This window comes from Colossoma macropomum, unplaced genomic scaffold, assembly GCF_904425465.1.
Source record: "Colossoma macropomum unplaced genomic scaffold, Colossoma_macropomum, whole genome shotgun sequence".
Classification (NCBI taxonomy): Eukaryota; Metazoa; Chordata; class Actinopteri; order Characiformes; family Serrasalmidae; genus Colossoma; species Colossoma macropomum.
In genome coordinates this window covers 33,821,949-33,894,037 of record NW_023494785.1, presented here as the reverse complement: position 1 = coordinate 33,894,037, position 72,089 = coordinate 33,821,949, and the positions used below count along the sequence as shown (strand labels likewise).

The 72,089-nt window shown below is 37.5% G+C and overlaps 1 protein-coding gene across 1 annotated transcript; it reads left to right on the top strand.

The window, feature by feature from the left end:
* The first annotated feature begins 40,116 nt into the window (after nucleotides 1–40,116).
* On the top strand, nucleotides 40,117–60,678 carry asic1c (acid-sensing (proton-gated) ion channel 1c). Its single transcript, XM_036591869.1, has 12 exons — nucleotides 40,117–40,752; nucleotides 42,669–42,819; nucleotides 45,322–45,449; nucleotides 49,615–49,765; nucleotides 49,957–50,013; nucleotides 50,427–50,580; nucleotides 50,915–51,006; nucleotides 51,184–51,263; nucleotides 52,106–52,177; nucleotides 54,899–54,951; nucleotides 55,162–55,197; nucleotides 59,061–60,678. Exons 1-12 carry the CDS (start codon nucleotides 40,117–40,119, stop codon nucleotides 59,137–59,139), a joined length of 1,689 nt encoding a protein of 562 aa, XP_036447762.1. The 3' UTR covers nucleotides 59,140–60,678.
* The last annotated feature ends 11,411 nt before the right edge of the window (nucleotides 60,679–72,089 follow it).

The following is a 72,089-nucleotide window of genomic DNA, read 5'->3' as shown; positions in this document are numbered from 1 at the left end:
CTTTTCGTATGTTTTCTCCAGTAAGCCAGAATTTGATGAGCTTAAGAGCCCAATTTGGAATATAGTCTTTCAAACTCTATAATATATGAACACATTCAAAAACTCAGTTCTAAAGGAAACAGGCCACCAGTACATCGCTCTTTTTTCTTGTATGAGTTAGTACTCTGGCAGCAGATTTTAAAAATCCTGGGATTTTAATTGAATAATAATAATAATAATAATTTTGATGCTGATGTATCTTTTAGTTATATCTAACATGGAACAGATGGACACTGCTCGGGATAATCTCACAGTCTCTCCTAAGATACTTGTGTTCAATAAAGGGTAACACACCATCCTTACTGTGACACACACAGAGCTACAGTGATTGAACTTAACAGTTATCAAGTGTCCGAGACCTACAGCTACAACAGAGCATATAGAGAGCGTGTTAGAACGTATAGAGAAGGCTCTCAGACATCTATTAAAAGGTATACATCATAAGAAACTCAGGATAACATTAGCACAATATATCAGAATGAACTTTTAATGCATTGAGTACTTAATTCCTTATTTAAATAAGCTATCACTAGGTTGACATTGTTTTGCCTACATACAAGGGTTCTTAAGAGCTGTTCTGTAGAAAAATCACTTTTGCTTGCTCAAAGATCCACTTAAGGAATGAGATGTCTAAGTGTGAATCTTTTTCAAGAACCTCCACATAATACCACAGTTCAATACCAATTAGGTTTTTTTTCTGGAAACGTGCATCCAAGCAAAGAACCATTTAGTAATCTTTATTTATAAGACTCCTTTTAGGCAAATCAAATTGTACATGCTGATTTGGTTAAGATGGGGAGAGACACACGCATTAGCATATCTAACACGAAGGTGAAGTTTTATTCAGTATATATACTGTCCTAGAAGTCGTCAACCTTAACATAGTCAACATATAATCCATTTTGTCTTTGTTTTTAAACAAATATTAGGCCCTATTGTGTTTCATCATCTATTAATCTCTTATTCAGAATATGCTGAATGAGGTCATTATTTTGTTTTACATCTTCTTTATGTAGACTCGGGAGTACATTGAGGTAAACCCTCATTTTCAGTGTAGCTGAGACAAAGCCACTACATAAAACAATACACTAAGTAAAAGAAGCATTAAAAATGAACATAAACAAAGAGTAAAAATTGCAGTATACAAGAAATGAACAATGAAGAATATTAACACCATATAAATATTGGTAATTGTTGGAGATAATTGTTAGAGAATGCCATCCTGCTTTTGCCTATAAAATGTTGAGTACTGTAATTATTCTCAGTAATAAAGTGAAGAGTGATAAACTGAGTCTGTTTGCTTAAGAACACTGACTGCAGCATGCCTATAGATAACATATAACACCTTCATAAAAGTACCTCCCACAATCCTATTTCTAATATATGTAGCCATTATTTGATTTAATTAACATTTGAAGAGTTTTGTATTGATAAAAAAGAGATGAAAAACAGTGAAAAATGTTCAGCCAATAATGAGTTTTATTTTTTTGCCATAGTATCGTTTGGTATCAATACATACATATCATTGTATCAGTATCAAAATCAAAATTCTGGTTCTGTGACAACTGTGAGCAGAATATTCTTTTATGGGAAACAAACGTTTGTTTATCAAGTCACATACAAGGCTTTTCACCAATAGCATGCAATTGCTAGCTTTGCACATCAGGCTAATTCGAGATTTGTTTTGATACAATTTGTGAGATTCCCGTAGTTCAAGGAGACACTTGGTTTTAACTCCAGGTGTAGTCCAAATTCACTTCATGCTGCTCCGGATTGCTGGCTAGCTAGTGTTGTCAGATGTATGTATTACTAAGAAGAAATGAGTGCATGCTGGCTAGCTGTCCAGAGCTGTATTCAAACTACAAAGCCACTGTGGCTGAGTTTAGCATAAACTTTGGTGTAAAGCAGTTTTGAGTGGTTTAAAAACCTTGATCACTCCCCAGGACCCTTCCAAGAACAGACCAAAAATTTGTTTCTATTTCTTTAAATGAGATGGTTAAAATCACACTTTCTTCTTCCCTTCTGTAACAGAAAAATAATCTCACATAATAAAAAGTCAAGGCCGCTTACGTGGCTGGGATCCATCACCTTCTGATCTAAGATCTGTTTTTAAGGTGTGTTTTTGGAATACATCAGAGAGAAAGCTGATATTTTAGGTAAAAGTTTCATTACCGTATCTGAATTGTATGCGCCTTCAGTATCAAGCCATATGACTTATCACACATAAGGCATTGTTATTAGTATTAGTATTGAGCATTTTCATAGCAATGATGGTAAGAGAGATAAGATAAGCCAGCAAGCGGAAGGTCATGGGTTCAAACCTCGGGACTGACTGGGTAATCATGGCCGTGCCCTTTGCAAGGCACTTAACCGCCCCTCCACTGCTCTAGGTGGTACCACTCTGCTGGTGACACTGTACTGCTCCAAGAAATGGTCAGGCAACAAAATGACCAATTTCTCTTGTAAACTGATCAACAAAACTCAACTTCATTCATATAGTAATAACAATAGCAGAATGGTGATTATAATTATAATATGTTGCACACATACAGAGAATCATATCCACAAGCCATTGGATTTACAGATGTTTACTGTTGCATAGAGATGATACTGTACTATAAATATACAGCTTTATATATTAGGCTCCAAATGTAACCATGACAGCAAAAGAATCATCATAATGCAGATATCTTTCAGTGAAGTAACTTTAAAAGCTGTCCTAAAGCGACTCTAATACTATTTTGAATGGGAAAGGTATTGTACTATTATTCTTACTCTAAAGTAGAACAGTTTTACCAAAAACAGAACACAAAGCATCAAATAGTGAATGTGGAGTTACTGTAATTGTTATAATTTGTGCTTTTCAGTCTAGTTCATGCAAAATTAGGGTAGGCATGAACATGTTTTGGCTTTGTTTATTAAAACAGAATTGAAAGAATTAGCCAATTAATTAGCCAATCAGGCAAGACATCTTTTACGTGATTCTACCCGTCTGCTAGAGATTAGAAACCTGCCCCAGCAGTTAAACAGCATGGCGTATTAGGCATGTTACAATACAGTGTGCTATTAATTCATTTTATTGTGAACCACACAGTTTTAATTTCTTTTAAAGAGTAAAGTGAACACATGCAAGCTAGCTCTACCAGTATTCTGTTTTGAAGTCCGCTACTTCAGTCGCCTGATAAGAGTCCAGGAAGGACACTGCAACGTAGTTTCCCTGGCAACCCTGCATGGCTTTACTATACCTTTGGTACAATAAAGACATGGTCACAGAGTTTATACACTTCAAGTGAAACAGCTTTAATACTTTGTATTGTTCCATCTTTTCATGAAGAAACCTTGAAAAAAACCAAGCAGCACACATCCTGAGGAACCTTTTGAGTTCTCCATTAGTTTAGATATGCGAGTACAATGAATACTGTACAGTCCTAGTCCTAACTGCCTAATTGCAACAAATAGTAAGAGGCAGCATCTGTTCATGTGGGAGAGCGTAGTTGATCACTGAGAGTGTTTTGAAAACCCTTTATATTTAAACATTCTTGGTTTATCTGTCTTGCGGAATCGTGACATTTACAGCTGTTTATTGCCTGCCATGCTGAGGTTAAGGCCACACATTAAACAGCTTATAATGTTGCCATGAGAACAGCAAAACAGAGGTAGCAGTAGCAGCCGCGAGCCTTGCAGCAATCCACAACTCGAGCCCACGTTTGTTCCAGGTACCGGTATCTGCAATTATAATTACACAAATGAGAATATGTTACTGAGGCGTATAGAGAGAAGAGATACAGATTAGTCATCCTCTTGATCCAGTCAGCGTAAGCTGATTTATTTCAGCACATTCATTTGGCATTCCTGTGTTTCCACCTCTTCCGCCCTCTGTCTTCCTATTGTGGGGAAGAAAAATGCAGCCATGACATAAAGCTTTTTTATATGGAGAGCTACACTCTTTGTTGAGGTGTAGGAGAAAAGGTTTTTTGATTAGTGCATAAGGCATTCGTCTGTGGACATGATGAGCAGTCATGTGACTGCTGGGGGACCAAAAGCTTCTAATAATTTTAATGTCATTATCAACTGAAATTAAATCTAATCCTGGTTTGGCTAAAATGTAGAGCTGTTTTATTATCCAGTACAAACAACAGAATAATTATATGGTGGACAATCGCTACCCTTCAGTATGAGGTAATTTGAGTCTTTAAATGTCCTTGAAATCAAAGATAGTATTTGGCTTTGTCAGACGATGTAGGGATTAAGGAATTTATCTCAGAATGGATGAAGTCCTTTTGGGATTTAAAACCAATTATTTGATTAGCAGATGTGAAATATCGGTTTGAGGGGAAACAATTTCTTGTTGCAGATTCTCTCAGCTCTTCTTCGTCTTCCTCAGAACTCCAGAAAGACCTAAGAAGGGACTGTTCACACATTTGCTATTTATGGCTGTTCTTAATTTCAGTTTTAAAGGCCTTGTCTTCCATCGTTTTTCTTGTGTTTTGTTTTTGTAACACAATATTTGTGTTGTTTTATGTACCAAAAATGGTCAGAATTCATTGTTATGTTAATATTTTCTAACATCTCTTTATCCCTTGCAGTTAAACAGGCTGTTTTGGTTAGTGTAACTGTAAGACTGATATAAGCTCTCCTTGCAACTTTAATATGAATGGGCAGAGCTTAACCACAAAGGCTGAATAGGTGGATGTTTGTAAGTAAGTTTGTGTCCTTGACATCACAGAAACAGTTAATTCAAAATGGACTATTTTTGCAGACACATCCTATTGTCAGTATGTTAAGATTTGAAAACTGAATTTGCTGCTTCTATTTTGTCTTTGATAACATTAGAACTACGTTAATGAGTTTGGCAAAGCAAATTGGAATATTGTGGGTTTTTTCTTTTTGATGAAGGGGAAAAAATTTTAATTCAAAACAGTCACATTGCCTCACCTGAAGGTTGAAATTATTTGATTCAAAATCAAAGAGTCTGATGTGTGTCTACGCAGTGTATACCACAATGAAGTTCACAAATATGTACTTATTTAATTGAAAAGCATCAGTTTGTTACATTAGCCCATAGCTTACATTGCGCCATTAATTTCTTATCGGTCCTCATTTGGAGATGGAAGATTGTTTCAGTACAGGTTGAGTTGCTTTAATTGGGTGTCAGAATAAATGACATGCTGAGAAATAACATTCTTGCATCCATGTTATTGCATCCATATTTCTAGAAGATGCTGAGTCAGACAATTGTGCATATTTAAATGGACTAATATGCCAAGTTTTAGTGCTCACAGTCAAGTGTCTTGAACATTAATATACGTAATACCAACTGGACCACTCAGCGTCACATCACATCACCTATATCAGGTCTATAACTTTACTGAGCTTGAGATGACTGGAACTTAGACTAATGTAGGTGTTGGGTAATGTATAAGTTATGAAAACGAGAGCCTGTGTCTACATTAAGGTTGTTCACAAGACAAATGTGAAAGATAATTAACCTAAAAGAGCCAAAATCTATGAACAGGCAAAGCAAGAACTCTTTGTATGATGAGCCAACTGTCCATGTGAGATGACAGTACGTGAACTGAATGGATCATTGCAAACTGTGCAGCAGTCCAGATCGATACACACAATGATCTCACATACTGCATGATAGTAGAGCTGTGCTTCCACCAGTGGCTAGTGAAGAGATACTCTGTGCAAGTCAGTGCCTTTCATATTGCTGACTCAGACAAGTTAGGCCCAAAGGGAGATATAGGGACAGAATATAAATTAAGTACAGACTTAATGCCTCATTTTCTGTGGCGGTGAGAAGCATTAACCAGAGTCACATGTAGTGTGCCCAGTACTTCTGTCAGGATCTAATGCCCGCAGCTCCAAAGTTAGTCTGATGCCCCATGAAATAAGTAACAGCACAGACTTTGATTGCAGAGCGAAATCATGGTAGTATGACTGTGTGATTTAAATGGAGAATTCCATCATTTTGTTTTTTTCCTCCTTCTAAATTTCTGCATAATTAAAGAGTTGAGATGTAAACAAAGTCATTCAGAGTGTTTGGTGTGAAATGATGAATTACAGAGAAAATTACCCTGTCACATTTCTTTACAGTGGTGTTGATAGGAACCAGGGGTCACAATGTCTACGACACAAATATAGCTATTTTCTTTACTATCCAAAATGACCGAAGATGATCTTCTGATTGTTGTCATGGTACAATTGTACTAAATTTGAAAAAATGTTTTCTTCGGATACTATTTTGCATTACAACAAATACCTTTCTGGTATGAATGTATTAAAAACTTTCTTTTTGTACAAATATATATTTAGAAAAAAATCTTCAGATGTCTGGTTCCTATCACCACCAATGTGAACAGTTCTGACTCGATAGGTTTCTCTACAATGGAGCATTTTATATCAAATGTATGTCAAATTTTAGCATCATGTTTAGCACCTTCAGACTATACATTTTTCTGTAATTATTAACATAAACATCTTACGAAGAGCTGTGATGTGCTGGAGTACCTAAGTAACAGCCAGGTTTGTGTAAAATTTATGAGTTTTTGTGACTATAGTTTTAGTTTTATTTTTTTATTAAAACTGTTGAGTTCTAAAGTTAAGAATATAAGTATTTTGAATAGGACTGAGGTCTAAATTCTGTTACCAGGGGCATAGTTCTTCAGAAAAATGAAATAAAATAATCCTGTGCTGCAGTTTTCTTACATTGTTCATTCAACTGTAAAGCCTCACCTCAGATAACCTTTAGAACAAGAGACTCACATTTGTTTGATCTGGGTATTGATTTAAAAACAACAGGCAGATTGGCATTCACCAGAAATGGGGAGGAAGTTATGTTATTGCTTTGCTGAGCCTTGTGTCATAATATCTACTGAAGCATGAAAGAATGGCATGAAATTGCTCTTTACGAGCATCGCAAGATTGCTGATTAATTTCATTAGTGAACTGATGAGTGCAAGTTTGTTTACACTCATCGGACATGTAGAATTTATTTGTTGTAACAGATGTCAAAACTGATGGCCATGCGACTACAGTCTTTGCATGGGTTGAGACGGAAGGTAATGTTTTGAACTCTGTGACTGGTGGCAGAGCTAAATTACCCACTGGTAATTTGCATGTACTTATCTCTGCACTGAGACCGGTGCAAGGGAGAACTGTTTGGGCTCTGCAAATGTTATGCCCGTTTAAATATCACACGTCATTTGTATTCTGTGTCCATAAGCTCCCTGAGAGAGGCGGGTAAAAGGGAAAGGCAGGGAGTGATGCTGCTGTGAATCAGACCCGGCACTGTGGCCCCTGACGCTCACCAAATCAATAAGACAAACATGCAGCTCTGAATGTCATGCTTTACATTTACACGACTGAGGCCTTTGGTTTGGGAAAAGTAATGTCAGAACGGTACTAAGAAACATGCAGGTTTGGCAGCAAAGCACAACCGTGCCCAGTCAGTCAGGATTATTACAGTTACAGTGGTCAGTGTGGAATCAAAAGTTTTATAACTACCATGGTTTCAGATATTGGTTTCATACTCAGGTCTGTCTGATATATCATTTGGCCCTTAATGTCTTCTGAGATTAAGATCCCACAAATTTATCTGTATTTCCAAAAATTAAATTGCAAAGTCCTTACATTTTTAATTAAAAAGTGACTTTTTGAAATTGTAACAAACAGACTGTGTTTCTTTTACTCCAACACAGGCTAAACTGGTAAACATCAGCACAAAACACTGTCATGATTATAATGTCAAAAAATGTATCCAAACCTAGATTTTATCAGTAGGATAACACACAGAAAGGAAAGCTCCTGTCCTTCTAGGTCTTCAGGAAAGGATTGATGACTTCTGGGAACTAAATAAATAAATAAATAAATACGTCTGTGATTTCTAAATCATCTTATTTAATAGGATCATCATAAGTTTTAAGTTTTGATTAGAAAAAAAAAGTAAAAATCCTGAAATGGCCAGTGAAAAATTATCCACTCAGGAAGTGACATCAATTGTTAGAAATGGAAAACGGCAGTGACAGCTCATTGCGGGCTCTGTACTGAAAGTCATTATAAAACTGCAACATAGGTTAAATATACGCTAATGTCTGTTACAAACTTCAAATAGAAATATAGATTGTCCTCAAATGTCTTGAACTACCAAAAAATGTTATGTGCACCAGCTTTAGCTTAGCGTCAGGGTTTTTTTTTAATCATTAATGGCCCAAACTGAAGGCCTCGCTCTGATGGTCTAATAGGTCTAATATACAGCGATATATGTATATACATATGTAAATATATATTGGTTATATGCTCCTTAAAATCAATATTGGTCACAAACCTTTCTGATCAGCCGGGCCCTATTTCAAGCAAAGGTGCCTAAATTCTTACTTGCCTGTGCCAGGAACAAGCATTCATAGTGAAACAGATTTCGTTAGAGAATCAGCTCACTCCTCAATACTGCTGTGTTCAAAATGGCAGTCTGTCAGCAGTCTGTATCTTTAATTCAGCAAAGAAAAAGAGAAAAGAATTGAAAGGAAAGGGCAAAAGACCCTGTGGCTGCCTCATCGGCTCTTGCTTTTTGTTTTTTTGTTTTTTTTTGACAGTGTCTACTGGTTTGTGGAAATAAGACTGTCATACATCTACCTTCAATCCATCGTGGTGCACAAATTGCCCTGTCAGTGTGCCATACTGAAAGGACTGTTTAAGCATGCAACCAGAAGATCGCTTTTCTTTTCTTTTCTTTTCTGGAGCATGTAGATACATCATTTTGTGCTGAATCAAAGAATGGGGTTTTTTAGTTCCACATGAACAAATAATTTTAACAATGTTTAATAAGAAGCAAATTTATAATGCACAAAAACTAATAGACTTTCATCAACCAGTGAATGCTGTGCATCTAATCTGCTTCATTCTAAGCAAATCAAACCTAATCTCTTAGGTGAAAGTTTTTATTGACCACATGATATCACAGCTTCTGTGAAAACATTGGAAGAAACACATACATAGACAGCATGAAATTGGAATTCTACTCATTATCATCTTCAGGTTTGTCGTGTCCTCTTGTATAGGCAATAAAGCTGCAAATCATTTTAATTACATGAGTCATTCAGTGTTTAGTGTGGTGCCTTTCAGTACGTTTCAGTAAATGCAGGTAGACCTTGTTTCATTCATGACAGCTGGGGATGTTGAGTGTTTCCCTGCACAGTAAAGTGATTTTTTTCCCATTTTCCATGCCTCATTCCACTCTGAGCTGATGATTCACTGTCATAAGCTCAGGCCCCATCATGCTGGCAGCCTGAGAGAAGCATGGAGCTGTGTGCTATCATCACTGCATGGACTTACGGCTTTGAAATGGCAGCAATTACCTTCGCTTCTGTCAGTAACGTGGCAACAGGCTAAAAATAGCATCTTCGGACAGTACAGAAAACATACCATCAGAATCTATTACTTCAGCTACCCACATGTGCTTAAAAAAGACCCGTTTGAGTCCGTTTGTTGACGGAAAAATCATTGCTCTGTCGTTGTAGGCCACGCTTGAAAATCTGCTCGCTCTAACTCCTGGCTCCACTGAGGAGGTCTTGATGAATGACTCTCAGCACGCAGTACAGAACTGATAGTCAGTGGTCTGTGAAGCCAATTTATCTTTAGTGCCTTAACTGTGTACAAAACGCAGTGAAGGCAACAGTATTTCAATCAGCTCAACTTCCTGTGCTTACGCACCCTTCCTCCGCTTTTGAAGGCATCAGATACAGCCTCGGATAGGTGCTGGTTATAGGGATGGCATGTTTTGATTTTTGCTATACACTTGAATAAAAATGATCATTTTTAACATTCACTAGAAAGCTGTGTGAAATATGGCTAGTGTAACATAGCCCAGTCATATAGGTATACTTTGTAGGTTTACAGTTACTAAATTGGACATCTGTTGCTGCCCCACTTGTCAGCCACTACCCTATCCATCAATGAAAACAGATTGTCCATCAATGAAAATTGTTTTAGTCATGCTCTAGCTTATCAGTGGTCAGTATCTGACCACAGGACCACTGTTGGCTAGATTGTTTTGGCCTGTAGGAATGTCCTTAACCCATTGACAATGAATTTTGGAACTGTAACTCCTCAGAATGCAGTGAAGGCATTGAGAAAAGTATGCATGGTAATTGTGGGCACTTGTTGATATACTATATTTTTCATGTATACATCTGTCAGTGCCAATGTGGAAACCAGTGTTCAGTATTAACAATTGTCTGAATACCCAGGACAAGTAAAACAGTAATTCGGGACAGGAGTGGTGAAAATTACTTGCCCAGATGGGCAAGCTGATGTCCAGCCACAGGGTACTTTTGGCAGTGAACAGCTATACTTGATATAGGCTTTGTTCGCTTTTATATGTAAACACACCTTTACCGAAGGGAAAAATGGTGTAATCCAGATCTGCTTAGGCTTAAATGCAGCCAATCCTAAATGTCTGTGAGGCAGGATGTTTGAAAAGATTTTATTATAATATAATGATAGCTTTTATTATAACAGTGAATTAATAGTCTTGAAAAGATTAGTGTATATGCTCTAATTCATATCTGTTTTGTTTAAAAAAGTGTTTTGGGAGGTTGGGACAGTATAAACTCTATTTGGGACAGTAGACTTTCAGTCCCCTTGCCGAACTGGGCAAGTTTTGGAAAAAGTTATTGTCTGAACCCTGTACACATTTATAAAATGAAAGAAATTGGACCACATCTACCTGCATTAGTATTACAATGAAATATAACATTTATTTCCTTAGATTTACGAATGTAGTAAAAGGAGTAAAATGCTGACATGCCTAAACATTCTGCTACACTAGAGTACCAAAATACATAATCTAATATTGGTCAAATCTAAATGTTTGTACAAACATTAAAAGAAAAAAACTATCCCATGATACTGATATGATTCCAATATTATTGTGGATAATTATTACACCACAATTTTTAGGTAGTAGAGAAATTAAACACTTCATTTACCTTAACAAATGAATATGTACAGCACCAAACTTCTAACCATAACCAACATAATTACACACTGAATATTCAGTGTAACTGAAGAATTTGTACACTGTGGTCTGGCAAGCTGGCATTTACACTTCTGTCTATGTATAGATGGTTATTAGGGAGAATGGAAGAATAAACTCTGGTTTGATAAGCGAGCATTTACTTTTCTATGCACATATCCATATTTCTTTTCTGTAGTAAAATTTATTGAAGTGTCACATCCACATTGCCTGGTTGGAACTGTTCAATACATCTGTAAATCTTGAAGAATCGCCTAACTTTCCACTAGAAATTTCTGTGGATAATGTGAACTTGCAGCACTTGTTTATGTATGTTTGTTTGGCAATACAGTTTGTCTATGATTGGCGTTTGCTGTGATGATTTTAAAGACTGATATGACACATTAGATAGTTTTTGCAGTTTTTTTATTTTATTTTATTTTTTTTTACAAATGCTGATGCATGGACTATTTGGTCTTTCTAGAACACTGTTAGTTGCTTTTTTTTTGCTTTGAAATCTCACATACCACATTTTTTTTAAATGTAATGTATTTTCAGTATGGTTAGTGCATTGTCTGAGAATTATTTTTTGAAAAAGCATCATGGTACAAAGTGGTAAACCTAGTTTTATAGGGGTATATACTAGGGTTGCAATGATACCACAGAGATATCAGCACTGTTACTGGCACTTAAATGCAGTATTGACATCTGTTATGAGGATGCCGATACCACAAAGCAGTTACCATGAAGTAAATGGAATCAGCGTTGTCAACTGACAAGCAGCAGTAAAAATGCTCATGGCAAAATCTCTAACTTCAGTGTTTCGTGGAGAGGCAGCGGTAGTGGGTGATGTACCGTTTGGAATTCTTCCTAAACTATTGGTTTGGAACTGGTTTGGAACTGATATGTTCCAAATACACCAGTTAATGCATTATATAGTGGAAAACACGCTGACCTTAGCAATTTACTTCACCAGCTGAGCCATTCTCCTATCTGAGTTAATGTTAGTCCAGGTTATTATTGAGGGAACAAACATTAGAGAGACATATGAAAGAAAGCGCTTGTCTGTTGGGCTAAGTATAGCCTTTAGTCTTGATTTAGCCTTTATCTTATCAGCCCGCTCGCCAGGCCTGTGTGTCAACTGTCCATGCCTGCAGTCAGCCAGTTGCATCACGCAGCAGCGGGGTCTCACAGCCTTTTGCTTCAACAAAGTTGTGAAATCCTCAGCTCAACTGCTACTACTGACAATGTGAATGACTAATATTTATTAAACTCTGGCAGAATCTCACACTTAGAAATGTAAATGCTTGTGAACGGGACGCACGTATGAGACAAATAACTTGAGCAATTCAGATGTTAAGCAACATTTGCTGCGCCAGAGAAGCTGCTGCATGCTTACATGTACACGCCATAGGTTTAACGATATATTGTTCTGTACTGTAATTTAAGTATTAGTAAATAGTAAATACCAATTACGTAGTAAATAAGCAAAATATGTTAGTCTTGAAGTGTGTGTGTGTGTGTATACTATGTTGATCAATTGTGAAAAGTTGTCACATTACATCACTATGCTTTTCTGAGCAAGGTAGGTGTGGTCAGCACGTTATACTATTTCTGGTGGTATTTACTGATGTTATATTGTGACCCTTAAACTGTTACAATGGACTTTAGAATGATCTTCAGAAAAATCCATCTCAGAAGATTTGACCATTGTGAATGCCTTTAATACCATGTGAATTCACCCTGCATAAACTGTAATGATGGCTTGCGTAGTGTTTATAATAGAGCTTTAGGTTGCAGCAGAATGTTCAGCATATTACTTCAATATTTACAGCTACTAGAACCTCTCCAAAACATTAGCATTGATTATAGCTTACTGATGTAGTTATAAACCAACACAGATTTTGGTCCAGATGTCAAGCCTTTTTATTCCCTGTTCCACTAAAATTTAATTCCAGAGTTATCTTTTTGAATTCTAGAATACATTGTCTCAGGCTCAGAGGAGCCACTTGATTGTGTTCCATGTGAGAGTCAGAGATAAGGACCCATTTCATTTGGGTGACTCATTCAAGTGTCAGTACTGACTTCCTCCTCAGAAAAAAGGAGAAGAAATACGTTCATTTTCACTGCATGGTTTGCCTTTGTAGCATCTAGCATAGTGACCCATGTTATATTTCACAGTAAACAAATGACAGGCAGTGTGTAAATATACCTGACAACAACAAAATCCTGTTATATACATGTACCTTAGTAAATGGAGTCTGGAAGTAAAGCATACTGTGTCAATTATTTGAGGACTTCTTTTATTATGGCAGTATGCCTGCATCAGAGACTTTTATTTGAAGTATACATTTATATGTATGGAATATAAATATTGTATATATTGTATAAGCCTCCACATGAAGCAGAATATGATGAAACATTGAAATTGCAAGAATTATTTCATTAACTTATTAAATGTTATCTTGTTTGGACTGATAACTGTTGAGATTATCATTTCTTCTCAGCTGCATGGCTCTGATTCAGGGCCTGTGGTTTTCTCTGAAGCTCTTGGGTCCTCTGCTGCCTCCTCATTTCTCTGCCAAATATACTCAAGTCGCTCAGTTTGTTATCTCTGTTTTTCAGGGTGGTCCTCTGATCAAAACATGTCTGAGATGCAGCATCATTTGGACCAGCCAAATCTAACCTCTGCATGTGTGTGTGTGTGTTGGGAAGGGGGGGTAGTTTACTATGTTGTTGAATATATTATACCTAGATTAGATTGTCTTTTATCAATTATAATTTTATGTACTGATATAGGAAGTTTTATGCCACAGTATTATACAATATTGGTACTGAGATGGCTTTGGCCATGCACTCTGGCTGGTAGCTGTCGAAGATATAGGTCCAGTTTCCTAGACCAAAACATCAGTTGGTGTGATGCTATCACTGTCTGCTGAGGTATGTGGAACCTTTTGACTGAACACAAACTAGCAAACTAATTTGGAAAAGATTTGGAATGTATGCTTTGCCTACTGTTTTAATTTCTGTTCTGGGAAACAAAAATATTTTTTGAAGTGTCTCTAAAAATGATCATTTTTAACATTCACTAGAAAGCTGTGTGAAATATTGCTAATGTAACATGGCCCAGAGTAGTATGTATTTATCAGAAACAGAGACATTGTAGCTGCACTCACTGGTTATATATACACCTGTCATGTATACTTTGTAGGTTTACAGTTACTAAATTGGACATCTGTTGCTGCACCATTTGTCAGCCACTACCCTGTCCATCAGTGGAAATTTTGGTCATGCTCTAGCTCATCAATGGTCAGTTTCTGACCACAGGACCACTGTTGGCTAGATTGTTTTGACTATTTTTAACCTGCTGACATTGAGGTGTGTAACTGTAACTCCTCTGAATGCAGTCAAATAGGGCTGCAACAAATGTTCAGAGGAATTCAATAAATCTGGTAATTAAAGTATTCTAAAAATGTAATTCCATTTGTAAAACTTTCACTACTTTCATGAAAACTCAGTCCTGCTTACTATCAATCAAGCTAAATGCTAGCATTCACTAGTAGACTTGACATTTTGAAACAAAAAGCCTTGCATAAAAAAACAGTGATCTGTGATCGGACTGTTTTAAGCAACAAAACCCACGACACTCTCTAGCAAGATTCAGAAAAAGGCCTTGCATTGGTCTATTTATTTTAGATCTCTAGTTTCCCTGTGCAGTTTAAATACATTTTTCCTACTGCTCTGGATTGCTGGTAGCATGCCCTCAGCTGCACTTATTTTTGAGAATGAAAAGCGTGCTATCTAACTAGCCGTCCAGAGCTGAAAGAAACCTGTTGAGTCTGCGCTAGGTTGTTGTGTGCTCCAATAGAAAGTGGTGTTTGAGCGGCTTAAAACCTTCATGATATAAAAATACGGTCACTGCCCCTGTCTATGACAACAAGTGACGCTCTGGAGCAGCACATGAGGCTCCACCATGTGCCACATGTTGGCTGGAGGGTTATGAAGTTTCCCAGCATTGGGCTGTGGAGCAGTCCACAAACTTTTGGACATGTACTGTGTTTTATCTCACCCATGAACAATGAGATAAATAGGACCCTGTGTTTTTACCACACTGACAACTACGTGCATTATCACCCGCTGTCAATAATGGCGTCATTCATCTCCTTCTTGACCTTTCGTGCAGTATTCGATACAGTAAATTACAATTTACTTCTCTTCTGTCCATTGACATCTCAAGAACAGTCCTATATTGGTTCCATTCATAACTTACAAACAGAGAGCAATTTATTACTACTGGTAAATACAGATTATCCGCTGTTCCTGTTACCTAGGGAGTTCTTCGAAGATCTGTTCTTGGTCCCCTTCTGTTTTTTTATAATGTACATGTTACTTTGTGAGGTATGCATGGAACCATACACATTAGCGTATTTCACTGTACATAGAATATAATATATACATTACATGCAAATACATGTCCACATGGCAGAAGGTGTCAGTGAGACCTTCTCAAGTTACTAGAAATCTTGAAGAAATGTTTGACTCCTCACCTTCACCTTAAGTTCCTATCTTTGTCTGTGTTTTTTCAACTCAGTAACATTGCCTGCCTTTGGCCATTACTCACCATTAGTGACACCAAAACACTGATTATTATAAGTCCCTTTTTACTGGTCCCTTGGCTAAAACAAACTTCATTAACAAACTTCAGTTCATTCAGGACTCTGCGGCTAGAGTGCTTACTGACATCACCCCATTATTATTCAGCTGCACTCTTTAGCAGTAACCTCAAGCATTAAGTATAAAATATTGCTCACTTCTTTCAAAGCCCTCCATGATCTGGCTCCTGTATATCTTGCAGAGTTCCTTCATCTTTACAGTTACATCCCTGCCGCACCCGACAGCTCCCCACTCTTTCCAAGCCTATACATTTATTTTCTCTATCAAATCTCTTCAGAAAACTTTCCTTTCCTTGTCCTGATACTTTTTTTTTTTTGTATTGTGTAGCGACTTGTGAGTGATTGTGAAAGACGCTGTATGAATAAAACATTATTATTTATTATTGAGACCAAGGATTCCAGTCAGAATTACAATGTTATGTTACTTGTGCTTTAGACAAAATGGCTGTACATCGGCTCAGGCATCTCACTTTTGCTTTTGGCTCGAAAAAGGTCACTTTATCAGTTTTGAGGAGGTAAGAACTGTGGCCTATTTTTCTAAGCGTTGCTTGTTTTTTCCCTCTCTGTATGAATCAGAGCCATGCTTTTAAACAAGGTCTTGGTATGATAAATATCACACTTGTCACACAAGGCACACACACACATATATATAATTATGTATAATACGTGTAGTGGTGAGGAGTGAACAAAGGTCAAGAATCATTCACCAGAAACCATATTACTGTTAATCTAAATGTCCTCTGGGATATTTTACTAGAACTCAGACTTCTGAAAAACAGTTACTTCCCTGAAATGGGTTCTAAATCCATACTTGCATGTTCCGTTGGGCTTTAGTGTCAAAAAGCTTGAAAATTAATCATGAACGTTTATGAATGTATTAAGATTATTAGATGTAGATTTATACCCCCCTGCTAAAACTCTCAAAAGAATCACATTAAATATGAACTTCATAATTAACACCATAGGCGACGTAAGCCTACTCATTGTGCCAGCTATTTATGTGATGCACCGCTAACTTTGCAAGTCAGTCTTTCTCTCCTCAAACGCTTGAGGAAATCGGGATTTGTTTTGATGGCCCTTGAAACTCACAGGTCATGCTGAATGAGTGCGTGGGCTGTTTGCTTGGCCTGGCCCCTTGCTGACAGTGAGAGCCGGTAGAATATGTTCACTCCCACCTGTCTTTCCATTTAACAGGCTCTTGCTCTCTGCTTTCTTTCTTTCTCTCTCTCTCTCTCTCTCTTTCTTTCTCCCCCTCCCTGTCTCCTTGTCTGTTAGACATCTGCTGCAGCACTCGCACAGTTCTCCCTGTACACTTGCTCACCACTCCTCCTCCCTCTGGCTATTTCTGTACGACTTTTCACGCAGTGTTAGGTCTCTTCAGTACCTGCAAAGTTATGCATGTCAATATGTGATGTATTATTATCATGTGTGCTTTGTGGCACACATACAGTGTTGAACAGTCAAATTCAAATGCACATAACATTTTCATTCAGAAAAGCTACAGTGCTGCTAAGGTGTTCTAGGGCAGTGCTGTGTTTTCTACCATGAGAATCCTTTTAGTCTCCATTTCTGCTGTTTCTCTAAAACAATGTCAAAAAAAAAAGCCACACACTCAAACCAGGCTCTTTTTTCCTGAAGTAGCTCCCTCACAAACCTTGGGGGATGAAAAGTCACCTGTCTCTTTTCAAATACTGCTTAATTAGTTTCTCGCTTCTGTGGAGGTGTGTTTATGTGGGAGACCTTTTGAAGAGCCTCTAGCAGGCTTCACAGTATATCGTCTGTTAATCGTTATTGCGACATTGGCGTTTGCAATGCTGATATCATATGCAAATTAGCTTAACTAATCACAGTGTTTCTTTGTTTTTTTTACTGTGTGCTGTGACTTGATTCAGGGTATTCATGTAGTCCAACAAAATTAAATTCATTTAGCTAAACTAATGTAAGCTATTCTTCAACTATGACACATTAATTGACCAATGGGCATTGCATGGACTATCACAATATGAACCACTATAATCGCAAAGCTAGTAGCCCTCAGCCTTAGTGATCCATGATTACTCATGCTAGCCTGTAGTTCTCTTACTGTGTCTTCTGTATGAGATTTTGTTAAGAAGTTAGCAGATTCCACTGCTATCTCGACAAGACACAGTTTAGTGTGAAAGAAGCATTGTGATCTGGCACCAAAGAGCATTGCTTCCTGATTGTTCATTTCCAAGATTATGAACAGTATGCTTGATTTTATTCGGTTAGGAGTCCGGTGTAGTTAATCACAAGAAAGGCCTGGTATGAACACCTCTATAACTCGTTGTGTGCAGATTACAATCAGAACGCTTAAAGCACATTTGGAAGTGGTGAGAGACGGAGCGCATTTAACACAAGTGTAAACAGAATGCATTTTCATCATCCGTATACAATTATATGTGAGTAAAAATCCGTCTGCCGAGCGCTGACCAGCAGGTGAGGAGATAAACATCAAAATGACAGATGGAGGATATGCAAGGATGAAGTTGGTCCCAAACAAGGTGCCTTCAGGCACTCTAAAGCACCCAAGCCAAGCTTGTCAACTTGTATCGTAAGGTAAAAGAGAAATAAACGTAAATTGGGAAAAATGCATAATGTATTTTCTGTGCTTTTTACATGGTACAAGTACAATCAGATCTCATCTGGTCAATCTAGGGATGCATTTTAATGAAAAGTGTAAATGGAATCAAGCCGAAGTTTATCACTTACGATCCAGACATAAAACGTACGTTAATGCAAGGTGAAATGATCTCTGAGATGAGCCATGAACGACGGCCAGCAGACAGCACTATTGACCGGCTAGAATGGTTCACGTTCCCACACGTCTTTACACTGTTGTTCTAGAGAAGGTACATTACATTAACAAGCAGCCTGTAATAGAAGCTTTCGTTTGCTGAGGTACTTTACATGGACTGGTATCGACTGCTTGTCTCCTAACACTAATGCCAGAACATGTTGTTACAGTGCATGGTCAGCGCGCTAGGGCTATTAAACTGAACATACATAAAGAAAGGGAAACTTAATATAGTGGTTGAAATGTGCTGGAACTATATTGTTTTCTATATATCAGCATGCCTCTGGAAGGCATACGTACCTCATAATAACATCATGGTTCTTTTAGTACCTGAGCTGTCCTCAGCAGAGTTCCTTTGGGGGGTTTAGTAGCTTTCATAGACTAGCGCTGACATTTCCTGCATATCAGGAATGTGGAGTGTGTGATGGAAAAGTGAACACTAAGCTCCTGTAGAGATCAGTAATCTGAACACGTGTGAATGCAGCGGCCGCCTTGCACTGGAGAGAGAAAGCATATTCGGGCCCTGCCATGCTGAAATGCTGATGTTGGGGAAGCGGCATATTAAAGCAGTGGTTCTACTCCGGTGTTATGAAATAGTTTGCTGTGCTTCACTGGTCTGTTTCCTGAAGTCCCAACAGAGAAATTTTATCAGAGAAAGAGGGCTTTACTGCATCTGGTCACAAAGGACGCTCTGTTAAGTCCAGACATATACATCTTGAAGCATTTTCTTTTAGTGATGGTACAATTTGAGGTACACTCCAGTGGTATCTGGATATATTCAGTAAACAAATGAAGGAATTGCAAATCCTTGAAAGACCAGCGCAATGACTTTTTAATTTCTGTCAAAAAGAAGGATTTTGCCAAACCATTTCATACTTTTTTCCCAAATTCCAAAATTTTCCCAAAAAGAAGATTAAAACAAATGTACTTTTCATGTGCTTTGTGGACTTTTTTCGGTTTTACTGTGTGGGTGTGATACTCAACATATTGCATATTCATGACCACCTCTTGATTGACAGCCCATGTCAAACATAACAGGGCAGTTTATTTTCAAGCATGGCGCTGGCATATCACACACCCAACCTTACGAGAACCTATGAGAACACCATGACAAAACATGAGCTTTGTTATTACAGCATATGGAAATCTGAGCTTGTCTTTGAAGTAAAAGGTTTGAAAGCATACACTCTTAGCAAAAAGGGTTCTATATAGTACCAAAAAGGGTTCTTTGGTTTATAACAATAATGGAATGCTTTTTGGTGCTATATAGAACCCTTTTCAAAAAGGTTCTATGTAGAACCATCTACAGCACTCTCTCTGAAGAGACATGTCGTGATGCAAAGAACCCATTAATCATCCAAAGGGTTCCTTGAGTGTTTATGGTTCTATACAGAACTATTTTCTTTTCTAAAGAACTCTTGAAGAATCATCTTTTTAAAGAGTGTACTAAATGAACCCTACATAAGAACAGGAATAAGAAGAGCTAAGAGGCTTTCAGAAGTTAGTTCTAGGCTATAAGCTTAAGTAACTTAAGCTTAAATTTACTGAAGGATTCTCTGAAAAAACCTTAAAATACAGTGAAGTTCTTAGAGGCTTTAAATGTTAGCACATCTGCCATAAGAAGTGTTAAACCCATCACCATTAGCTTCATGCTAACATAATTGAATTCCATATAGGCACTAACAGAAATTAGTGTTATGCTAGCAGGGTTGTGCACAAAGAGAAGTATGTAAACATTGTTGAAGTTTCACAACATACTGTTCACTCCCCAGTTCATACAGTCTGTATATAGAAATTAAGCTGCAAAACCAGCCCATTTTGAAATTATTGTTTTTGTGATGTCATGGAAACCAAAACATTTGCATATATCTGCCTCTTCAGCCTACAGCAGTTTAGCCACACCTATTCATGCTGAAGTGCTTCACCCCAGACTTCTTTTTGAATGAGGCACAGTGCAAAGCAATTAATCATTTACATATATCAGTCATCAAGACACAGTAACAAAACAGCCTGTTTAATTCTGTGGGATAAAGAGAGTCTGTAAAATGGCCACGTAAAAATGGATTACAAACATAAACCTACACATATAAGTGGACCTTAGGGAGGAAAATAAAATACCAGAAAAATGTAATATATAGGGTCTTCCAGAAAAGTAATCTCCTGTGAGTTTTTTGCTAAACTGTGAAATTAGGTTTTCATGTTATCTGTATTTTGCTTCATGGTATTCGTTTAAGTGGAGCTTTAGTGTGCAATGTGCCCTGAGGAAACTCTCAGCAGATCCATCTGAGAATTTTCTCTGTGTTTGAGTTAACTCTCTATTGCAGCACCGGAAGGTATGTGAGCTTAAATTAGATACCACTGTACACCATTTAGGTTTAGAAGCTTCTGTTTAACAGACCATATTAAATGTCTCACCCTTAATCAGATTCTCTAATGGATACATTTTACTCTTTTACATGATCGTATTACCAGACAACTAACCTCTGCTGATCTTTATCAGTTTCTGTAAATCCTCAGAGCATCGTATGTCCTTGCTTTTCTTGTTGGTGCCACTTGAGGCTTTATGCAGTTGAGTGTTTTGCCTTGTTAAGCACAGATTCTCTGAGACCCTAATGCTCTCTGTCTCCCTCAAGTGCTGAGTGCTGAGACATTCAGCATGCATGAATATATATATATGTAAGTCGTTATTTGGAGCTGAATTGGTCCATCAGAGACTAGCAGACAGGTAGTTATAGGGAAATGTGGACAGTGGGCAATGATCTTTTTACTAGGCTGTTCTTAACTTCCCATGCACTCTCCATCATATGACAGATGCCTGCAGTCCTTGTTACAACAGATGGATCAAACTTCAATTACTTAAGAATAAAAGCTTCCACTTTTTAAAATTCGGAATAGAAACTATACACTTAGATGAATTCCAGGCTACATATATTGTAGAACTGCATACAACAGTCTAAAATGCCAATCTGAATTTTTTTTCTCTGTTCACTTCCATGAAATTCAAATCCTTTCTCATGTTAAAGAATATTTAAGTGTGTCCAAGCTTAGAAGATGCCATTAGATTTATTTAGCACCCTGGATTGATTTTTGTCTTCGCTTTCACATTGGTCTCCCCCATCCTTCATTCGATCCTTTGAGGGACCGTGTCTCGTCCCTGAAGAAACCCAAGCTCTGGTGCTCTTCATGCCCTCCAAGAATGCGCAAACGGAAAGCGCATTGTCAGCAAGAGAACAGGCATCTCTTGTTTCTGACAACCCCCCTCCATTCCATGGAACGTGTCAAAAAAAGAACCTGTTTGGTTCCAGCCACTCCCTGTTCCATTACACTGTACACAAAGACTTCAGCAAAGGCGGCTGGCTTTGTTCCTCCAGTCGGATTTGTTTGAATGTTGAAGTGATGGGCAACCCCGAAGAGAACGAGCAGCCTCGGCCATCGGACATCACCGTTTTCGGAGCCAATTGCACCCTTCATGGGCTCAGCCACATTTTCCTACCTGGAGGAGTCACCATCCGCCGCCTCCTCTGGGCATCTGCCTTCGTCAGCTCGCTCTCCATTTTCCTGTACCAGGTGGCCGGAGCAGTGATGGAGTATTACCGCTACCCCCATGTCACCATCCTGGATGAGATGGACAGCCCGGTCATGTACTTTCCAGCCATAACACTCTGCAATTACAACAGCTTCCGCCGTTCCAAGATGCAGCGGAATGACCTGTTCTGGATGGCTGGGCTGCTTGGTGTAGAACAGAGTGACTTTGATGACTTCATGGCTGCTCTAGGACAGCCAGTGGATGACAGCAAGTTTTTCCCAAGTAAGACATTCAACATGCTGGAGTTTGTTCAGAGGACAAGTCACAGCATTGAAGAAATGCTCCTGGACTGCAAGTACCGAGGCAAGGATTGCGGACCAGAGAACTTCACTACAGTAAGTAATGGCTCAGGCACAGTCACAGTGAGAAATGGAGGCAGCTATAAAATGTTCAAGTTATTCAGAGCTGCGCTATGGGCTAATCATTTGCTGATTACCTTCTGTTTCTTGGCTTCAAGGCAATGAGATCATGAGGTTAAAGGATGGATGTATTCAGTTTGACCTGAAGAACAATACACGTTGCTATTCTGTGTTCTCACCAAATATGGAGGTTGAGGACAGGTAACATTGAATTTAGCCCATCCCCAACAGTGAAAGAATATAAATGACAAAATCTGAAAGCACCAATACTGAGAGATTAAGACTTTTCACTGTTGATTTCTGAGGTTCCAAAGGCTTTTTTGCCTTTTTTGAAATCATCTCTGTAAACATCTGCCAAAGGCAGGGGAATAGATAGCAACAATGAGCTCTCTGATGCCATGTTATGCATATACTAAACAGGGTTTGCTGCTTTGAACATAGCATCCCCATTAAAATGGCAAACACTTTATTATATCAAATAATACAAAACAGAGGAGATTCATTGCGAGCCAACAGCTAACAGTGGAGATAAATCTACAAATGCATGTTAATTTCATCCTGCTTTGGCTTTAAAACCAATGATGAGTAATTACAATTCAGGTAGTTGTGCTTAACTTCATTCGTGACTCATGTTGAGACAGAAAATGGTAGAGACCTGCACAGACAAATCTCAGCAGCAGAAACAGGAAAGCATCTAAGAGTAGATGATATAAAAAGTGCAGTGTTGACCTCGATATCCTTTACTAGCGTAACAATAAATTCTAATCATAAAGGTTTTATATTGCATCTAAAAGAGATTGAACATCATCTTGCAGCAGAAAAAAATCACCTTCTATCGTATGTGCAGTGGAAGGATTGCTATTCAGTAAAATGGACCACTGATTTGAGTAATGGAAGTTGGGACTTTGTCACTGTTGGTAGAATTTGCTCCTTGATGATGATCTAGGACTAACTTCCCCTTCTCAAACCTGATTTCTGCTAATACACTAGAATCTAGCACACTGAACTCAGATCAGCACAGGCCATTTCTGAAAGATAATGCCTGCTTTGGAGTAGTTATTTTGGCCACCCTTATTGTTATTATTATTATTATTATCTTTCATCATATGTAGTGTTACAAAGAGATTCACAGCTGTATATCTTGGAATAATTCATTGTACCTCCGTCTGCTGTTAAAGGAGGCATGCGCAATGATCCTATCTGTCAAATCTTAAAATCTGTCCTATGGCAATAATTTTTTAATATTTTTTTTTAAATCTGCTGATAATGATTTTTCAAACTGTTGATAGACACTGTATTTTTTCCTGCGGATAAGCAGAACATTTAGATGATGCTGAGCTGCTGCGTAGGATTGAGCCAATTTGCATTAGATTGCACCTATTGCATCTATTGCATCTATCGATAGATTGCATCTATTGTGGTATCTATCAAGTAGAATGATTTAAATGTCAGAAAATGTACCATCCACAGCTTTAAGATGCACAGAAGAAAATCATATTGTTTCTGTCCAAAAAAAAGTTAATATATTTTTATTTTATTTTTCCTAACCATTTAAGCAAAGCAGCTATCTTTTACATTGTGTCAAAAAATTAATGATTTAAACAAACTAATACAAATGGTCCAGAATTACTATAAATACTGTAAATAAATCTCATTACACCAACTTGCATTAAAAGTAAAGAATGTTTTTGTCTTCACCATTAAAGGTACCGTTTTGGAGATACCTGTTTTTTTGTTTAGTTTGTTTTTTTGTTTTTTTTTTGGACAGTGACAGTATGTGTCTTGTAATCTGTGTTTTTTGGGGTTTTTTTAAGGTGTAGTCCATGTCCTATGTCCTATATCAGTCCTAAAATACCTAGTATGGTTTCAGAAGATTCTATAGCAGTGCGAGGCAGCATTTCTGTTTAAAGTCACAGTCCGACTATACATTTGCAGTTTGCATCACCTTGCGAAATGGAAGTGACAGAGTCTGGTCTGGAAGATTGGCCAAAAGACCAAAAAAATCCTCCATGTCAGAGCTTGGTAACTTGCAAGTGACAAAAAAAACAAAAATGAACATCATTACATCAGATAATTATATACTCGTGGGAGTATAGTGCTGCACACTGAGTTGTACCAAATAAATGTAGATAACTAGCGTGGGTGGTGACAGTGGGCTGACTTGTGTGCAGCTGTGGTAGCAAGCGGATTAAGTCACCTACCATAAACAGTCAAAACACAAAAGTGGACATAATTATATCAGATTACCGCATACTTACCGCAGCATGGTGGTGTGGTTGTCTGTGATGAAGCTAACATTGCAGTTAGAAAGCTGGCTAACTTAATAATACAGTCTCCCGACTGACTGCGTATCATGCATTGTCTCTTTCATGTATTCGTTTATAGGCAATGGGAAGACATGGTAAAAATGTTTCCTCCATTAAAGACTACATGAAGGGCTGACCTTCAGAGTTTAGCACAGCCAGAGCAGTAGCGGTACTTGTCTAAGATGCAAATTTGCATGTCCAAGTTCACCAAAAGTAAACACAGTGCAAAATTTCACACTCAAAACTTATTTGCACTGGAAGTCTGTGGCACTAAATTTCGGATTGAAATGATTGCAGTTTTGCCTGCAGCTGTATTGTCCGCTAATGGAAAGCCTGCCTTAAGAGCAGGTTAATAGGAGCTGCTCAGGCAATATTTGTGGTACCTTTCTCCTATGCACCTTGCCTTTTGGCAGATGTGTACCTGGAAAAATACTGAATATTAGCATCTACCCATATCAGTGCATCCCTGCTTTAAAGAATTTTTTTAGCTTCTGTAGATAAAGTACTCATCATGGAATTATCGGCCCATTTTGACACTCCCATGAAGTGCATCCTTTTTATTTTTTCTTAATCCTTTTTTTATGTGATTGATGATGTGTGCATTAAAGATGAAAATCGGAACATATTTCTTCAGTGCTCTAGTTACATGTGACAGCTGTTACTCACCTGGAGCAGATGCTGGCTGGGAACTCTCTGCAGTGCTGAACCTCTTACAGTGCAGCTTGTTAGCAGATAGCCCCACACTCTCCCTCAAATGCCAGCTAAAGGTCCAATTAACACAGTTGATAAGTTCAAGTGAAGTTTCTGTGGTGGATATGTCACGGTTTTTGCATATCTACACTGACAGGAACTGTGACAGGTCAGTATATACGAATATGTTACTTTGTTTAAGCTTTGGACTAAAAGCTGCTTTTGAAGTCTCAGTGTGTAAAACCTGATTCTGTCCCAGTGTGTAATCTTTCATTCCTTTTTGGAGGTGCTAGACAAGGTATGTCATATATCAAAGGGAAATGTACTTCATTCACAACTAGAATTTTTTTTAATCCACAGTCTAACTTGAATCTATATGTCGCATTCTACTTACTTAATGTTCCTTTATAAATAGAAAGGGGATTTATGGAATAACCTAGTCCCCTGAATTAATGGTTAGTAAACTTTGTCATGCCCTTGCTGTGACCAGGCTTTGGGTTACAGCTGAGTATCAGCAATCGGAGCCGCTCATTCTACCCTAAGCAGGGAGAGATTAAAAATGTATGAATCCTTTCATCGGGTGCAAATGTTGCCTAAGGCACCAGGGTCTATCTTTCTTGCAGGGTGTGGATCATTAACATAAAAATGTAACCATTGATCAGGGGGGGTTATGCCGAAGAGCGATGATGTGTGTCATAGTATAGATTTTTTTATTTATTTCTCAGACATTTTTCCAGCATCATCTAAATATCATTGGACACTGATTAATTATCAAGAAATGCATTTCCCTCACTTACTCTAGATCTCAACCTGTAAGTGTACTGTTGGTTAGAAAGTGTGTCTGTGTTCAATAATGGAGTGTGGATATTGCCTTTCAGCATTACAGTACATGATAGTTAGTGTTACTGAAGCACATGGTGATATTTGCAACACATTACATGTTTGTCATTTTTCAGTTTTTGACATAATCTAAAAATAACTGTTGCCTTTTACATCGTTTGTAAGTTTTATGATGAAAGAACAAAAAATGGCCCAAAATTACTTGGAGGAGGGAAAGTCTAGGCACATTGACTTAAATTATAAGTAAAGTATGCTTTTTCCTTCTCCTGTAAAGTTACCATTTTGGAGAAATGAGGCTTTGGTCCAATATTAGCGACGATAAAAAGAAATACCTGGCTAGAGCATTATCACGGGATGCCGTGATAAGCTATGTTATGGATGATCAGACTACTATAAACCAGTTAACTTCGCACTGAATCAAGAAGTTGACAACTACATTGTTGTAATCACAGAACCTTTTTAGGCTAGTTTGATGTCCTTTGTTTGATGATGTAAAGGTTTGTACCATCAGCTGTTTCACTGTGCTTAATTATTTATCTTATTTGAGTGAAAAATATGAAAGGTTTGATTTAACAACATTTTTCAAAAAAAAATGAAAATCAAGTTATTCAGTTTCAAGTCATTAGTGGTTATGCACTAAGAGCTGAGTTCATTTAAGGGTACAGCCCATGTTTCGGAGCAAAACAAAATGTACACTGGCTGCTACACAGAACTTCTAATCACCACGTTGCTTTTTGTGACACCTCAACCTGACTGTGTTTGGTCCACATATTACATGGTTGCCCATGTCACTGCATGGTGCAGGGCTTTAACAGTGCTGAATATCAGAAAGATGTACACAGTGTTCTTTTTAAGAATACTTAACAGCATGTTAAAGTGGTAGTTTCCATTTAGTTTAAAGCCAGCTTTAGAGTCAGAAGTGAATTACTTATCCATCCATACAAAAGTGAGGCACTTCCCATTCTGGAGGTTTATGCATCTCTATGCTCCTCACTGCTGTTAAAGCATTTCTGGGAATAGATTTTATTTTGAGACATTAATGTTGCTCTGGATGGGATGTTAAAAATATTATATTTCATGTTACTTGGATTGGATAAATATCAAAGCTTGTGGGGGAGCTGGTGTCAGATTTGATTTGAATCCAAATGCATTCTAGACTTGCCAGTATTCTTCCATGAATTATGATCTGCTATTTACACAACAAGCAAATATTACAGTCTGCCTACTTGTTTCCTTATTTATTTAGTTAGTTAGTTAAAAAGGTTGTTGTTTTTACTGATACATGAATGTAAATTTAACCAGTTATAGTGACAGTGCATGTCAATTTGCATGTAATTCACAGCAACTCTCAAAAAACACATCCTGATTATTCCTTTGACAAAAAACATTCTACCAATTCCTTCTTTAATGGAATGCAAGGAGATGAAGTGAACGCCTCCGTTAGTCCAGCATTCTTTGGTCTGTAGCTGCTCGCACTAATGAGCTTGTTTTTGCCAGCCTGATAACAGCATCACTCAGCGTGGTGAAGGGAAGGGGCTTATGTCCCACACACCGATTAGAGCTGGTGTTGGATAAAAAGCTATTTGAATTGAAATTCACCTGCTGTTCTTACGTATTGTTAGAATTATCCTCATCTCTGGAGCTGCATTATTCAGCCTACGCTGCAACAGCCACATTATTCAGCCTATAATATAGTAAAAATATTACCTGCCAGTCAGTGATCATGACTTTACCCTGGCATATTGATGGGTTAACAATTATAAAATGTAGATTATTTTTGTTTTACTTTTATCACTATTTTGTCTGTGCATTTAATTTAGACAAACCTAATGGTATTGTGTACTGATTGGGCTTATCAAAGTCAGTCCTATCATATATGTTTGCTTGTTTTAAACTTTTTTAAATCCTTTTAAACTTGCCTCTAGACAAATGCAGCATGCTGAAGTAAGCATGAATACATTATAGAAATTTGCTTTGTTTTGATTTAAATGCTTTTGCATAATCTGTAAATCAGTTCTTGTGGCATGTATGCCTGTAATGAGACTTTCTTGTCTTTTTAGAGCTATAAAACCCTACCTTTCTAAAAGTAAATGTTGAACACCATGTCTGAGCACCAGATGCATTGTCCTAAAGTTTTCATTTGTTTTGTATTTGAATGAAGCAGTAATGCGATTTCACCCTCTGTGATCTCCGAATCAACCTTACAATTGAATCCTAGACACAGCGCATTGTGTCTGGGATAAGATTAACCTAAGGCAAGGGGTTACTTCAGAGAGCAAAGCTATACCCTTTATCTCGCTGAGATTTATTGATGTGAGACTTTGAGGTTAACGCAGTGTCGAGTCAGTTCCGTACTTCACTTTATCTCACACCAAATAATTCGCATCTGGTGACATTTGACATGAGGAGAAGGATGTCCACCTGTAAACCAAACAGCAACTGCTTGTGATTTTAACAGAGTTTAGCATTTTAATTAAACTGAGGGTAATAATGTGTTTCACACTCCTCATTTAAAAGCCTCTCTGGAGTTCATGATTACACTCCATGTCACCTTATTAAGTTGATTCAGGGCCAAATCATCAATCAGATTATTCTGATCCATTTATCTTCAGCTTGTGTCCTCTTGGCAGTTCATAATGGGCTTTGCTGAACCTGCAGCAAAAATTAATGCATTAATCAGAGCTCAGCAATTGATCATATCAGATCAAAACTACGGCACTTGGTATGTGTTACTGAATGCTTAGGGACATAAACCTGGCCTGATTATTGCTGAATATTTGCTTGAACAACTAGCATCGCTCTCCCAGCAGTTAGGATCAGGGTGACCTTGCGTCTAGCATTACATTCGTCTCTGCCAAAATGACGTTCCTCCTAATGCTTATTCTGATTTGTATTGGGTTTCCTCTGAGCTGTGATTGGGTTATGTCTTCTACGTAAACTGACATTTCCTAGAATAACGGATCACAAATGCATTTTATATCATAAATCTGAGCCACATAATGTATATGATTTCTAGAATTTTTATGGTGTTTCTGATCAGAGTAATGTATACGCATGACCCCAGGTGGGGAAAGAACAATCAAGAGAAAGATATAGCAATAAAGCTTTTTGAAATAATTGTAATGAACTTTGATTCTAGAAACCATGAATATAGTTGCATTAAACAGTCTGCCTGCTCAAACTTTGGGAATAGCTCTGATGAAGAGTGGGCAGTTTGGCAAAAATATAACACAATGATATTTGAAGATATTTTCATGTTACATAATATGTATCACAATATTTGGTGTGTCTGAGGTTTGTGAACCAGCTAGAATGGACAATGCAGACCAGCAAGGCAGTAGTGCCACATTAAAAAAAATATATATTTCCGGTATGGGCAAAAATTTATTTAACCCTTTCTTCTTACAAAATGGCAACTCTTTAAATCACTTTATTAATGCCTACTTACAAATGTTACAAACTACATATGACACTATAATCAGCACTCTAGTCTAACATAGCAACATTTGTGGTGAAAAAAGTTACATTCTGAATTTTCATCATGCCAAAATCAAACAATGTGTCAGCCTTCTATTGACATTTATCAATCTTAGTGTCAGAAATGAACATATTTTCAGTTCATCAGGTAATTATCAAGCCCTTGATGAGTTGGATGAAGTGTTTGGGGGCAGGGAATACATGAAACCACATGCTTGTGCGGGCTTCCCTATTATATTTATAATATGTGTTGTTTGCACTTGAGTATTGATGTGGGCTGACATCCAATTAGCTACTTGTTACTCAAAAACAGTGACTTATTGCAAATGACTAATTCCTTTACTTAAACTATAATGAGACTACTTATTATTTCCTAGAAAAGGTAATCTGATTGCTCATTACAGTTATTCTCTAAAACCCAGGCTAATTTGTACCAACTTGTACCAAGGGGAGTGCATGGGAAACCCAATAGTCATTTTTACTTTGTTTAGAAAAAAATAGCCAATCATAATAAATGTCATTTAATTAAAAGGCCTGTAAAAAGGTCACTCTTGCTGACTTTGAAAAAGAAACAGCCACTTATGCTTGATTAAAATTATGAACAGCTAATGTGATTTGAAAGTCTAGCAACTACCCACTATAAACAGTGAAAAAACAGTCACCTTTAAATAAAATAAAATTTTACAATAAAATGTAATGTTTACAGAGGAGTTTCTGAATAAAACATTAAAGCAAGTAATGAAATTCTTATTAAGTCAGTAACTAATGTGATTACAGGAATTTAATGTAATGTGTTGCAGTACTTCAAATGAGACAGTCATTGTGTTTAGAAAGAGAATTAGTGGACTAATTTGAACAGCTTGCTAAATAATATTAACTATTCAAAGTTATATAATATTTCATGGCTTCCCAGCTGAATCCTGAGGCCTCGTTTTTGTCGTTTTTTGTAAAGCATGTGAACGTAGCTTTGGAACTCCTGCCTAGCAGTCTGAATTTTCTGCAGCAGAGGACTCAGAGGGGACACACAAGTCACTTTGGTCACACTTTATTTGGATGGGCCCCAATACATGATCTACAGATACTTTTATTATTAACAAACTATCTGGAGATATTTAGTTGATTATTAACAACATTAAGGTTACAGTTTAGGCTAGGAGTAGGTGTAGGTTTTACCTTGAGGTTAAGGTTAGGGTTAGGTTTAGGCTTAGGAACAGATTTAATAGTACCTTTCACACGCAACTTCAAGTTCAGTTGCATTTAATAGATATTTAGTTGAGTGTTTGTTAAACTGAGTATCTACAAAGCATCTACAGTGGACCATCCAAATAAAGTGTTACCATCATTTTAGTATTCATCACTTAAAGCAAAGAAAAAGCCATGGACTCCAGCAGGATCTAAAGAATGAATGTGTTTACTCTAACAACTTTTAAAACCAGAGGTAAAAGTTTATTACACAGGATTTTGAATTAGTGTTTGTTTTTTAAGCAAATTTCAGTTTGTTTTTTTTCCAAAGGTGTTTGTGTTGATCTGCTGATGCTCAAACTGTTTGAACGTATAAGTTGACCAAAAGAGAGAGGCAAAAGAATTTTTCATTTGTATTTCTCATTTTCATTATTATTCAGATTATTAGTAGTTTTTGAGGCTTTTTTTTGTAAACCTATTTAATTTTATGCTTTATTTGGACCAAATTTTCAGCTGAAAACCGAAATAGCCCTTTTTAAATGAAAATTTTCATGGAAATTCCTAGTAATTGAATCACTGTAACACATGACTTTGTACCATGTTATCCTTAACACTGCTTGTTACAGTGCAGTTTATGCTGTTGCTGTACATTGGTTGTTGTTGTTGACAGGTTCTCTGTAATTTGTTGAAATCTGTTTTTATAACTCTATATAATAATGCAGTTCAGTGTTTAGATATAGTAAAAATGCCCACAATATACTCAGAAAAGCGCATTGTGATGTAAATTATCACAATAATTATAGTGTATTGTCATATTGCCCACTTCTAGCTCTGATGTCTATGATAGGGAAGGACCATGTGAGCTTGCAACAGTAAATATCAGGGCTCAGCTGTGAGCCATTTCTTTGGTCAGATGAAGGCATGATTTTGATCAATAACCATTTCTCAGATCCAGTCACATTGCACATTTGTCATGATGTCTTTTTTTGCAGCACTGAGAAACAAGGGGCTGGGGAGCAGCTCCAAACCTCCCCAGACACACACAGCCCTCAGCAGAGACCTCCTTCTGGCATTGCACCACCTGCCTCTCTCCCCCCTGAAGACACACCGCACCAATTAACTACTCTATTAGCAAGCCTAATCTGAATGTGGAATTCCATTCTCCGTTCATTTCACTGAGATAAGGACAACGCAGGCACCATATCGGACAACAATCGTAAAAGCACTTTGGGCCTGCTGAAGCATTCTGTTTCTGAATGGCTGGTGCTGGTGGCAGGGGGTTTAAGGGACGAGTGTAAACGGCACCTCTGTCAGAGTGTTGTCTGCAGGCTACGTGCCGTCTCGCTGAGTGACAGAGCTGTTCTGGTTCTTCTGATAGGTTTCACCCAGCACTCAGGGAGGGGAGAACAAGGGCTTTGGCGGTGGGGGGAAAAACAGCATCTGTTATTTACTGATACAGACGGAATGTTCTCTCTGCAGAGACGGTGTCGGGGGAATTCAGGAGCAGCCAGGCGGCGATGTAAACCGTTTGATGAGAGTTGCTTGCTTCTGCTGAAGCCAGCCTGCCCCAAACCAGCAGAAACGTTTAGGCTGAAGGTGTGGGCTCTCTGGCCCATCAAACAGCTCAAACAACACAACTGTCATACAGCTCTCTCATTATCCCAAAGCCAAAAAAGCCCATTTAATTTCAGTGTTAAATATCCAGGAGTTAGAAGGAAGTTAGATTTGAAGGTGAATGGGCTGTGTAAGTTGCCCTACAGTGATTTGTACCAAAAATTCTGCTTCTCATTATTGATAAAAGGTAACTGTGTTTTTTGGTGTTTTTTTTTGTTTGTTTTTTGTTTTTTGATGCTTTAGGCAGAATGTTTTTCGTAACCCTTTTATGTGAAGTTGACCACAAGAGGTCACTATTAGCAAGAGAAAGAGGAACACTACCTCTGAATAAATGATGCAAGATTTGCTGCGTCAGAAATATCAAGTCATCATCTTCCTTAAAACCAAACAAAATGCTTGTGTCTTAATATTTTTTGTAGATTGCTGACACAGCATGTTGAAAATCACTGGTCCCCAACCCTCCTCCTGAAGATCTACCTTCCTGCAGGTTTCACTTCCTGAATACCCAAATGTAATACACCTCATTCACCTAGGATGACAGAAAGAAATGGACAGTTAAGGTTGACTCTAAAGTCTGCAAGAACGTGGATCTGTAAGCGCATAGTTGTTGACCACTGATGTAAACAGATGCTTGTGCTTATGCTTGACCATGTAGAGCAAATTCTCCAACCAAGATTGTTTTTTGGTCTGGTTTCTGAGGCTCCTGGACAGGAGACAGCTACATTTACTCTTTAGTTGATGCCTCTTAATTCTACAGAGTTTATAGATGAGCTACTGGTTCGCAGTGAAGTGATGTTAAAACAGAAATACTGTCGTCCTGCTGAAGTTGTTATTGTTTTTCTTTTGAGAATACTCTTTGCTAAATGGATTCAGGATTAGCTTAGGAACATTTGTGCGTAGAGAATAAAATAAGACAAAAAACATTTTGGCCAGTGTTGCCATATTTAAGTGGCAACATGCTATAATGCATCAGTTTTCTGGATTTTGAGTTTGAGTTGGATTTAGCCACGCAACCCCAATCCATCTTTCAGTACTAGCTTGAGTTTTTCAGGTTTCCATCATACGAAATCATAGTAGCATTTGTCAGAACCGCTCATTTCTAAAGTGAAATGTTAAAGCAACATTAAAGAATCATCATTGCCCCAAAATACAGGGTGTTTCAAAAAGATTCATCTGATTTCAAAATGATTTATTTCATTTGTAAATCATTACTGAACAGTGCAGTAAATTGTAAATGGTTTAAGTGAGCATAAAGTTTATTATATAATTTTACAAGTGCTCAATATGACCTCCTCCAGCTGTATGGACAACATCAATGCAATAGTCAAATTCATCCCGTACTCGACTGAGCATGTCAGGTGTCACTGTACTCACGGCTCTTTCAGTGTTGTGGAACCAACGACGAATGCTCTGAGCTATTGGAGGTTCACTGCCGATGAAAATGAGATTGCACAGTTATGACGGATTCACTCTTTTTGAAGTGGAGAACGCAAAACGCTTTCTGCTCAGAGGTCACCATCTCCTCGCAGACTGAAGGGCGCCATCTTCCGGTAACAGTCAGAAACTCTATGACCCCCTCTTTCAATTGGTGTGTGATTGGTTCCTAATCACCTCACAGTTGTAAAAATATGGCGCTTTAAAATCAGATGAATCTTTTTGAATCACCCTGTATGTACAAGCATTGTAGAAGGTGGTGTTATAGTCTCATTTGGAAGTGTATTTATAAGTTAGAATTTGTGCCTTTTGCTTTGCTGTAATTCTGCAGAAATTGAGAGGTTTTCTCAGTATTCTCAGTTTTGTGCAGCATTCATTCGGTATTCAGTTAACATACAAGGTTTCCCGAAACCATCACAGCACAGTAGTATTAAACTAGAGCAAACTTTGAAACTTTGAAAACATTCTCTCTCAGTTAGCATGAGCTTAATGGGAAGGAAAGCTCTGAACAGTCTGGCAAAGGCATCCTATACAAGCAGTTGGTTAATTAGCTGTGTGGATAGGGGTAATGGTCGAGCACTCTCTGTGCCTTTGACCACATCTGAGACTCATAGTAATAACATAATTCGCAGGCGGTTTTCATATTGATCTAGACAGTAATTAATTGGCTGTAAGACAAGGGACCTTTCTGGCTTTATGTCTTTAAGGCTTTAAAATGACTCTCAGCTGCAGGAAGTGCAGTTCAAGAGAGAGATCATCAAACAAACCTCATATATCCCCTCACATTATGTAGAACAGTGAGCTTGTTTATAATTTGCATTAACATGTTTCATGTCCGGACTGGATCTGGATATCTTTATTTTCTCCATGTTGAGTTTCCTTGTTTGTCCTCTCACCTGGTAGCCAGCACTGAGCAGACACAGTTCTGATTACGTGTGCAGATACTGAAAACACATTTCATTTGCACTTTTGTTAGTTGTTGACTACCTCAGAATGTAGTTTAAGTGATGCGTTCCTGATACCCTTGGCTTTTTATGCTAAGTCAAGTTTCTGACATTATTGCTCTGTGCTGTTTTAGGCATGTTTACTGATACAACTCCATTTGTCACAACCATTTGATGTCACTCACTTGGATTACTAAGGTTGTCTTCTGTAGAAAATCATTGGAGACTAATTAGTTTAGTTAACATTGTAACTAGTGAAAAATGCACTATGCTTGTGTAAGTAGAAAGATGGATTTCTCTGTGTGCTTATTCCTGTCTGAAGTAGTATGACTGCAGAGAAGGTGATCAATTTCTTAAAGCTTTCAACAAGACTTAAATTTGGTGGGATCATACTTCCTCACTTCTTCATCCTCTCAGAGTCAGGCATTTTGAGAAGGGCATTTTTGCAACACAGTACTGGAGTGGAATTACAGAACATTCAAGGATCCAAGTCATCCAATGGCATATTTTGCTGATGTTTTCTAACTGCGCATTCAGTTTACCCAAAATAGGTGTTTACCCAAGTGCATACCATACTACAAAAATATCAAAATCTTTATGGCTAGTACTTCTTGGTGTGTTTTCTGGTCTATTTATTTTTTTGCGAAAGTATTTTCGTAACTCCCGATCAGGACAGTAAGGTATGTTAGTAGTTTCTTAGAGACTTTTTAGTTATTTTCTAAGAAAATCAAGACCCAGCAAGACAAAATATGGACACCAATTCCTTAAACTTAAAGAATAAAGATGAAGAATCCAGCTCAAGATCTATTTAATTACTTGAAGACACGTGAGGCACTACAATGAAAATCCTTGGAGTATGTATGTAGTCTACAGTATGAGCTATGAAATCCAGCTTTCTCACCAACATAGAATGGTTGCTCATCCAAGGCAAGGAATGCTGTTATTTTAGTTAGACTTTGTACCTTGGCACTGCTGTTTGTTAGTTTTTTGCCTTTTCAAATTCACTGATTACAGATGGCATTAGCATTCTAGTAGGGACTTTGCTGTCTTTGTTGTTAAGCTCTTTTCGGTGTATCAAGGATGATGTAGTGGTATCAAACCTGTAGTGAAGAAGTTTTTGGTCATTGTACCCCCTCTTGTTACCTGGCATGTACAGAGATTATCACTCTGCTGTTGCTCAAACTGTTTAAACAAGTCTGTGCTGAGCAGTGCAGGGAGAGTGAACAAACAGCATTTTTAATCCCTATTTCTCATTACCATTGATTTGTAAAATCTTAGATATTGGCACATCAATGTATGTCTATATAATCTTTTTATTTTGTTGTCTTTTTGTTTATACTGATTATTTTTTGGTGGCTGATTTTGCTACATCCCTCTTTAAAAAGGGGACAACATTCTGCTTAATTCAGTGATTGAGATGTGAACAAAGTCATTCAGAGTGGTTAGATGTGAAATTGTCAATTGTAGAGAAACTTACTGACTCAGATTTTCTTTCAAAATTGTTAAGAAATGTATGAAAGAATTGATGGAATTCCCCTTTTTTCCCTCTTTAAGACCTTTAAGATACAACACAGGGCACTCTCCCCATCTCAACATGCTAACGTTGGGATATCATGTCTGCATAATGGCTGTATTTTCTTTTCTACGTGTTTTGAAATGCTAGCATTACCTTATGGTCAATAATTTAAAAAGATGCACTAGAAAGCTTCTGACATGTTAGGAGAGATGTGTAGTAGCCTTGGCTCTCCACAAATTGGTGGTCTAGTCATGTAGTGGGAGAGTTAGAGGGCTATTACAGCAGCAAGTGGAGAAATTCCTGGTAACTTTTATGTAATTTCAGTTAATGAACTGTATTGACATTGAGCTCTTCAAGTGGCTGGATTGAAATAGGATTGACCCCAACAGATGACCTTATTGAGGGATTGGCAAGCAAGAGGACTGTCTAAATCAAGCAACTGTCAGATCCTCATGAGGCCATAAGTGCTGTTGAACTGGAACTGTATCTGTGTGTGTGTGCGCGCGCATGGCAGGCATGGCGGGGGGTTAAGAGGAATGTGCAACAACACACATTCCTTTGTGTGTGTAAGTTTTGATAGCTGATCAGTACTTTGAAACTAGTTAGATTAAATTTTAGAATGGAACTGGCAGCAGCAATCGTTTCAGCACTAGATGGTGCTGATCAATTTTCCACAAGGCAAAAAGTCAATTGCATTTAGCCTGTGGTAAGGCTCGCTGAATTAAGCTTAGAACTCAAGCCGTGAGAAATTGTAGCTTCAGAGGTAGAGGCTGGGCCAATTCATACATTATATCACATATGAGATCATAAAGTAGTCTCTTGAACTCTGTCATGAATTTACCAGGTTACTAGTCCTATAATAAAGCTTTTTACATGAAATATATATCATGCCATGCTTTTGATACAGAGCATACATAACTGAAGTTTTTCATTTTAAGCGTTGCCAGCTTTTTATTTATAAACTGTAGGATTACAGGTTTAGGACAGAAATCAGTAATTGGGGCTAAATCCTGTGGCTTTGAAGGGGCTTAAAGATGTCTGTAAACAGAGATGTTTGCTTGGGGTTTAAAGATATCTGATGCTTATAGACGTTTGTCAATTTGTCCGCTCCATGACTCTATTCAACAAAAAAATTATGTATTCATTGCATTGCGAAGGTGTCATTAAGTAGCAGGTTTGTATAGATTCATTACAGAGTCTTTCTTACATACAGAGTACAGAGGAAGCGGAGTGTTCCTCAAAGCAATCTGTGATCAGACCATTTTAATACTCTGCTTTAATAGAAATCAGTTGAAGCGTAAAAAAACAGGACTGATGCAGACTGCAGTGGTAATTCCTGTAATTAATAACCATTTTATAGTTTGTTTCTCTTGCAACTTGTGTGTGTATAAAGAAAGTACAAAAAAGAATGAGACTGTATTTGAGGAAAGACACCTTTAAAAGCAAACTATTCCGATATTATACACTGTAAAATAACCACTGAAAAAAGGGTCACAAACACTTCATTCTGACATAAAGTATCAGACTGGGACATAGTGCAGGCATCTGAAAGATACTGCTTGGGTCACAGCAGGGAAAGTGCAACAGTGGCGATGTATGGCAGCCCACACAAGAGAATATTATTCAAAACCATCTGTTCTGCATTTTTAGTGACTTAATTTAAGCTGTTAGATCCTGCAGACAATGACTGCTATATGTCTTTTATAAATACAGTAAATCACTGTTCTCTAAGTGCATTTTCCACTGCTTAAAGTACTGGAATCTTTGGCACTAGAAAACTGCATCTAGTACCGAAGGTTCCAGTTTTATTGGTACCAGCAAGACCTAAAGGTACTCGAAAGGGTTCTCTGTCTTTGGTAACACTTCTGAAGCAGACAAAAATGTAGCAAATTCTTTACTATTTCAGGTGAAGATAAATCACCAAGCACTTATTACATCACCAGTAAATGCGCCAAAATGTAAACTAGGATATGTTTCTAGTTTACGTTTCTTGAATATGTCTCATATCATTCTAGTTTATCGCCTGGGTTGTCACCTCAGCAAACTCTTTATAGAGTAATACTTTTAGAATTATTACTTTATAAAGAGTAGGCTGGCGCTAACATTATTAGCAAATGTTTTGACTCGTGTTTTTACCCTCGACACAGAAAAACTGAAGCTATACTTGATTCTACACATTCTTTGTAAATGTTGACATTTTTGTGTGAGTGCAGGACAGTGTAAAACATTGATTCATGTTGTTGTTGTTATTATTATTTTATAGATTATTTTATCTTTGTTATTATTACTATCATCATCATTACTGCTATATAGTTTACCATAACTAGTAACCAAGGTTGTTAATAGTCCATTAGTCTTTAGTCAATAGAGGGGCATAACGTGACCAAAAAGACAATTAAATTGCTAACTGTGGTTATTAACGAGGTAATTGGGGTTCTATCAAGGCTCTCAAGTAGACGGAACATGAACTACAACTGGAACAATAAATTCCATTGGTTCCCATTTGTGTCAGTTCTTGTTCTTAAATGTGAAGTGGAAAAATTGGCTGTGTTAAAAGGATAGACCAAACAATCAAGTAAAGATCATTGTACAATAGACCAAGATGCTTGATGTTTAATCTAGTTCTTTTTTTTTTTTTAATTTTTGAAAAAGAAACTGGAGGATATGAGGTTATAGTGTACAACTAATAAGTTTATTTCTTTGTATGCTTCACAGTTTAGGAAACATGGACATATTAGGCCATTACAATTCCAAAGACCTTGTTACCTTGAAGCTGTTGCTCACCTTTTTGTGTATTTGTGATGAATTACTAGATTATTTCACTCAGTTTTTGAATTAGGAGTCAGGTATATATATAAACACATATACTATGTTTGCCATGGGTTGATAACAGGTGGATTTATGTTGGGTTTTTTTCTTGGAAGGATGTCACTGTCTCTACTTGCGTTGAGATGAAACATTAAAACCGTTGAATTTCTCAAGTTGGCATTGCAAGAAGAAGCCAAAAATGTGGATCTCTATGCCTGCTGCAAATCCATCGGCAGAAAAATCAGCGAGGGAGGGAGGGGTTGAGCTACCTCACACAAAAGGAAAGCAACAAGAATCTGCAGCCATACACAGTCTTTCTCCAGGAGCAAGCAGGTGGGGAGGAATTAAAGTAAGGATTCTCCGATTACTTCAGAAAACAAAAACACAGATGTTGATTTCAGCCGACAGATTGCCTCTGGAACCTCAGGACTGCTAGAGATACAATGGACCACTACACATGAGTACATCTATCTATCTTATGAGTGTTGTCGGACCTTGAGCTTGGTAATGTACAGACTGATTTGTTTCTTTTCTATTATTAGAAAGTGTCTTAATAAAAAGCCTTTGAGAAAGTCTTCATGTTATTAAGCTGTGCCATTCTGTCAGTGCAGCAGCTTTTTTTGTTTTGAGTTTGTTTTTTATTTCAGTATCTGTCTCTCAGCTTTTCCTCTTCTTGGAGAAGGGTTGTGCGTTTGATTGCTTGCTTTTTTTAAATCAGTCGCAAACCCCTATTCCACCAAACCACAAGCAATTATTCAAAGTGATGGCCATGCATGCTACATTTTGAAAATTTGGAGTGCCTGCAAGGGATCTCCAACTATGGTGACATTACCATCAGTTGAAGAACCCATAAATAATGGGTCTAAAGCTCTGCATACCAACTCTGAGAGAAAATGCAGCGTAGCTGAGACCTATAACGCCAAGAATATAACTTTGGCGTTTGTGCTTAGAACCAAGGTACACGGGCTGAAGTATGTTTTTGCCCCTGATAAATCAAGGGCTCGGCGCTTGTTCTGGCTTTTGGCCATTTTTGTCTGCTTGGGGCTTCTGTTCACGTGGTCATGGAACCGTGTGCTCTATCTTCTCTCCTACCCTGCCGTGACAAAAATCTACATGGTTTGGGCGCACAACATGACATTTCCAGCCATCACACTGTGCAACCAGAATCTCTTTCGCGTGTCCAGCCTCACTAAAGCGGACCTCTACTACAGCGGCTATTGGATGGACATCATGCATCTTAACCACTCAATGAACAAGCAGAGTGTGGCTATGCTTAAGCACAGTCGCCACAGGGAGAGGATGATGCAGCTGCTGGACTTCTCCGACTACAGACCATCTGCCCACTACGAGCAGAACACCACAGAGATGATCAGCAGACTGGGCCACCAATTGGAGGACATGCTTCTGGAGTGTAGGTTCAGAGGGGAAAACTGCACTTACAAGAACTTCACTACAGTACGTACATTTATGTGTATGTGCATCATGTTTTTTCACAGTAAAAGGAAAATTTTTACACGTTTTAATACCATAAATTATTCTTTTTTACACTGTATTTCTCTATGTATTGTTTGGTTTCTTTCCATGAGGGTTTTCTTCCTAACTGTGCTGACTGAAGCAGTCCTAAGCAGTCCTAATCACTTAGAAATGCTCTTGGCACCACAGTTGACTGCTTTTGGCACTAGCCTGAGTCTTTCCTGTTCTTTAACGTTTTTCCTAGGCGACAGGTTTGGAAGGCTCCGAAAAGATACCCTGAGGCATATCTTTGCAACAACACCAACCTGCATTCAAACTGCACCCTGACAAATTTCTGGGGTGGAAAAGACATGAATAATTGAACATCTTTTCATGCTGTGCACAGATGAGCTGAAAATCTCCCACAGCCAAAACTCCCCTCAGACTCTCTTCAATAATGTGATACCTCTAGGAAATCCTTCCTTATTATTCTATTTGCATTTGTAATAATGTTAAAATCCCTTCTGGCATTTAAACATATGAAACCGCAGGTACAGTTATAAGAGTCAACCATCTATTTAATTGAGTGTATTTTAAGTTTTGCAAAGCATTGATTTTCTCAGTGTTTTAGCAAGCCATGATTTTTTCAGCGCAAGATGGTGCACCGCATTCGTAACACATTACCACCCACAAAATATGCTGACAAGGACATTGCCTTATCTTTCATCTCGGCCATTTTAATTGAGATTCAAAAGATTACATCTTTAAAATGCCTCCTGATTTGCTATTCCAGTGGTCGTAAGTGGGGAAACGAACAAACTTATCTGTACCTGATTGGAAGCTTGCAAAGAATAAAAAAGGCACCTCAAATGCACAGAAACAAAATTGTCTGAAAAGCCTCCCTTGTTTGGCTTCACTTGTGGGCAGGGAGTCATTTAAAAGCTGCCGAAGAAGTGTTGAGGAGGAGTCCAGAGGGTCCTTGTTAAAGCTCAGAGGGGGCAGTGCACTAGATGTGAAGGCTCTGCTCTGTTCATTAGTGTTCTGGTGGAATCAGGAAAGCATGACAGAGCTTCATCTTCTCAGTACCAGTTCTCTCACCTTGCTGTGTTGAGTTTAGCATTATGAAGACTAGAGTGGCTGATGGCAGTGTTACATGTTTTTGAAGTTAAGTGGGTGGATGAACTCGTTAGACACAATATCAATGTCCAAAAGTTAAATTTTAAGTAAGTAAGTTTCCACAACTCAAAATTGTATATATACATATATAGATACATTTGACAGCAGTATATGAGGTAGCATAGAATTTTTATTGCAGCCTATTTGGACATATGTGATATCTGATGGCATAAAAAGTAATGTTCAGATTAGCCATTGAGTCTATTTTGAGTCAGTGGTTTATTTGACCAACTTACCAATCACAGACCAACTACAGACAGAACATGTAAAAGCCAGTGACTTTGTCAAATTGGTACACCACCATTAGTGTGGTATATATGGTATAGTAGCATGTGGTTTTGGAGTTTTGGAGGCAGCCTCTCTATACTCCAAATCTGATCTTCAGTCCTTATTTTATTATTTTTCGTTATTAATTTGCTCTATGCCTAAAGCTCACCCATTGAGGCTAAATGAAATATCTAATATGAAACCCAGAAGGTCTTTATGTACTGTGAAATTTCCAAAAAACATGTTTGGCAAAGTATCGCAAAAGCATTCAAATGTAACATGTACATGTGTAGCTGGCTTGTATTGTTGATGTCATAAAATCACAACCGCAGCACAGCGGTCAACCACATAAAACCTGTCAACCACATAAAAGGAGTGAGTGTTGGCCAATTCCAAGCCTAATCAAATCGCACCCTTAAGATATACAAATTCCCTGTCCGTTACCAAATACCTCCTTTTTTTCTGTCTGTCTTCAGATTTATACAAGATATGGCAAATGCTACACTTTTAACTCAGGCTTGGATGGCAACCCTTTGCTGACGACATTAAAAGGTGGCACAGGCAATGGGCTGGAGATAATGCTGGATATTCAGCAAGATGAATACCTGCCAGTGTGGGGAGACACAGGTAAGTATTTAACATACTAAACACACACACGTGTGTACACATGAGTCCTTTAAAACAGTTGCTGTTTTAGAGGCAGAAGGCTGTGTAAGGGAGTACAGTGTCTATAAGTGCAATTCAGCTTGCACTGTAGTTTCTAAAAAAAATTTTTACGGAATAGTATGCATATCAACAGCCTGACATTAAATGTTAAAGTGCATTTGTGTTATAATGAATTGTTAATGATGCTTTAAAAAGATGAGTAGATTAAGAGCTCATTTATTGTTCATTGTGGCTGTTTTCACATCTGTCATATCCTCTCATACTTTCACAGCTGAATCAAGAGAATCAGTCAGTCAGTTAAGCCTTATTTATATATAATATTATGTTCAGGGGTTGCAATACATTTTTCTTTTCAGTAAAATAAAAAATACAAAAATAAAAAAATGTAGCACTAAAAAAAAAGATTAATGTTTTCAGAAACTTTAAACATGCATGCCCTAGAAGACGTTTTATTGTATTGCAAAATGTCATTACCCAAATTTTCTTGAGTTTTGAAAAATGCATGCCACTTGCTGGCATTATGAATCGTTTACAATAGAGGCATCTCCAATGCTGAGAAACAAATAGATACATAAGGAACCCACTTTTAATCTTTTGAAGTTTGAAAATAGTCTTTAATCAGTATTGTTTATTCATGTTACAGTTTTTGCATTGCCTTGTTAATCATGGCACCATGATTACTACATACATTGCTATGCAAAAGTCAGAGGCCCCCTGCATTAGTTTGCTAATAAATACTAGTAGTTCGTTTTTCGGGAAATATTTCTGAGATCAGATGTAAGATAATCCACATGGATGAGGAAGGGAAATGTTCTGATAGACCTGGTAGACCACAAAACTGTAGCCATCAGATAAACAGTGTTTAGTAGCTTTCATCTTTGAGAAAGAAGAGAAAATCTCCACTCTTGCTTCAGATCTGAAAGAATCCACAGAAATTTCTGTCCATCCTGTCCACAGTGAGACAGGCAACTCAAGACTGTGGCTATGAAAGATGTGTAAAGGATGTGTAGCTGTCAAGAAGCTGTTAATGAGAAACAGAAATAGGCAAAGAATAAAATCTACACATCAAACAAAGAAGCTGCTGATGTTCTCCGAACAACAGACTGACCACCCCAGAGTCCAGACCTCAACCTCATTAAATGTGTATTGGATTACTTGAATCATGAAAAGCACAAAATGGTACTAGCTTCTAAGACTTAACTTTGAAGGTCTGGGGAAAAATCTCTCTGCAGATTTATTTGAAAAACTTTATTTGAAAAAGTGTGGACACGCTAAATACTGAAAATTTTGGCATTATATTTAGTTGTAGAAGTTTCCATGTAATTTTTAGTGCTGAAAAATGTTTTTTTGACTCGCGGTTAAATAAATGAAAGGTGATCTCTGCCTTTCACACAGTAGCACTATAGTTCACCTTGATAAATACCGCTGAATTAAAGAAGGTGTTCTGCACTCCATTGCCATTGTTTTATTTAAAATCCAATGTGCTATCCAATTACTTACAGACTGCACTGAATATATACATTTTTAATACTTTTATTTATTGGTATGTACTCATGTGCTGGAAATGTACAGTACTCTGAAAGTGTAGTTTTAGCTGGGTCAGTAGTGGGCCATTTCTTTAATTAATCATTTAGTATGTTTGAGCTACTGAAAATCACTAAATGAGCAAGTTAGCAGCATGGCCCAATCTAAATTCTGTGCTAATGGCTATTGTTCTGCTTTTTTGATGAATGGATTTTCAGCCTAATCATTACAGTGCATTAATCATTCATGAAGGTCTGCTATTACACTTGGATTCTATCAGAATTTGCCTTTCATTGGTCTGATGGTGCACTCATTAAAAGTCATATGGGAACTTCAAAGACAGAGTGCATGTAACATGAAAGCTAGCGATCCATGACATGTTTTGATGGGATAACTCACAGCCTTACCTAAATCCTCTTACCTCTAAACTGATCTATGATCTGTAGGTAGCCAGACACCTCTGGCTTTCATTGTACTGCTTTCCTCATTTATTTTGACTGAGTGTACCTAAGCGTCATCACTATCTTTTTCCCATTTGCTGTGCTCTGTTTCCTTTATGTTTACTCCATCACATCCATCTTTTCCCAATTCCGTTTAATCACACATTTGAACAAGAATATGGGGGGAAAACTGTTATAAAACAGCATCTTTTGTGAATATGAAAATTTACTGTGATGTTAACCATGCACAAGAACGAAATGTCACAAAATTACTGCCTAAATTTATGTTCATGCTCCTTGCAACTCTAATGACAAATGTTCATCCAAATGCTGTTTACAGGATGTGAAGTACCACGGTGTATTGTGCTACATCAGCATTCAACTATACAGTATATCTATGAACCAGTACCTTTCAGAGGAACATAGGACCACTTTCCTCCCTCTGTAAAGTCATTGTCAGATCTGTAAAGTTTAACTCCCTGGCATGCTGTCCCCACAGACGAAACCTCGTATGAAGCAGGCATCAAAGTTCAGATCCACAGCCAGGATGAGCCACCCTTCATAGACCAGCTGGGATTTGGTGTGGCCCCTGGTTTTCAAACTTTTGTGTCTTGTCAGCAGCAACTGGTACCTAACGCTAAGCCTATTGAACACATCCCATTCTCAACTGCTATCTCTGCTCGCCTGCGTGCTCAGCACTTTCCCTCCATTAAAATCATTACAGATCTGGAGAAAACCAAAGACAGACCTGAGTTCAGAACTGAACCATGGGAAAATAATTAGATAATGTTATAAGGCCCACGATATGTTTTGTAGAATAAATCCTCAAGAAATAAACCCTCTATGACCGTCCAACATCGCTTTAGTAATACTTGACTGAAAAGGTGTTTATAAAGCTACATAATACCTACATAAGCCCTTCATGATGAGTATAAGCATACATTTTAATAAAGGTTTATTCCAGTAGATGCCATCTGTCATAAAGATTACTTTTTGTCATCTTTGATGTCAAGTAGACCCAAACCCTTATGTGAGATGACAGATTTTTTTTGACATATGGTTGTCATGACACTTTCTGTGGTGAAATGATATTTATGTAGGTGTTATGAAGCCTTATTCCCTTCAGTAAAGTGTTACCAAAGTATCTTGTTTATGTATAAACAAACAGAACAAAGCAAAAAACATTTTAAAATCTGAGTTTGCACTATACACTGTATTATTGAAATCTTAATGTTCTTTTTGTTTTTTGTTGAGCTGATGATATTTTACAGCTTGAGGTCCACTTTGTCTTTGAATGGTGCTTATTAGCCAGTGAGTAAACCATTAGTAAATATACAGTTTGGAGCCATGTTTCACAGTAGTTGAAAAAAAACAGAGCCAGAAACAGCACAATTGCTGGCTTCAGTGAGTGAATGAGCTGGGATTGTTGTTATGATCAGTCAGTTTATAACATAGTAAGGCCAAAATAATGCCTCATATTTTATATAGTGATGTGTCCCTTTACCACCACAAAATACATTAAGAATGTTCGAAAGTTTTAGCACTCCAGCACAATGGCAAAATTATGGAAATGTCCATCTCTCTGGGCAGATTCCAGATGTATAAAAAATTTGCGTCTGTTAAATTGAATGTCATCTAGCAGGCCAAACAGGATTGCTTTGTGGGCCAAATTGAGCATATTAACTTGGGGAGCCATGGTCTTTTATACTCATTTAATTCCAGTGCTGAGTGTTCAAAGCAATGATGGGAGAATAATCAATCACTGCTTAAAAGAGACACAAGTGACACTGTCCACTTAAGAGGGTAAAGACAAAATTAGGATTCATTGACTTAGCACATAAAATCATTTCTTCAGTTAAGATGTTATCACACACAGCTTCTTCAGTTAATTTATACCAGTCAGTCGCAGCACTGGTTAGAATTATCAACACACCTTGAATTAATAACCTTAATCAAAATTATAGCCAATTGATAATCACTCAAAGCAGCCTATTACTTACATATCTTGATAACAGTTTCTTAAATGCTTTTAATTCCATTATTGGATTCCATTATTGGATCTGTGGATCATTGAATTGGAGTCAGTTATGTCTTTGAGTGTCTGAAGAGAATGGGAGCAAGATTTCTTTTTGATGATTAGCTTGTATAAATTCATTTTAGCTCTGTGACCTCTGCATGCAAAAAAGTCAACAAAATATCATTTTACAGCATTCCCATGAAGTCACCAAGACATAATCCACAGTGTTGGGGGCATTAATCTAGGGTTGTGTTTGCTCACTCTCCCAGATGAAACGTCCTATGAGGCTGGCATTAAAGTGCAGGTTCATTCACAGTCCGAGCCACCTTTCCTCAATGAGCTGGGATTCGGGGTCACCCCTGGTTTCCAAACCTTTGTGTCCACACAAGAGCAAAGGGTAGTGTATGGGACAACATCTCCAACCAGTTTTTGCATGCAACAGACTTTACCCAGTTTGCTCAAAAGCATCGTAACGATCATCTTAACTAGAGGGAGTGGTCAAAGTGATACTCGCGCTGCTATTTAACGATGGTCTTTGTGCTATGATGCTTTTGAGGAAGCTGCATACTGGTTGTGAACCAAATACACTGCAGACTGCATATTCATTATGCATGAAACAAACTTTGTCACGTTGTCAGATAAATGACTCGTTTGGCAGTTGCAGCACACTGGTTCTCATTTCCTCTAGTGTTTCCATTTTTGATTATCAGCCTGTGGTTCTTTGTGGCAGATCAAATGAAAAGTCTCCCATGCGCTCTTTTGCATGGCAGCTATGTTGTGGCATTGGCACCTTTTTGATCGTTATCAGCTAAATAAGCAGCTTTGTCTTCACTGTCTTTCATACCTGTGATTAATTGAATAATTGTTTTCTGTTTGTGAACAAAAACTCTTAGATTTTCACACAGTTTTGTACGAGAATGTTTTTGTTTCAGTACTGCTCGCGAGGTTTGAAGGTCATGTAAAATACAGAAATTCTGTATTTTGAAAGGTCCATCACACATTATACAAAAAAGATGTGCAGGAGAGCTCTGGAGTGGCACAGTCAGCTGTGAGGGTTGTACCCTGTCCTGTTTGTCACCTAGTGATAATATAGCGATCCGTGGTTGAGAGCTCACAACAGCATGGTCATGCCTTCAGTGAGTGTACATTTACATTTAGATTTACTTAAGCAGTCATTCTAATCCACAGTGACTTACGAAAGTGATTTGTTGAATAAATGTGGGCTTACGCTTGTGCAAATAAGCAAAGGTCTAAAGACACCCTTGAGATATGACACTGCCAGAAACAGGAGTCATTTCTGCTACCTAGATATACTAATACACAATACACAAAGACTGCAAAACCTTTTTACCTTTTTTCAGTGCAAGATAAGTGTTTATTTTCAGAGAGATGGCTCTTCAGTCTGCTTTTGAAGCCAGAGAGGCACTCTTTTGGACTGTTTGGACAGGCAGAAAAGGTTGGTTCAGATGAATTCTTGATGCTTGATTTTTAAAGGTGGCAGGTCAAGCTGAGCTGTACTTGGTCATCTGAGGGCACAAGGTGCAGTTCAGGGTTTGACCATTGCCATCAGGTAGGGAGTGGCTTGACCAGTTTAGGCTTTGTAGGCAAGCATTAGGGTTATAAATGTGGGCAGCTACAGGAAGCCAGTGAAGGGTACTGAAGAGAAGTAACATGGGAGAATTCAGAAGAAGACATGGGTAGCCTCCTTGGAGAGAAAGGGTTGAATCTTCAGGAGTGGTAGAGGAGAAACCAGCATGATGTTTGGTAGTGGCTGATGTCTGAGGTGTCTAGTGTGGATGGTTTAGTCCTGCTAACCAGTTGCATTCAGCTAGTAGGTAATGTATTGAGCGGTTAGCATTGTCTTCCAAGTGCGTTAAGCTGTCAGTATAGCTTGAGCAACAGTACTGCCCCAGTCTTGGGGTCTTTGAATTTTGGATTATTCACTTTTTTGGTAGGTTTGATGTGAAATGCTCAGCACTGTGAAGTTAGAATTGTCTGCAGTGGTGGTGATAGAAACCAGACGTCTGAAGAGTTTAATGCCTCTAAAAGCTACATCACAGAAAGGTATTACATAAAATGGTTATGAATATGCTGTCTGATGCTTGAGATATGGTTTTATTATATGTTTGTGATAAGGTTTTGATCTAAAAAACTCCTTTTTAAATACATGCAAGGGAGTATAAGGCAAAATGGTCCCCAAATTAGATATATTTGTTCAAATTTACTACTATTTTACCATAATTAACATTAAATATAAAAACTCAAATGCAGTGTGTAGGGTCACTGGTTATTTTGGATAGTAAATAAAATGGCTCTCTTTGCATTATAGAGGTCATAACCCCAGGTTCCTATTACCACCACTGTACAGAAATCGAGTCAGTAAGTTTCTCTACAATCCACCATTCCACATGAAACACTCAATGACTTTTTTTTATGTCATAGCAACTTAATAATGCAGAAATTTTGAAAAACTTCTTTAGAAGTTAAAGATATTACTTTGAAATTTCACTGTCTCTGGTTTTCTCCAGGTTATGTTCAGCACTGTTTTGCCGCATGTTTGTCTGGCTGTCACATTTCTTTGTGATTTCTTTCATTCAAACGTGCTTTAACACGGCTAGATCTGGCTCCATTAATTTTACGTTGTCCTTCAGTTGGTATTCTGTGATGTGTCTCCTTATTAAGTATCTTTTCTTTCTTTGCTTGGCTGGTCATGACTGACTTGTTTTTGGACAGAACTGTTGTGCCATTAATGATAAAGCCATGTGTGTGTCTCAGCTTCAGTATCTTCCGCCGCCCTGGGGCGACTGCAGGTCCGCTCCCATGGACTCAGAGTACTTCTCCACTTATAGCATAACAGCCTGTCGCATTGACTGTGAAACCCGCTATCTGCTCGAGAACTGCAACTGTAGGATGGTTCACATGCCAGGTACGGACATATGAAATGTGCCATTTTGTATTTTACTGTATGATTTATATATATAAACACATTCTTTAGAGTGACCATTTGAGGACAGATTTGTTTTTATGACTGTTGTCACTACAGTTATGTACTGATTTTTTAATATAATGAGTTTTCACTAAGCATTTTCAGTGGTTTGTTTTTGAACACTATAATAGGTACCTCCACAGTGTGCACACCAGAGCAGTATAAGGACTGTGCAGACCCTGCCTTGGGTAAGAGAATGTGGGAAGAAATTACTGTAGTTTATCATCAATCATCAGACTATGCATAATCACCTGCTGAGTCTTAATAAGTCTTGTGTAAAGCTCAAGGTACCATACAGAGATTTTTTCATTAAAACTTGATAAAATATTAAGACAAATGAGTATTACTGGTAGGGAATGTTGCATTATGATGAAAGACTTGTGGTGGGCCTTAAGAAAATGGCTAGCTTTTCAATAATGGTGACACTAGGGAATGCTAATTATTTCTGTACTAACTCTGCACTAATATCCAACTGAAAGTTTTATTGTAATTTAGATGACAAGAAATACTCTAAATTTGGCTTGCTGTAGTTATGTAAAACTTCAAGATTAGTGGTCAGAATGAATGAATGATTCTGCATTTATGTTGTTAAAATTTTCAGATTTTCTCGTCGAGAAAGACAACGATTACTGCGTGTGTCAGACACCTTGCAACATGACCCGATATGGCAAGGAGCTTTCAATGGTGAAAATACCCAGCAAAGCTTCTGCCAAATACCTGGCCAAGAAGTTCAACAAAACAGAACAATACATTGGGTATGAAACAAGGCAGTTGGTGGCCAAGAAAACTCTTTAGTTGCCACATAAAACACCATTCCACTTATCTAAGATTAGATTTCATATTCCTACAGAACATCTAAGGCTCTTTGTAAACACTGTTAGTTCCTTTGCAGTGTGAGTATATTTTTAACAGCTGCATTGCATAGAAACTCACCAGTGTTATCGACTTAGATTTATCAATATTACTAAAATCAATTCATTACTATTAACTACTATCAAATCCAGTCTAAAAACATACTGAATGTAACATTGTTTCATTTTGGTGTTCGAAATCAATTTGAGCAAACTCTGTTTGTTCATTTCTTTACAGAGACAACATATTAGTTCTTGATATCTTTTTTGAGGCTCTGAACTATGAAAAGATTGAGCAGAAGAAAGCATACGAAGTGGCTGGACTACTTGGTGAGACAACATGCAGATTACTGATGAGGAGAAATGTCCCTCGTGTGTGGGATACAAGCAGTGCTGTATCCAGAAAACTAATTTAACTCATCCTATATGTGCTACACAGTATATAGTAAAATGGTGTTTCTATCTTTACAATTGCTCCGTTATATAACTCTTTTTTTTTTCTTTAAGGTGACATTGGTGGACAGATGGGTCTGTTTATAGGAGCCAGTGTTCTGACAATACTGGAAATATTTGACTACTTGTACGAGGTACAATGCCTCTCTGTGACTGTTTTCTCTGTACTGATCTACAGTGGTCCGCAAATGTGTTTCTGACTTAGGCTGTCACAGTTCAATCAGTTAAACTAGATCACTTAATTAACAATAATCAATCTTAATTAATCAAGCTTGATTAATCAGCCAGGGATGTGATTAGTTTTTAGCAATTTACATGAGAGCAGTGCATATTTTAAAGTGAACCTTCTCTCTCACAGTGAGAAACAGAGCCTGATGGACCCACCTAAGTTTTTTTGGTTCATGCTTTTTTGTGATCTTTGAATCAATCATAATATTTCACAATGTCATGGAGACATTGTGCTGTGGAAAGTTTGTTAACAGCAGAGGAGAAATGGATGAAAAAATAGGGAGGGTCTCTGAGCTGGCTGAGCATTTTCACTCGATAGGCAGAGGTAGTGGGAGGGTGAGGTTTTATAGGCAGGCATTCAGTCTTCATTTTGATAGAAGATTAAGGAGAAACACGTTTGTCTTTGAAATCTTTGGGCACCGCTTGTATGTTGACATGTTTTGAACAAAACATATTCATTTTGTACTTTTAGATTCAAACAACTTAAATTACAAAGGCTCATAGCTGAATAACAGCTGAATGCCAACAATTCGGCGGCAGATTTTAACAGTCTATGAAGCAAGTTTATAGACAGGATTTCTGTTCATGTTCCTAATTGAGTAAATTTAAGCCTGAAAGTTTGGCTTTGACTCATACTTTGCTCAGATTTTAATTTGTCACCATCTCACTTCTCACTAAAAAATTTAAATTTGATGTTGATAGTGCCTTACATGCTATTTTAACTCCACTTTGTAATCTTGCTTCTCAGGTATTTAAGGACAAAGTATTGGGCTACTTCCTGCGCAAGGGACGGCCACGCCGGAGCGCAAGCGATAATCTGGTAACTGAGCTGCTTCTATACAATACGCCCGTGCATGCTGTAGGTGGAGCTGAGTAAACATGACAGAATCCAAAAGTTTAGTTTTCTTTAACATTTTGACTATTTGCTGTCTATTTTGATGCATAGCTATATTTATTGTTGCATGCTGCTGGCATGTATATTGTCTTTGGCTCAAATTCTGATCCGGGGCAGCCTTGAAAGATTGTTTTTTTTCCTCAGACAGGGTCGCAACAGTCCTGTGGTTGATTTGAAGTGGCTTTTGTCACTTGAATGACTGAAGAATAATACCTTAGTTCTAGATGAAAGTTTTGGCTTCTGTGTAATTACAAAAGTAATGTGAGAAAAATGACTGCTGTTTACTTGAAGGTGAAAGTTTTTACAGTGTAGTGGTATATATCTGTCTGATCAAGATATCTGAGTAAGTTTGCACAATGGCCATGTTCTGAACTACCAGCAGACAAAGAGTTCCCAGAACTTTCCACATTTTTTTTGCCTTTTACAACATTACACTATTATCAGATGCAGTGTCACTCACAGTATAATAAGCTACCTTAACTTGTGCAATGCATACTTATCCCACTTAAGGTTATAGTCTAATTTATTAGTAGTTAATAAGTAAGTAAGTCATTTTCACAGTGTAGTGTAAAATAAACAACATTCTTTCCCCCATCACACTTTTATTGGTTTAATTTACTACCTAAGACGTTAGTTTAGAACATCATAAAACATACAAAGTCTTCCTTTGACCAGGATAACCTTCTTTCAGTGCTTTGCGTAATTAATCATTATGCAAGCTGCAAAACTGAAAACATGGCTCAATCTTCAACTGCGAGTTTTAGACGTAGTGGACTTTTTTGTCCAGGCCTTGTGTAGTTTTCAAATTGTTTTTTAAAATTTGACTTCTTTAGTTGTAAAGAATGAAGACTTGACTCTCTTATGTATGTATCAGAAGGCATTACTAGGGTGCTAATCCGTTTGGTTGCCAGTAAATTTACCCTTAATTGAAACTGGCGAAGGCCCTGTATGACCCAACAAACTGAGCTGTAAAAACATATACAGCATTTTCAACATGCAGTAAAAGTATTTTAGAAAAGGACACTTGTATACTTGTAAAGGATGCCTGGAAGGATTTTGCTAATTTGCACAAATGTGATGTGATTGTCTATGTTAGGATGCTGGAGTCAGCTCTAGTTAAGCAATACTCGAATAATAAATTAAGCAATACTCAAATAATTAGTCATGCATACAAAGATGTAGGTTTTGCTACCAAACACTGTCAAACCCAAGTATCATTTTTGTTCTCCATCCACAGGAACAAAAGTTTGTCTCTTCAATAATTTTGTACATTACTTTTATAGATTTTAATTTGTCACCATCTCACTTTTCACTAAAAAATTTAAATTTGATGTTGATAGTGTTCAAATGCACTGCTTTGTCCACTTGTCACATTTTTTTTTAATTGAAGCATAACAGTGGCTAATTAGATTGTTATAGTGGCATCAACAGCTATTTACATTTTGTTAAGCAAGATTTATGCATTATACATTCTATGTTGCTTACATGGCAGTTAATCACCAGCTACAATTTCATTATTGTGACAGGCCCAATTATATTAAGCGTTTCACTGTGCCCCCTATGGCACACGTCCTGTGGCCCTACAAAATTTACTTTGAGGCTGGCCAAAAAACGTAACTAGATGCTTTTCTTTCTTGTAGAATGATGCAGAAATTGTTCAAGAGGGAGAACTTATAAGGAGGAAAACCTTTGATGATCTGTCTGTAACTGTGAGCACTTCTTGTAACTTAAGAGATGACTTTATGCTTTAACTGCACAAAGTTGAGAATTTAAAGAAGTAATTAAATGAAAAAGGTGGCCACTGTAAAAATGTGTGCTTGAGGCTTTAAGAGGATGTATCCAGTTTTCAAGAGTATTTGAGTCTAAGATATGTCTATATTTTTATAATTTTAAAAAGTAAAATAACTTTAAAAAAATATATATTGTCCACACACTTGCTGCTATGAATGTCAGTCCACAAAACTAGCCACCCAGGTCATCTGATGAGATGGAATATGCAGAAATTTTCAGATGTTTCCATTCACTGTTTATAAAACAGGTTTCTGAATATAGTTTGTAGCTTGTTAACTGGTGAGTGCTCAAAACCATGTTCAGGGATGGGATATGTTATTACTTACCAGCTGCATTTCTGTTTTTAACGTTTGTCGTTCTAAAACACAAACTGATCTTTGAGACATCTTTTGATGTTAAAATTGCAATTAAATGGCGCTTGAAAAAGTAAAGTATTAAGGGACCGGCTGAAATACAGCCTCTTGTGTGTCATAGTGGATGTTGTACTGCCCAGTCCGTTAAACTTGTTCATGCCTTTTGAATGTTATTATTCATTCAATTTCACAAAAGACAGTATTGTTTTGAAACAAATAAATGGATCATTTGCCCCACATTGTATAATTTTACATTAAGTTTGGTCCAGGGTTGGGGTCAGTTCTGTTTCAATTCAGCAAATTCAGGATATCAGTTTTCTGATAGAAATGATCGATTTGAGCTTAGTGGGAAAAAAAGAAAAATCCACTGTTTATAGTGCTTGTATAGGTGCTGTTTTTTCTGTCACTTATATTTAGAATTTCTGCTGGCTGAATTGAAATTAAACTGAGCCCAAACCTGCTCTGGTCATCCTCATCTCTCTCCCCATCGTGTGTGTTCCAGGACTACCCCGAGAACCCCACCAGCCCTGCTGTCACGCCTAATCATGTCCCCAGGTAGCAGTGCCATTGATAATGCTGCAGATATATCCTCTTAATCTGTCCTAAATTTAGCACATTCTCATAAGCATTTCATTCTTCATCTCCCTTTGAAATCTTTTTCTATTGATTTCACCTTAAAATAGAAGTCTATTTTTGAAGCCGTAAATTAGAGCAGGAAAGCTGTCATTTCCAAACGTTCTAAGGAAGGTCTTTCAAATCCTTTAGCTTTCATGACGGAGATGATGTTTTGCACAAGTTCAGGTAATGCAAATTAGTGTCTTGGATGGATTAGTTTCTCCTGCCTCATTTTTTTGCTACTTTGTTGCAACGGTCTGTGTTGTTGCACTGTCCTGTCCTCTTTCCCAAAAACTAAAACTAGTGTTTGAGCTGTAAAGGTGTTTATCATGCAAACATATAGAAAAAACAACTTCAAATTGGGCCGTAATATGCAACATACCATTTTACATTGTGAACTTGATACACAAACTCAATTTCAGCAAATAAAATCATCACAGAGTACCACAAGTTAGCACTGGAGCTTTTGGGAAACAGACATTTTTGTGACGACTATTATTTTATTTTTATTTTTATTCTTAAAAAATGCTTGACTTTTAGAAGTCGCAGTTTTTGCCAGCGATACCAGAAGCATGGTGTGATTCAATATTAATTATTTCTCATTCTTAGCTCATGGAAACAAATTCTGCTTAAAGTGCAGATTCTGAACTATGTATTCCACATCCATTTGTGGATTTAAGCATGAGAGGATGCAACATAATTGTTATGTACAGTTTTTTGTGGAAAGAAATAACTTTTACACATTTTGTTTATTCTTGACATTGAAACAAATTGTGTACTTAGTGGCTGTTCATACTGGAAACTAAATAAATGAAGCATGAACTTTGACTTTTGCATAGTACTTCAAATGTAATTAATAACTCACAGTGTAATTAAATATGTTACTACATGATTCCATTAGTATATTCATTAAAGTGTATAGCAAAACAAAAGTAAAATAAACGAAACTAAAGCAAATAATTCTTTGCTTTTAAGGATTTAAAGAGCATAGTCTGGAATGTGCAGATAAAACCCCAACACTGAACATGTGGGGGGAGCCCAAGTTGAATTTCTTCTGTCAAAATATCAAGCAAGGGCATAAAGCTTTACAAATCTATAACTCTATACAAGAAAGTCATCTTACATCCTAAGAATTATAAAGAATTAACAGTTACAAGAATAGATAACTTAGTGAGGCAAACCAGGTTTGACTTTTACCTGTTGGATTTTTTCATTTCCACTGATTTTCCTTATATAACATCCAAGCCAAACATCCATGAGATGTGCATGTTATACATCATACATGCGCAACACTATAACTACAGAGGCTAAAAAACACAGGAATTTTCATGTTTCACATGTTTGAGCTTACAAAGACCATCTGATTTTTGACTGTTAATCTCAAGGAAATTGTTTATTGATCTGACTTTGTGTCTTATTTCTACATCTTTTGCAAAGTCATATTTTGCCCTATAAAGTCAGTAGTGCTCAAACCTTACGTTTTAGCATTATAGGTACCTCTCAGTTGTAGAAGAATGTATATAATTTTTTAAGCAGGGATGAAAAACTGAGGAAAGAAATGATTTATTTAGGGCTGTTGGGAGGAAAAAATGAGGAAGAATGTTTTTTTATTAATTTAGGCCAATTTGAAATGCTTGCACACTAAAAAAAACATTAATTGACTGACCTCAGTGCCATCAAACAACCTGGGAAGGCCTATTTTATTAAGGATATCAGTAGGTCTGTGTGCTAAGAAAAAGGACTGCTTCATGTCTCATTTGTCTTTGCCTGCACCAAATGTGAATATTTCTTAAAACAGACTTGCATTGTATAGTATGTTATTTTATGAGTTTAACTGCTGATGTGGTCCTGACATGCCCAGAAGAAACTGCATGACCTAAAAGACAGGAGCCCCGTCATATCTTGTAACCAGATCAAATAGACCAGGATGTATGAAGTGCATCTTTTTGAAATAGACAATAAACACAAGTGCAGAGGACTGTTGAAAAAATCCAATGTAAATGGTATGAAATACCTGAAACAGTTATTCAGAAGTGAAGTGTGGAGTCAGGAATTAGGGCAGTGTCTGAAGGGTTAGTCTTCAGACCACAACGGAAGAAACACAGAGACTGTACAGTCAAGACGGACCAAGGAGTTTAGCAGCCTCTACAGTCGGGGCAGAATCATATTCTTCTGAGGGATCTGCAGGATCTGATGGTAGCTGTTATGTGATCAGAAAAATTAGGCTGGTTCATTTCTCTGGGTGTCATAAGCACAGCAGCGATAAGAGAAGCTGTGTGAGCAGTGTTGCCGATTCCCAAGTCTGAGAGTGCTGAGAAAAGCGTCTGGAGGTTTACAGTGTCAGAGATACCTAACAGGTCAAGAACGGTGAGGACAGAGTTCTTCCTGGCTTTGTGGAGAAAAAAGCAGTTTTGTGTTGAGTGTCTTAGCTTGTACACAAACTGGTTAGCATCATGAAGGTTATGCTAGCATGTCATAGCTGTCCAAAAAGGAAACAAAAAGCAGATTTTCTGTTTTTCCCAGATTTTTTTTTCTGTATTATTTGTGGTCTGAAACTTAATGTAAAAATTTTAATTACATCGACTTACATTAAAAGTAAAGAATGTTTTTGCTTTTTCCTGTTGCCATTTTGGAGATACATTTTACCGAAGCAGTGAGTTGGTCACTGAAGTCTAAACATAGCAAGGTCTGTGGAGGTCATTTGGAGAAATGTATTAGGAATTGAATCCAGTGAGAAGGTCATGGGGTGGTTTGTTGTTACTAGTTCCAACATTTCATCCACACTTTTTCACTTGGATTTGTCAGAGGATGACTATAATAGCACCCTTGAGCAAAAAAGGGGTTCTAGGTTATTGTTTGCTATGATCAGTAATTACCTGTAATTCCAATATCAGACTCATATTAATAATTAAATTTTCCCATTTATTGATGGATAATATTTCAGCTGCTAATATACATTTTGTACCCCTAATTAAAATTACCCTGTTTGAATCTGACTGCAGCCTTCTTTGCTTGAGATTGGGCTGCTGAATACATTTCACTTATGCAAGAAATGATTGTTCTATAGAGCTATTCACAATTCCCAGACTGTCTTGCAATTCTTGCTTATCGACCTGTGAAATCAGCATTGCTCCTTTAGTGCAGATTTTGTTGCTGGGCTAGAACTGGTGGAGCGGGACATTAATATGCATCAAAATTTGAGCCTGAAAGGCTGCAAAGGGCAGGATTCTGCAAGTGTCAGGCTTCTCTACTTGCACAATATTTCTTTTCTTGAGGGTAAGGAGAGTAAGAGGCACAGAAATCTAAGCATGTGTACTAAAATGGAGTAATTGAGCAGTTATGTGGTTGAGCAGAGGACTTGGCAGCTTGTGACTTGCACCCTTAAAAGAAAGACATGCACAGGAGCTGAAGAAGCAAATTATTTATTTATTTATTTATTTATTTATTTATTTTTTGGGTCAGGGGCATTGTGATGAAACCTGTGTCCAGTAACATCACTAGATGCATCCCTATGTGGTGACATCACAGGTCTACACACAATGAGTTTGCACCCAAAAAGAAAGAAATGGGCCTGGATTGCTGCTCTTACTGAACTGTCTTGTTACTGGATGACTGCTAAACTTGTTTTTATGAAGTTGGCTGTGTATTTTATGAATATGTAGTTTAAGGGGTCATGCAAAAGTCCCAAGTCCAGGACTAAGTAAGAATGTTCTCTTCCCCTCTTCCCCTCCATTCATATCCCACCCCATTTATTCCAACCCCCACCCCATCTCTCGCTGCAACATACAAACATTCTCATCTCTAATCCTTTCAATCCATATTCACTTATACAATGTTTACATGCGCTCTGATTCATGCTTCGTCTGTGTTTTTCTGTCTTTTGTCTCCATTACCTTTTTTTCCCTGATCATGTGCTCAAATTTTTGTCAACGTTTTATGTCTCTTTCTCTGTTTTGTCACTGTGTTTATCTGCCGTCGCCATTGATTCATCACACCCCTCCAACACATCTGAACTCCTCTCCCCTCCGTCCCCTTCCCTTCTCTTCCAGAGCACATGTGACACACTCCGGAGTCACTCGGACAGCCTCGGATTCGCGCCGAACATGCTACCTAGTCACCCGACTGTAGGCAACTTCGAGGAGTTTGCTTGTTGATGATGCAGGAGGCGGGGCGTGAAGAGGACAATTAGGGTTTGACAGCAAACTGTGATATAACTTGTATACTCCAAACTATGTGTAAGTCCACAACACAGTACATGATGACTAGCTCAGTAAGTCAGTAAATAAACGCCTGAATAGACACCAATCTCACCATAAAGTACAAATAGGCAACACTTCCAAAACAATACTCAGGTTTTATTAGCATAACTCAGTCATCTTGATGCCACCTGTTTGTTTCATGTTGTGAAAATGCTAGTAAACTGTTATCAAAGATTTAAAAAAAAAAACAAGCCAGAGACTCAGAGAGCCTCTTTAGGCTTTCAGTGATTTTTGTGAACCAAAAAGCATCATTTGAAAACCGCCATTGAGAGTAAACTGAACAACAAGGCACACAATTGCACAAAAAAGTTGGAGAAGGTAAACTGGCGGCGACATTTACATCCGTCAACAAGTAGGAGTTTTTACTGTCATGTGCTCAACAGGCCTCATTGAATTTCTCTTTATGGTAGTGCTCATAAGAATTTCAAGAAGTCCAAATCATCCAAAATGTTTATCTCTGTTTACATTACATGTATATAAGTGCAATAATATGCATAATGTGTTAGAATAACAAATGTATTACCCTCACGTCTTAAGTAATAGTTGTCAGGAGGAAAGAAAGAAAGAAAGAAAGACAGAGATCTGGTTCTGGTTCTTTGCGTCAGCTGTATTTTACATTTGATAAGCATTGTATTTCTGTTTGTCTGTTTATTTCTATGACCTATATATTCTGGTATTATGAAATACAGATGAGACTTAAAATTTGCAGTTTGTCATACATTTGTGTGGGTAGTCTGAAAGATCCAGGTTTTAGCTCATCAAGCACCTCTGTGTGAAACACTCTCTTTCAACGATGGCCCGATGACAAATACATCCAAAGCTGCCCCAACCAAACCTGTGAATAAAGCAGCAGTTTTTAGAATTTATGGTTTGCTAACTCATCTGTCCCTCAGTCAGCTGTGAGTGAGTGAGTAATGGCAGACGGCTGATTTACTGGCTGTGTTTATTAAAAGGCATATCAGTGACAGGATATAAAGCAAAGATTGCAGTTGAACAGTGATTTATAAAATATACGCCTAATTCCTTTGGAATTGCTTCAGTCCTAATCTGTTCCTTGCAGCTTTCACAGATCAGCGTTCAAGGCTCACCTAGCATATACATTTGTGGTGAATTCTGGAATTTACTGCAAACGTCTTCCTTTCTTCCCTGCATGCACACCTCATCACCTGCACACAGAAAGCTTGATGGCCTGCCACATGCTCAGAGCGTAGCAATAGAGTGAGGGATGGTATCACAAAACATTCACCCTCATTTAATTTTGCTTCTGCGTTCCGCTACACTGTATAATTGCATTGTTTTATATCAATTACAAAGGGATTTCTAGCACATGTTATCCATATTTTAAAACAGTTGGTTGTGAAGTGTAAATCAACCTATATAATAAACAATATATTTAATCATCTCTTAATGGAGTGAGTATCTGTCATTGTCTTTCACATGGGTGTTTGTATGATGTGACAACATCTGGGACTTAAGCCAAAACAGTGGTGGGGTCTGTGTTTATCCTTCTCCAGAAGAGTGTTTTTTTAAACACTTTCACATCTATAAGTACCATTTTGAAATCAAAACTGAGGACCCAGATAAATCCACATCAGTTTTTCTTTTATTATATTAACAAGCAACATTTTAATCTCTTGACCTGTTTATCTTAATGTCTTATCACCTGTGGCTCTTTTCTGTCCCCTTCTCTATGGTCCAGACCTGTTAGTTAGCCCTGTTTCCAATTGCTGTATGAAAACTCATAAAGTATAAATCCTCTTTTCATACAACCATATATTGAAGGTGTGGTCTGAACTCACAAACAAGGGTTTGGGGTTGATATCAGTAACATACATCGGGTTTAGCTTAATGGGGACCTTGTTGGGATAATAATGCATAGATTGTACTCTTTGTAACAGTATGTATGAATACTAATACAATTTCCAGTGACTGTTCATAATGGATGTTAGTCAGAAGAATGGCTTACGGGACTAATAACATCCTAAAACAACTGTACAGACATACAATAAACCCACAACAATGGGGTATTCCAGTAATTTTATTATCTTTTTTGTTTACATTGAAAGACAGATACAGTCATAAAATTATGTATGTCTTCAGTGCTAAAACGAGACATTACTACCGCTATGATAATACTAATTTACATTAGCATCCCTGCAGGACTTGCTAGCTAAACACAGCATTAATTATGTTGCTGTTTGTAGTTTTGTACATTGTTCTCGGTTTACACTGTCATATTATTCACTCTCAAGGTTGGGCAGAATACTTTGAATAGTAGTGATGGAGTGATCAGTAGTGTAGAACACTGAATATGTTGTCCTAAATGTATTGAGCAATGTATTCCATTACCATACTTAAAAAAAGTAATGCATATTACTTTATATAAAATACATATTAGTAAGGCACATGAAAAAAAACCCTGCTTATTGTAATTTTTAATTAATTCACACTGTTCCCCACTGTTACTGATTGGCAGTTTTCTTCATGTTATTCTTTTGTGAATATGTTTCACTAAAAATTCACTTATTTCAAGTTACAGAATTCGCAACATTTTGGCTCTCATCGCCTACTCCAGTTCACTGCAGCTCCCATAATCCCACTGTTTCTCCCGCAATCCCGCTGCCCTCTCATGAACCAAGCAAACAATTCACCATATCCCAATAACAAAATCTTTCCCTGGCTCATCATATTGATTTATCAGTCTACTCAGGCTTTAGGAATGACAACGTGCATCTTTAGAGTAAGTATTTACACACCAAGCACTGATTTTTAAAATGGTTAAAAACAACAATTGATGGTGTTTCTCTTAAACAGGGTAAGTGTTTTCCATTTAGAGGCTAAGTATTATAAAAGCATTCTCCTAAATTTGTCAATTGTAACTGTATTCTGAGTGCTGCCTTAAAAAAAACTTGCGCTGAATACAGATACTTAATTTCTGTATTCTGAATACGTATTCCCGATACTTGCATTCTGTTATATCCCAACCCTGTTCACTCTTTATGTAGTCCTGTGTTCATAGCATGCTTTGAACAGCTTTTCAAATAGTATGCTTCAAATGGCAGCTTGTAAAATTATTTTCTGTAAAGTATTTCAAGGTCACAGCCATGTTAGCTTGCTTTGAATCAGACTTGAGACAGTCTAGTGATGCCAGTACTCACTAAAATGATACTTGCAGTAGAGTGGCTCATAAGATAATGGCTGTTAATAAGAAAGGAGGCAAATTTGAGTTACCTTTAGCAGCTTTTGTTTGCAGAAGCAAATGAAGTCAGTTAAGTTGAATCTAGATTCTAATTTGTAAGTTTCTTGATCAGAGGATGTTCTAGGTTTCAGTTTAACTTGAACAATTTTTAGTTTTGCATACCACGCATAGAAGAGTTCAGCAAACAAAAGCAAATATTTTTAAATGTAAAAAAGAGTAACGAGCATATTTTTTGAGGGGGCTGAACCTCCCTTGCCTTCCCTTTGACAGACAGCCAGTGACAAACTCTCAGGTTTAGCATAGTGGTATCCTTGTTCATAACACCCCTTAAATTATACTGTAAAAGGTGGCTCGTCAGTAGTAGTAGTGGTAGTAGTAGTAGTAGTAAATTAGTAATAAATTACTTCATGTGGTAACAAGTAAATTAACTAGTTTTATTCAACCTAAATAAATATATATATATATTTTTAAGTAGATCTGATTAGACACATTTTACAGTGTAGGGGATGCATAAAATATACAGTATATTACATAATAGATCATATAAAGTCCCAGCAGTAGTCTATGATGGTGCTTTTTAAACAAAGCTTTAGGATTGGTATTAGTTACATAACTTCAGGGGCAGCATAGTGGGCAAGCGATGGCCAGTGCCACCCTAGTGTTAAGCAGGGCCTCCCTTCTAGTGACCATAACTGTGCAAAGCCAGTGAAGCAGTACAGCGAAATAAGGTCTTGCTGCACTGTATAAATGATTAGACTATGTTTTACAATGAATATCTGCCAAGGACACCACCAATCACAGCAGTGTATACTTTGAACTGTAGGATTCCAATGTAACAAGTGTAGAGAGCGAGTGACACCAAACTTCATGTTTCGAGATGAAGCACTGTCCTGCAAGCTTATTTTTATATGACTGGCAGTTAAAATACCAAACAGGTGAGTAAACACTGTTCAAGAATCATCAGATCACATTATACATTTTGCAGGAAGCAGCTATCATAGCTATTCTTTAGACCTCATGTGTCAAACACAAGGCCCATGTGCCAGATCAGGCCCACAGAAGTATTTTAATTTTCTATTAATATTAGTCTGTTTCACAATGCACTGCACTACAGTCCCCAGCATGCACTGCAACGTAGTGTGCTCCAACTCTACAACCTCAACAACAGTCTATGGGACAGCAGTTACACCTCAGTTCTACACAATTCTGCGCAATTCCACACAGTCATATCACCAAAATGCATTTTAGCTGTAGGTCAACCAATAAAAACACTTTACATTAGCCCAGCAGCTCAGAAATTGAGCCCAAGTCTTAATGAACTTGCAGCAAAGAAAGGATGCCAGGTGTCTAGTTCAACCAAAAAGGTCAAACACCTAGGGACATTTAAATGTATGTGATATGTAATATTTCAAAGTCTATAACAAGTATCTGTATTTTACTGCTGAACTTTTGGTGTGTTTTTTAATAAACAATGGCCACTTTGGGTTATAGCACAACATTGTGCCCACAGCTTTGATGAGATTTTTTAATATGGCCCTTATACTGGTTAAGTTTGACACCCACTGCTTTGGACAAGTACTCATAGTAAGTAAACAGTGTAGTAAGTAGGTAAACATTTATTTTTATGGAACTTTTTTCAAGACATACTATGAAGCGCTTTGCAACAATTAAAATAAAAATAATTAAAATATCACCCACAAAAACAGAAAACTAGCTGTGTCCAATCACAAAGGCTAATGCATCCAGATGTGCCTTAAGCCTCGTCTTAAACAGCTTCTTAGATCCAGCGAGTCTTATATCTAAGAGCAAACTTTTCCATGGCTTAGGAGCACAAATCTTAGCTTAGAAAGCTTAATTGCTTAGTCCAAGGGACTACTAAGAACCCTTGGCTGGAGGACCTCTGTGCCCTAACATTTGAATACAGAACTAACAACTCAGAAGTACATCCATCTTCACGCAACACCTGGTATGGTACAACCAAAATTTTAAAATGCACCCTTTAAGTTACAGGCAGCCAATGCAGAGATGCCAGTACTAATGTAAAATGCTCCCTTCTTTTGGATCTTTTTAGTAAGCAAGCAGCAGCATTTTGGACCAAGTGGAGCCGTGTCATAGCTCCTTGACTAAGACGTGAATAAAACATTACAATAGTCCAACCATGACGATATAAAAGCATGAATAATTCTCTCTGTATCATGAAAGGAAGCATTTTTCCTGATTTTAGCTATATTTCTCAATTAAACGTAACAGACCTGTACAAGCTTTTTTTTATACATGTTAAGAAATTTAGTTGAGAATCAAAAATGATGCCCAAATTACTCATAGATATTCTTGCTCTGGGTGTCCTGAACTCTAGTCTTGGGGACACACTGCCTTGTTTCATCCAACTCCAACTCATGAATGGCCTGATAATTAGCAGGGAATGGCCCTAACCTGGCTACCTGTGCTAGATAACATAGACATTAACCTAGTATCTCTGAAGTGGTTTCCCATCCTGTTCCTCAATTTCCCATTCAAACAAGGGAAACATTTCACAAACAGTGACCTACAGTGAGTGTGGCAAGGTATTCAAACAACTAGTGGCCCTCTGACACTCTGTAGGTGCTGTTCCATCAGAGAGTGCAGTACGGCATGGTATGGTTACTAAACTGTGAACGAGCATCACACTGAACACTCTCTCACCACTGAACATGATCATAACACTAAGATGCAACTGTTCATACTCTGCCTGGTCGGGTACTGTGTCCATTTCCAGAAATAGGTAGTCCTCTGGAGGTTGTCCAGTGGTCGAATAATTTCTCCTTCAGGAGCTTAAAGTTCAGATTCATCTTTGCACTTGGTTTTATGTAGAGTCACAGACAGTTGCTAGCTAGTGTGTTTTTAGAAATGGTGGTTGTCTGACTCAAGTAACAACATGTTATAATTCTGTGATTTATTGCTTTTGACCAGTTAATAGTTTGCACTATTTCAGCACAGGCACTCAAGTATGGAACAGATAACTTGGCAGTAAAAAAATAACCACAAAACGTGTGATCATGGATTTGTAAGCACTCTCTCCCCTCTCAAAAGGCTACTGCTTCAAGTAAACAAAGCGTCCATTAAAAAAAGCGACACTCAGAATCTTACTAGTACTGTAATAAATTAAACTTAGTCCTAGACCTAAAATCCAACATTAAGTGACGTGGTTTAAAATTTATACAGAAAGGGAGATAATATAGAGTCTGATAAACAAATCCTAAGCATCTGTTTTCACCCCTTTTACTAGCCTAGTCACACAGTAACTTCTTTCACTTCATATCTTTTAGCTCAAAAAACAGCGTATTTGTGAAGAGGTAGTTATGTAAATGAAGCTGAAACTTTTAATCCACTAAATCTATATGAGTCGATTGTCAAATGAGCTTGAGCTTGATGTTTAACTGTGACTTTGTGCAACACTTTATTTGTAGTATAGCAACACGTACTGTCTGTAAGGCATATCAGCACGTCACTTCTCATTAAGTGTGTAATAGCCTGGAGAAAACAATAGAAAGCATTTTTATGAATACTTCTTTGGACTTAACCAGTGGTGTCCAACCATGGTCCTGGAGAGCTACCTTCCTGCAGAATTTAGTTCCAACCTGTGCTCAATAAGCTGCCACAATAAGAGACCATTACAACAGCTGTCATTAGTAACCTCCATGCAGATTAAATGGTCTGCACTATTTCTAGCTCCACCCATATGTCCTGGCTCAGTACCCTGGCAAGATGGGTAAACAAGGGTTACTGTCCCATAAACTGTAACGTGCCGTACTACTCTGCCCTGTGGAAAAGCAGGGGATCTTTGGAGCACTGAAAACACTGAAAAACCCTTTCACTATTCAACAGCTCACTTGATTCATCCTCAGTCTCTACTGGTTTAAGAAGTGCCTGGCAATCTCAAGTCAAAAGTCCAAAAAAAATAAAACTACACCGATGAGGTCTAGTGGCTCACTGGCAGAAGGTAGAAGGAACAGGAAATTATTGGTTGAAATCCTGGTCAGCACATGACTTTTGCATCTCTTAATGCTGAAGCTAGAAATCTAAGAGACTAGAGTCCAAAAAAACAACTAGACATGAGACCTTGTGGCTCGCTGATAGGTGACATGTCTCCGTGGTCAGAAGGTTACAGGGACAAAACCTGCTCAGGAACTCCAGGTCATGGTTGTAGACATGTGAGATGCACACAGAGTGCAAGGAAGGCTAGAAGGTGAGATGCACATGAGGTGTGAGAAAGGAACACCGGAGACAGCAAAAATACCTCCCCACCCCCCACCCCCATCAACCACACTTTACAATTTTTAATTCCAGAAAACCATCACCTCTCTCCTTTTTAACATTCTACAAAAGATTTCCTGGGCACTTGGAGTGTGTTCTGATCAAGACCAGGCACTCCGTCATTCCTTCCTTAAGTGAAACTCTGGTCAAAGATGCTCCTGAACACAGTAAGCTTGCCTCAAATCTCTTTCATTGGCAAGTAAATTGTTCATCTGATGTGCAACCAGAGGGATTGGAACAAAATTATGCTTCTTGGAAGTTTGGTTCTCAGTTGGCTTCTGAGTGAGACTGAATATGACCCTGGCTTTATGTGCCATCACTGGTGGTCAGTGAGATGAAGACTGGAATAAAAGTCAGTAGTTTGTGGTTTTGTACTGGCACACCATTTTTTTGTTATTTTTATGTCCACGAAACTAACCTAAAACAAAAATTGGCCAAAGAGTATTTCTACAATTTGCCTTTATAAAGATCTATTAAAATGAATGTGCCCCCCATGACTGCCCAACTCCACCCCTTTCCCTGACCAGGTGTACTACTTTGCAAAAGTTTTGAAACCTTCATCATCAAGCATCAAGCTCTGCCCTGTGTTATAATATAATCAGAGAGGTCGCTGGTCATGTAAGAGTTTAATTTGTATGCGTAATAATTCAATTTTAAAAAAGATATCTAGTTGATTTTATTAGATTTTTACTTGTGGAAACTGAATTTCCACGTGTTAAAACAAATTCTTCTTCCTTACGTCTTACATGCTAAATATCATTACTTTTTAAAATCTCATCATCTAAACCGCTTATCCTCCTATCCCAGCCTATCCCAGCACTCTTTGGGCAGAAGTCTTTTTAAATTGTTTAAATAAGATTTTTACATGTTTAATTTTATTTACTAGTACTAATAACATATTTACTTATTCAAATTTCTGTAAACTGTAAATTAAAGCATTACACTGATTAGGATATATTTTTTCACATACAAATACACCCTAAAATAATCATAGATGTTTTTACATTCACAGAGTTTTAATCAACCACATAAATGTCTGAATATGGTGCATGTACTACATTAAAAGAAAAGAAAAAAGAAGAAAGGGATGTGATGGTTAAAAAATGGAGCTCAATTGCCTTGCTACAAGAAACATATTTGGGAGAAGATGAATGTAAAAAACTGAAAAGGGACTGGGTAAATCAAATATTTCACGCTTCAGGTGGCAAGAAAAGGGGTGTAGCCATATTATTCAATAAATCTATACCATTCTCTGCTGAGAAAGTGATGAGATAATATGGGAAGATGTAATGGTAGTTGGCTCGATATGTGTTATGATTATCTCGATCCTAAATGTGTATGCCCCAAATGAGGAGAAAGATACATTTTTTAAAAATATAGCTAATGTGATTACTACTAATGGAAAAGGGATGATAATATTGGGAGGGATTTCAATGTGGTACAGAATGGTAAATTAGACAGGCCTTAAGGACCCTTGGAGAAACAATAACCCTAGGGGAAAGGATTTTACCTTTTACTTAAATCCACATGGGAGCTATTCGAGGATAGATTTTTTCTGTGTATCTCAGCAACATATACATAAAGTGCTGAATTGTAGCATAGAGAGCATAACTATGTGATCATGCCCCTGTTATACTGACGATAATGATGGATAATGAGTCTTTTTATAAATACTGGAGACTTAATGTATCAATCCTATCAGATGAAAGGGTAGTAAAGGAAATGAAACGAAAATGAAATGAAAGTCTAAAGGAATATTTTCAGTTGAATGACAATGGTGAGGTATCACCATCAATTCTATGGGGGGGGCGGGGAGCAGTTATAAGAGGGAAAATAATAGAAATAACATCCAGACTGATAAAAGCTCATACAGAACAGCAAAGAGAGTTGGAGAGTAAAATTAAAGAACTGGAGTTGGATCATAGAAGAAAATCAGACAGCTACACACCTCTTGAACTGAAAAAACTAAGACACAGATTAGATGAGCTTTTAACATTTAAAGCAGAAGGGGCTCTACGCTTTACAAATCAAAGATACTATGAACTGGGCAACAGGACAAGCCGTTTACTAGCATACCAACTTCGGAAGACCCAAACAAATAGGATAATCTCAAAAATAAGACAGCCTAATTCAAAACAAATTAAGGTAAAACCAACCGAGATAGCTGAAGCCTTTGCTGAATATTATAAAAATCTATATATTGACTCAGAATCAAATATCATAGAAAATAAAACATGAGTATTTCTTGAAAAATTACATTTACCATCATTATTGGTAGAAGAGGCAGCTGAAATGATACAACCAATCTCATTACAGGAAATATTGGATACTATAAAAGCTCTTAAAAATAATAAATCCCCAGGCGTAGATGGGTTTCCAGGATAGTTTTATAAAAGTTTTGCAGAAGAAATCACACCAGTATTAGCTAAAGTCTTTAACTAAGCGTTATCATCAGGCAACCCACCAAAGACTTGGTCAGAAGCCATTGTCTCTGTCATTTACAAGGAGGGCAAAGACCCAACGTCTTGTGAGGGATACAGACCTATTAGCTTGCTCTGTAATGACTTAAAAATATTAACAAATATACTGGCACAGAGGATGCAGAGATATATAACCAAAAAAATTACAACAGATCAAACAGGTTTTATTCCAGGAAGACAAGGTGCTAACAATATTAGGAGAACATTAAACATTATATCGTGCACTAAAAACAATCCCCAGTCTACTATGATGCTCAGTTTAGATGCACAGAAGGCATTTGATTGTGTAAAATGGAGCTTTCTGTATCATGCACTGGAGGTTTTTGGATTTCATCCAAGCTTCATAGACTGGATGAGTTGCAGATCAGAGTTAATGGTTGCTGCTCAGATTTCTTCTCAAAAGAGGAGAGGAGTTAGACAGGGAGATTGTTTGAGCCCGTTATTATTAGCTGTAAGTATTGAACCGTTGGCCGAGTCAATAAGACTTAATAAAGACATAAAGGGAATGAAAGACCAAGGGGGGTAGAACATAAATTATCTTTATTCGCAGATGACATATTAACATACATAAGCGAACCATCGTCATCTATCCCAGCCCTGTTAGACAACTTGAAGAAATATGGAGAAATATCGGGATATGTGACCAATGAAGCTAAATCAGTAGCGATGATGCTCTCAGGCAATTGTCCAGCAGAACTAGAGGGAAAAGTTCACTTTAAGTGGACTAATAAAGGATTTAGATACCTGGGCATCATCATTACATCTGTAACATCAAAGCTATTTGAAGTGAATTATGGGAAACTGATAACTGAGATAAAGAAGGATTTGAATAGATGGGAGATTTTACCTATGACGTTAACAGGAAGAATAGAAACAATACGAATGAATGTATTACCAAGATTATTATTTTTGTTCCATCACTGCCTATTAGGATTCCTAGCTCTACTTGCAAAATATTAGACAAAATTATATTACAATTTTTATGGCAAAAGAAGAAAGCTAGAATTAAATATAAGACACTTCTTTGCCCGAACGAAAGGGGAGGGTTAAACCTTGCCAATGTAAAAAACTACTATTGGGCAGCACATCTAAGAGCTATAATTATGTGGCTAACTAAACAGACAGATGCAGTATAGGTAGGAATAGAGCAAAGATCATGTCAAAATGTACAGTTAGAATCACTCCCATTTTTGACAGAAAAGGCACAGAGGAAACTTAAGATTGGTAATGAGTGGATTAGGGAAACAATGAAAATATGGTCAATGGTACAATAGAAGTTAAATCTCTCAAACTCCATCTGTAGAGCCACTAAAATAACAACAAATCCAGATTTTTTACCATCTATCATGGATGCAGGATATAATAAAAACGGTCAAAAAAGGTTTAATATACATTGCGCAATTCTTCAATGGACAAACCATGAAGTCATATGAACAACTTGCATAGGAGTTTAATCTACCAGCCCATGATTTTTATAAATTCTTACAACTAAGACATTACCTCCAGAAGCATAAGGAATGGGGGAATATTTGCAAAGCACCATCCAAACTAGAGGAACTATTAATGTCATTTACAGAGAGTGAGACAAAAAAAGGGATTATATCAAAAATGTATAAAGCACTACAATATGAATCTAAGGATAACAACATGGAGGTCAAAGAAAAATGGGAGTTGGAAGAAAACATTATAATAACAGATGAAAAGTGGGAGGAATCATTCAAAGCAGGGCATAAACTAACTAGTAGCCCAACATGGAGGGAATTTGACTGGAAAATAAAGATGAGATATTTTAACACCCCTTCTATCACTTCAAAATACAGCAACACATCTGAGCTGTGCTGGAGAGACTGTGGACGGGTGGGGGACTTCACACATACATTTTGGGATTGCCCAAAACGTTTAGAATTTTGGAAGAATGTTCAAAATGAGATCAAAAAGTTTCTAGGGATTACTCCTACTTTAGACCCAGCACTTTGTATATTGGGTATACTCCCTGATAGTATGACAGATGGAGACTTAACCTACCTAGTAAGAACTTTGCTTTTAATAGCAAAGAAAATGATAACCACTTCCTGGTTAAAGCCACAGCCCCCCAGCATAGCACAATGGAAAGAGGGGGTAAAGAAGGTCTTTATTATGGAGAAAATCACAGCAAAACTACAGCTTAGAACAGACAGGTTTTTTAAAAGATGGTCACCATTACTACAGGCAATGCCAGAACTCTTGTCACCTCTTTTTCCTTAGTGTTCATTTCACCCTTTTTTTTTCCCCTCTTCCTTTATGACAGATTAGCTTACTAGATGTTTTGAACAAATATGAAAAGAATTGGATGTATATCTTGTCTATGTTTTGTGTGTTATGTATTATGTACAATGTGTGTTGAATAAAAATTTAGTTAAAAAAATAATAGTAATAATCACCATGGTATTATATCATGTACGCTCATGTATCAAGATTTTTTTTAGTATTTCAGTGATGTCAAGTCATAACATCATTTTGTTATAAATTGAATGTTAAACAGACACCAAAATCACTTTAGTCTAATATTCCATTAAACCTTTATTTTCTAGTCTACCGTACAGTGGCTTGTCTGGGGGGCTGAAATTTAATTGGCCGTCCCCCAATGAAGGTGGTCGCTGATAGGTTATTAGGTCATTAGGACTATGTATCATCTATTGATTCTTTTTAAAAACTAAGAGTGATTCTGTTCTACTAGAGCCAAATTGTGCTGTGCATTTGTTTCCACATTTAGAATCTCTGCATGTGATCAATTAAAACGATGCTGCTTTACAATGAGATGTTTCTGGGACGCTGTTTTAACGAACAAAAACCATCACAGCTGTATTT

Bases quoted from the DNA above. Each gene is read 5' to 3' on its own strand.
- asic1c (XM_036591869.1), top strand. From the start codon at position 40,117: ATGGTGACATTACCATCAGTTGAAGAACCCATAAATAATGGGTCTAAA. The intron at 40,753-42,668 runs GTACGTACATTT...GTCTGTCTTCAG, and splicing joins CTTACAAGAACTTCACTACA to ATTTATACAAGATATGGCAA. The intron at 52,178-54,898 runs GTAACTGAGCTG...TGTGTGTTCCAG, and splicing joins GGAGCGCAAGCGATAATCTG to GACTACCCCGAGAACCCCAC.